Raw genomic sequence first — 72,089 nt, forward strand, 5'->3', positions numbered from 1 at the left:
CTGAAGATGTTTCTGCTAAGGTACTGGAAGAAGTAAGACTGACTTACAAAAATAGAGACTTTCTTGAGCAAAAATGTGTAAAACCCCCAAATAATGTTTGGCAGAAATTTTCTACTTTTGCACAACAGTTTTGTTTTTTTTAATAGGGTTTTTTATAACAATGTATGGATATGATTTAGAGGAAACTGAATACTACTGAGATGAACAAAGTTGGTGCATTTCGAGAAGCAGTTCTGGACAGAAAATAAATTGAATTCTTATGTTGGAAAAATTACTGGAGAAAAGCAGTTTGCCTTATCAATGATTGGTTCATTTAAAATTATGTACTGTGATAATATCAAGATATAGAGATTGGTCTAACCTAGAAGAAAGAAAGAAAAATAAATGTAAAAAAGAAAGGAAGATAAATAAATAGACAATATTAAAACTAAGAGTTCTAATTCTGGGTGTGCAAAAAAGACAATCATTAACAAGGATCCTGAAAAATCTGCAAAGATGTCATCAGTGCTTGCACACCATGTACTCTAGCTCAATACTTTGGATACCCAAGAATGCAGAAGCAGTAACAGTCCACACAAGTCCAAGTAGTATGTGCAAGAGTTCCATCAAATTTGTTGTTATACCTTCTCTATTTCAGAGATGTTATCTGGAAGCAGTATATACTGACTGTTTATAGGCTACATGGTCAAGAGTAAGATTAATTATTCCAAACTAGTTAGGCTAAAAACAAACAACAAACAAACAAACAAACAAACAAAAACCAAACAAACAAAAAACAGTCAAGGAAGGACCAAACTTGAGAACTCTTTTTATAAGCAACATAACTATGACCTCTTCCCTAGAGCTTTCTGACATATTTTCCCCTAATATTCCAGTCATGTTAGTTCTTTTTTCTGCCTAAAACCATATTGACAACTCAACCATTCTATTCCCAAAGCCAGATTTCAAACACTAGCCCCTTTACATATTTCAATTTTGTTCCCATATCTCTATCTACTCTTTTGGTCTGTTCACTGACCAAGAGACAGCATGTATCAGAGCCACACAGAAGATGCGCACTGGCTGACTAGACAGCTACGTATGGTCAGTCCTTAACAGGAATGTTTGAGTTTTCTCCATTGCTGTCCCCACCAGAGTAAATTAAGAAATATTTCTGCATCTAGCAAGCTGCTTCTATTCAGGAAACTTACCAAGTATTTACTAACTTTGAGAGATGGTCTATTAAATTTTGAGTGAAACAGGCTGACAGGTCAGAAAAGGAAATTAAGGCAGATACTCCCTATAACGAGGTAAACTGAAGTTTTAGAAAATCAGCCTGAATACGTTTAGATTTTTTTATATAAATTATATATGTATAAATGTACACTGGGAAACATATCCCTTCTGTTTGTTAGTTAACAAACGCAAACAGTTCCTGGGATATATTTATTTGAATTCTACTTGGCTTGCACAGCATCAAAATCAATACATCTCTTGTAATATTAACTAATAAAAAATTTATCTGGAAATTTTATATGCCAGAATACAAGCCAGTTAGGTCACAGTGACAGTGCAGTGCTGGACATCTAAAAAATAGCAGTAACAGATTTTTGTTCCCTAGAGCTAATTCTAGTTCACTGAATACAAATAATGAGGTGATACAATGAGGCAATAATATTCTGATCACAGTCAAACTGTAGTTGATTCAACTTTCACTTTTTTCTGTTATCTGTCACATATAAGTTTTAGGAGAAAAGACACAAAACATTAATTTCAATGGAGTAAGCATATGGTTAATTGTTTTTCTAAATAAGTTTAGATTTAAAAACACATTTGCAAATAAGCTGGAGGCATCCTTGACTTTTTGAATTGGGGGTTTAATCAGTTGAGTGGCTTACATGTAACTGAAACGTGCACTACAAATGTGTACTATTTATGTATAGCTTCCCAAGGAGCTAAAATTCATGGAGTTTTGTGTTGTGTTTTTCTCTCTTTGTGTGTTTTCCCCCCCTCTCCACTTTTTTCACCTTTCAAACAATATCCTATTAAATGGCCCAGCTGAACTATAGATGGGAAAGAAAAAATAAATTTAGTTCCTAGACATTTCAGGAAAATCAGCTGTCATGTGGAGTAACAAACTTACATTAGTCTAAACTAAATGTTCAACTGGTGCCCCAGTTTTTTAAAACAGTTTAGAGTGAAGTATGTAAATAAGTTTTTTTTTATTATTTAATTATTTTTATATATATATTTAATATAATTTAATAATTTAATTAATTTTTAAGTTTTTATTTAATTTTTCTGTCATAACAGAAACCATTGGAACACAAAATATCTGCCCTCACTAGTGTATTCTGTCTCAGCATACCTCTGCTCTCCTGCTGTTTTCATGACTGAAACCCCGTGTTTGAGCTTTTTGTCTTGCAGGCTGATTTCAGATATGTTACAGTCCTTTTTTCATCTAGAGCTGAGGAAGACCGTAGTCTCACCGGGACAAGGAATTACCTATATTTCAGTTGTTTCTTTTTGGCATGTCCATGAAAGGATGTTTTCCTGTGCCGTTACTCTAGCAATAATGAAGAAATCTGGAACATCACAGAAGTAAATTAAATAAAAAATAAAAATTAGCAAAACATAAAAATAGAGCTGTCCACTGCCAGTACAAAAATTTTCTGTTTGACTATTATTGAATGATTAAATGACAGTAAGCGCAGTGACTGGCATCATGTTACTTTAAATCCTCATGTTTGAGTGTGTTAAAAGTGCTACACAGTAAGTGCGTCTGATACACCTTAGTGTGCCTGATACAGACTAGCATTGCTCTTACAAATACAAGTGTCATTTATATGACACTATACTTATTTCTAAGATAGGACTTCAGCAACACTTGGCAGGAGATATCATATAACCAATGTTATTATTTCAGAAAACATGACCACTTTCAAATTTATTTATCACAATATCTTTGGGTGTGCATGGATTTTTTTCTTTGAGTATTCTTCACAAAATGTTCCAGCACTGAATACAGAAATGATGACTGTTGCTGTGGTCTTCTGTTTTCTGATACTTGTTTAATATTGTAAGACTGTAATTTATTAATTGAATATCAATTCATAATCAAAAGACATTAGCAGTATATAGTAGAGAAGCACTTTTACTAGTGATATCTTTTCAAGCAAAGATCTCCAAACTAAAAAAAAAAAAAAAAAAGTGGTACATAGTTTTAAAGATGAGCAAATAATGGAAATAGTATTGAAAATGTTTCACCTATGTGATCAGCAACAAACTGCAAATTTTGTAATATCTAAATAAGTAATTCTATGGTGCTGGGAACGGGAGTTGTAATATAAGACAAAGTAAAAAAAGTATGCCATTTTGCTGGTTATATAAGTAAGCAATCAATAGAGAAACCCCTGTACTTTTGCTAAGTAACAGTGTGAAGTAAAACTTACCTGTGAATTAAAAATTACCTGTTTGTTAACGGTCTGCAGTCAAAAATATTCAGTGATGTACTTCATAGAATTATAGAGTCATAGAATAGTTAGGGTTTGAAATTAGAGAAAATAAGATCAAAACATGAAGCTCCAAATCCCTTAGTCTTTATATATAAATTACTCATAACTAATTATTCAGAAAGCTCTGATTTCAGGTAAGATTAATATTTAAAATTAACCCCTGAAGTATTATATTGTGATTTCCAACAAGCCTTAAGAAATTAGATGCCAAGATCTCATCCTCATAGGGTTAAAGTGCCTGTGTCACAGAGGCAATCTGGAAGCCCATTCATGAACTGAGACCAAGTTTAATAAGCAAATGGAAGTAGTTTGTCAAGCAGAAAAAAATAGCTAAGCCTCTTGTTATTTAGTTGTGTCCCTTATGCCATATGCTTCACTTTCTTTTAGACAGATCTCCCTAGGTAGCAGCCATCCTCACGGTAAGTCCATTGTAAACATTATAAACCTGCTAATTTATAGAAAAGCAACTGTCAAAATGAATTGCATGGTGGCTGACTTCTACAACTCTTTCAACTCCAGATACATAGTTTCATAAAACTTTAATCACTTAAATACCTGAAGTTGGCCAGCCTACCTAGAAAAGAAATGGACAGGAAAAGAGATTGAAGACGTATGGATTGATCCCTGAAGCTTGGGAAGAATTCTGAGATTACTGAAGTTAGTTGAAGATGTAGAAAGAGCCTGGTAAACTTCTTCCTTCCTTTCTTTTTTTTCAATGAAGAGCAATTGCTAAGTAATCCTTATAGATGCAGGCTATGCATCAGTTAAAGCTCTGAAACATTAAATTTTATTCTAAGTTTATTCTACTAGTAACAGCTCTGGACAGTACCCTGATACAGCACCTCACTGTATCCCAGCAGGCTAACTCTAAACATACTTCCAGTATTGATCAGCTTGCTGAACTTCTGAATGAAAAAGGTTTGAATAAGTTGAGATTATTTTAAATCTTTCCCTTATGTTTTCCTTATTGCAGATAAATACATTCACATTCTTTGGATGAGGACATATATGCAGTGAGACACTTCTTGTTTATAGAAAAGTGTATTACGACTTACAAATCTCATGGAATGTGCAATCATAAAATCAAATAACAGAATAGTTGAAGTTGAAACATAAGGTCAGCAAACAAACTGAAATGTACAGCATCAGAGCAATGTATCTCAATAGGATTCCTCAGTTATGGAATATCAAGCATGGTTTATGCACTGAGGTATATTGATCATAGAATCGTATAATCATAGAATGGTTTGGGTTGGGAACGACATTAACATCATCTAGTTCCAATCCCTCTGCCGTGAGCAAGGACATCTCATGCTAGACTACGTCACCCAAGACTCTGTCCAGCCTGGCCTTGAACACTGCCAGGGACGGAGCATTCACAACCTGTCTCAAGGCCAGGTTGGACAGAGCCTTGGGTGGCATGGTTTAGTGTGAGGTGTCCCTGCCCATGGTAGAGGGGTTGGAACTAGATGATCTTAAGGTCCTTTCCAACCCTAACGATTCTATGATTCTATGTTCATATGTACATATATACTCAAATGCACTCACGTAAGACAGACAGACATGTTTAAAGACATACATAATTTTTAACCTCATGAATTTGTTTCTGTCTCAGACTGTTCTTTTTTCTTTTATTTTTTACAATGGACTTAAACCCTGTCTGAAATTATCTGCAAGCTGCTCTTTAAAGGATTATATATTGGATTTGTTTCTCAAATTAGTATAACAACTGTAGATAACTGTTTTAAACGCCTTCTTTAGCCCCCTTGGGACCTCAAAAATTTAATTGCAGGGAGTCTACAAACAGTTTTGATTCCTGCTTATCTTAAAGCATTTATTAAAAACCCTTAAGAGTTTACTTCAGTCATGGAATTTCTGCAAGATTTTATTATTATTCAGAAGAATTATTTTGACTTTCACATAGCAAGCTATCTATCTATATATATGAATTACAGAGTGTGAGTTTTAGAATTTCAGACTGATCTGGACTTCTGAAAGTTGCCAACAACTGGAAAATGGATCAGATGATCAGTTAGGCTTTAAGATCAAGATAAGGCTAAGGAAATCTGTGGGTTTAAAAATTCTTGATCTGAGACAGCTACTATTTGTAATTTTTTATAAGTAGATTTTTTTGCCCTTATTCCTCATCTGAACTAGGAGTTCATTATATTGCTGTTTTATGAGGACATTATGATGATTAACAACAGAGAAAGGAGCATTCAGATTATGAAGCGCATGCAAGTGTACTTATATGGTATCTGTAAGCACCACCTTATAAATAAATAAATAGATACACATAAAAAAATTTACATGACCGTAGATATCTGCCATGGATAATAGCAGAAGAAAATACTGAGATTCAGAAAAGGTGAATGTCTTCATGATTTATTGTGTTTACTGTAAATAAATGATGTTTTGTTTAGGACAGCTCAAAGCAGGTATGTTGCACTTTCATGCACAGAAGAGGCAGCAGTAGTCCCTGAGCAATGCTTGTCATACCGTATGCAAAATTTTGATCTGTTGTCAGAATGAAGATAATTGGAACATATTATTTTTCTCTGGCTGTTCTAGAAGGAGCAAGGGCAAGTGAAGAAAAATAGGTATTTACAAACATAACTAAAATTTTACAAAAATAATGTCACTGGAAGATTATTCAAATTAATGACTTTTAACAAAAAAAAAAAAAAAAAAGGAAAATTCTGAAGAAAGTATAACCAAAAAAATCCTTCTAACCTTATCTCAACTCTTCAAAAAAGCTTATCTTACTTGAACCCTTTGACCACCTCACCCTCTTTCCATTTCCTCGGAGGACTACGGGAAAAAATATAGTTCTTGTGCTAATAAAAAGTATTTTAGCTTGCATCATTCAGTATTCTAGAGCCCTGAGGACAAGAATCTCTGGCCATTGTGTTAGGTAAGGTTCTGTTGGAATGTTTAAAGACATTTTGACTCTTTTCCAACACTTTGTTGAGCACATACGCAACCAGCTCATAACAGTTCTCAATATCAGATTATGAAAAATAATTGCAAAAAACATTTAGGTGGTTTGAGACTTTTTCTCTCAATGAATTCTAAAATTAGTGAGAGGAACATAAGAATTTCCTGTGTTGAGTATTTATCTATTATATTCCAAGAAGACCATCATGAATGCGACTGAATCTCTAAACTAAGTCTCTCAGATGACAATAACTTAGATTCTGTTAATCAGCCTTGTCCCTGTTGAAGGGTACCACCTCAGCAAGTATAGCATCATTTGACTCACTGCCATTCATTATTTTATAGTTAAAAAGTTACTTCTCTAATCTCTTGTGCCCTTTTTTTTCAAAGCTGTGATGCCACTACAGCTCTGTTCCCCAAATGTAATGTCCAGCTTGCCAACATATAAAGTTGATAGCACCTTGCTCATCAGCTTGGAATTTGTTAAACACCCTTTTACACTATGGCAAGGTTAGAAAATCCCATTATTTCTTCTTGAAAATCTTTTAAAGCCCTTGTTGTAAATGGTACATTGTGCTATGCAAAAGGCATATCTCCAGAGGAAAGATAAAACTTCTCTATTTGGGCTTCTAACAAAGAGCAGGAGGAAACAGTCTCAAAAAGAAATGTAATCATGAGACAAATCAGTACCGGCTATAATGAACCCCTGAGAGCCTTAAATCCTATAGAATGAAAATGGCTTTTTGCCTCCTTCTCTACAAGAGTGAAATTGGGGATTGTGGGGAGAGGGTGAGAGGGTACTAAGTTTGATTTGATTACACCTGCAGCATACTAATTCACTGGACACTAACTCAAAGCTACATCATGTTATCCTTTAGCTCCTTTCTAGATATTCTAGCAGCAGGTCATCAAAGGAATATTTTAATTCTTTTTAAGTGTGCAAACTACAGTTTGCTATGAATCCAGTGCATTATTCTACTGCTTGGGGTTTAGATCCTCATTTTCACTGCAAGAAAACCTGTAGGTTTGTGGGTTTGTTTCTTTGGTTTTTTTTTTCGGATTTTTTTTTTTTCTGTAGGCACTGTATTATCCTTAGTTCGTTCACTGTCATAGTGTTGACTAATGATCCAGGGTTTTCTTACTCCTTTTTACCTGTTTGTTCTAGTTCTGTCACTGACCCTAAAATACAATATAAAAAAGTGGTCTTGCTACTGGTAAATATACAATGGAAAATTTATTCTTTTTGTTCCCTCTCACCCATTCAACTTGAATGAAGTAAATTCATACAGTGTGAGAAGCAGAATTTAAGCTTATCCTTTATTTTCTTGAGCTTTGTTGTTAGCCTCACTACGTTGTCAGTACTAGAGAAAAAGAAATAAGCAAACCAAATCGCTAAAGAAAAACTCTTAAACTTCTTAACCATGCTGTAATTACTGACAGCAGGCAAACCATGAAAATTGCTATAATTTCTTCTTCCATGTATTGTAGCTTAGCAGGACTTTTTTTTTTAACCTCTGGAGTAGAGAAAAAGCATAACAGAAATTGTGTGTGTGACCTGAGGGCAGGAATCAGAGCCAGGATTTTATGGCCATAATCACAGATCAGATGCCCTCTAGGACTTGCCTTCTCCACTAAAAAGAAAACGATATTAAATTAATTTACTTATCACTTATCATGTGTGGTTGAAAGAGAATTTGTGAGGCATCTCAAAAGCTATGCAGTCTTCTGCAGACCACGGAGAGGAGCCTGACAAGTGAAGAACAAATAATATCTTGGCTTGCAGTCTTCCTGCTGGTTCTCCATTTTTCTGTTTGAGTTGTTTCTAGCCTTTAATTTTTTCAAGTGGATTTTTGTTAAAGGAAGATCAATGAGGGGAAAGAGGTCAGTCAGATAGAGAGAAGAGAAAAAGAAAGGAAGGAAAGAGTGGAGAATGGCATCAGTGGGAGCGCGACTGATGCAATGACTGCAGACAGAATGGTGTGAGCTGGAACAAATAGCTAGGCTATACCAAAGGTATTCAGTCTGAAAATTTTACATACCCTGGATAGAGTCAATGCACAAAGGTCCCTAGGTCAGCAGTAAGCTCCAGGCATCTGAATTACATTTCCGATGTTAAGATTTTTCTATCTTAGAGACTCTCTGATGAGCATGTAAGGTTAGGGGAAAGTGAGAAGTGAAATGTGGTTACATAAAATTTGCCTTTAAGAATTATTGTCAGGTCAAGCCTCACTGAACATATCCTGCAGGGTTGGGCTTTACTTTACTCTTTAAATAAAGTGTAAATACAGGTATGACTGAGTTTTACTTTATATTTGGGTTTTTTTTTGGGGGGGTGTTGATTTTTTTTTTCTTTTAACGTCATATATCCAGTTTAGCACTTACAGAGAGAAAGAAAAGCAAAGCAAAAGAATGTCTGTGATCTGAGCACAGGAGTCGGAGTTGAGATTTATGGCAAAAAACCTAGTTCTGATGCTCTTTAGGACATTCTTGGAGTTGATTTCTTTGCTAAAAAGAAAACGGAAGCAACAGACTGTCAGAGCAGGACTGAAGAGGCAGCCTTGATCCCAACAACTTCAGTTTAATTAGGGCAGATCCTGGTGAATATGTTAATCTTTGGCTGGCTGTTCTAGATCTTAGTTTGCAATACCTTGAGCATTGCACTGGCTATCTTCTACAAACTTTAAGGAATCCTTTTTCACTTTCTCTGGATGTCTTTGAGAAGCAAGTTTCTGTTACTTCTTTTGACATATCTCCCTCAAAGGCGTAGGTCAGATTTATATGTCCACACCCAGGACATGAGGCTTGAAACAGATTTACATTTAAAGGATAAAAAAATCATCATTAATTTAAAGTTGTATTCTAGAAATTAAAAAAAAAAATGTTGTTCAGTCATGTAATCTTATTGGTAAAATTAACTAATGAGAAAACAATGAAGAAATGGGAGGAAAATAGTTTAAAAAACAAAGTTCAGAAACGGTTTAGATAAAATAATGGGTACATGTTTCGCAATTCACTAATGTATCCAAGTTGCTTCTAAACTCTAAATGAAGTACCGGGAGCAGTTACAGGCAAGGAAGAATTTACCCTGCTCACAGTAGCTAACATTGTGCATTGCAGATGTAGTAAAAAATGCAAAAGAATATATTTCTATAAAACATCGATGAAATTTCTCATTGTCAAAGTTGAGGCTTATGATTGCTCAAAAAAAGATCTTATTTTCATTCCTTTAAAATGTGATTTACTGATCTGATTTCAGTGCAGTGCAAGTGGTATTTTTGTTCTTAGTTTCAGGGACAAAAGGAAACAATAATCTAACAGTGAAAAGATAGTGAAAAATATTACCTATACAAACATTTGCCATGACCATATTTGCTCACATCACTCTTTTATTCTCTCCATTCAAAAAATCCTCGCAGATGGAAACTTTTAATCCAATCAGCATTTAAAAGCATAGTGGAAAAACAGGCTACAAAGCAAGCTGGGGACTAAATTTATACTGCGTGCAGGTTCCTCTGTTAAGAAGAATGCCTACATTTTAGGAAGGCACATTTAGTCTTTTACCTAATGAATGTATATTAAAAAAAAAAAAAGTAATAAAAAGCTTGATTCTATTCTGAAACCACATAGGACTGATCACAGAATTAGGGTCAAATGTATGTCTTCCTTCACTATTTTTTTTCTTTTTTCTTAATTTTTATATAGCAGCATTTACTCTTTGTCTTTTATAATTAATTCATCAACATATAATGTCTTTTTTTTAACCTTTGATATGCTACCAATTTTATTTGCAATTCCTCCAGCACCCTTCCAAACAGTAATGCTGTTTGATGCCTAGTCTATATACAATATTCTTTTCCAAAATGTATAGAGCAATTTTCACAGGAACAAAATCCCTGTGGGCAATATCTCTACTTTACACTGTGCATACAATACTCCCAGAGTCCCTCCAAAAATCATTTGTTCCCTTTTTCTTTCCACCCTGTCTCAGACTTTCCTTACTCTTAATTTCCTTCCCCCTTGAAACAGGATTTTTTGGTTTTCCTACTTTGTAGCTGTATTTTCAGGTGAATGAAAATTTTTCATTAGCTCTTAAAGAAAACTTCCCTTCTGAAAGGAAGACACATATTTAAACAGAACTGGGGCATTTGCTTTTTCAGTTTGCCATCCAAAAACCAGGTCTGATTTTGTACCATGTGCTATAAAATACGTATGTAAAAATAGCTTTAGAATCTTTTTTCATCACCTTGTGAAAAGTACAACTTGTAGTGCTTGAATCCAAAGATACTTAACCATGCAGTTAAAATGGGTCATTTTCAAAACTAACATTCTCATTCCTGGACAGGCTGGGAGGACTTAAGTGATTCAGATCAGAAATATATTGAGTTGGAAGCTGTTAAGAAGCCTTAGAAAAGTTCAGTTTATCCTTAAAATTCCAGGAGGCTTAGGACTCCACATGTATAAACAAAGATATGTCTAAGAACATCAAACAAGATGAGACCTCCACCTTGTGTTTTTCTGGACTTGCTTATAGCTCCTGCAATGTAGAAACTTCGGTATGATGCATGCTGTTGGTACCCTAAAACATATTTGTAACAGTTTAATCTCCACTACCACTCTCCTCCTAAGGCCTGTGGCTTGGCACTACTTTCTTCAAAATAGCCCCACTTGCAGCACTGAGTACAAACAGACCCCTGATTCTCAGGTTCTCCTTCCAAACTGGATCCTAAGTCCTATAAATACATATCATGAAAGAACACTGGAGAGATTAACATGCCTAGGCTAACATTAGTCTGCCTGATTCCTTCCATGTCTTGTGTTTTGAATACACTACCAGGATGTCAATGGGATTGGAACTAGATGATCTTATGATTCTTTACAAACCTAACCATTTTAGGATCCTATGATTAGTTATTAATACTATTTAGATCCTCAAATCATTCCAATAGATAAAATTAGTATCACACTGTTTTTACAAACTGGATGTGACACACTATCAAAATTGTGTGTGTACATCCAGCAATAACATCAGTTACTAGACCGATTGTTTTAGAACAAATAAAAAAATATGCTTTTATATCAAAATCTCTTGGGAAAACACAAAAATATACTATTAAAAATATTTTGAGGGTATATCTTGATTTGAGGGCATTTGTTATGTCCTTAGGGAGACACTAAAATCTCAGATTGCAAACCAGAACAGCCAGTGTGCTGTTTAAGTCATATATATAAAATCAATAAGAAACCCTAAGGAGTGGCTAGGGAGTTAGTAACATAAAGACACACTCCCTTCATATCCAGAGTTTGGAACCCTCTCCTGAGATAGATCCTTTAGAAGTGAAGGCTTTTTGTTTTAAAGTAAAACTGTGACATGATGTCATCTACCACCAAACTCATGTCACTTTTACCCTGAAGAAATCTCTAACAAATTATAGGCTATTTTTGTTCAGAAATCTTCTTTATCTGTCACCTGAAGATTCACAACTACACAAAGAATTCAAGACCCATTAGAAAAACCCAGAACAGGACTCCATAACCTTGTGGGTTGGGCACTCATCAGGGAAATATTCAGTTATTGGCGACTTGTCAAATCTGCTCATCTTTTTTTCCCCAGAAGACTGGTTACTAAAATGTATAAAAGAACCTCTTGAAGCAAAGATAGAACTTATGGACACTATAAATGTTGAATTATAGCATAATGTACTTTCTAGTGCTTTTCTTCTCACTCCCCACCAATTTCTTCTTTCACCTCTTTCTGTATATTCCTATGAATCACATAATATTTCCTGTGGAGGAACAGAAGAAGAAGTAGGGAGTGCTTTTGCTTGCTAACCTCAGCCTACAGTATACAGCAGAAATAAAAACACCTTCAAGAATGTGTGATTTGCAACCCTGTAACCTGAGGAGGGCATTGAACCTGAGTGTATGAATGCTATAAATCTTGAACAAGTTTCAGTTCATTGGGAGCTTTACTGTCAATGTCAACCAGTTGTTCTTAGGAAATGCATATTAAATGTCCTTTGGAGACCTTTAGTACTTGATTGCTTATAGGCATGTGATGGCTCCTGAGCTGTGTAGACTGCAGCACTTTTGGTGCACTTGACTGAGAAAGTCATACTAGGTGCTGGGGAAGTTTCAGTCAAAAGGAGAGATACCTGCAATGTTTAAACACCTGCAAGATTAGACTTTTTATTGTCATTTATAACTTCAGTCTGCAAAATCTGTCTATATCTTTCAGTTGATATATGTCTTCCTGTCCTTGGGATATACAGAACTAACAACTTACAATTCACTGCAGCAGGGTAAAGAAAAAAAAAACAAACAAACAAAAACCAAACCAACAACAAAAAAAAAAAAAAGAAAAAACTTTTGAGGTAGAAGTGAAAACAAAAAAAAATATTATCTGTTTTTTCAAGGCAATGTAATATATTATTTTTATTCCCTATGTTAGTAGTAAGTTATTTTGTTTGCCTAAATTGTTCAATCATTTTTTAGAACAAGCCAGAATTTACCGTTTCTTCTGCCTAAGACAGACAGTCAATTTTAATTAACTCAATGTGTAGGAGTCTTTTTGGCATTTGTGGAAACTGGGCACACAGCCAATCTCCAAAGCACCTCTGATCATTGTGCATAGAAAAAAGTAAAGGAAGATGTTTGCTTAGAGAGCTTAGAATTATAGACCGAAATCTCAACAGCTGGAAATAAAATTTATTACACAGTCTTGCCTTCTTTATCTATCAGTGTAGCACCATTAACAAGCCTAAAACTACTCACATAAGTACAAGGAAACTTCTATTCCAGAGATATGGAAATGCTAGTATACCATTTCAGCATTCATGTGTCCTGAAGTTCAGTATACCTAGAGTACTTAATATAATAACAACAAAAATAATCATAATGCCCATGTTATTTAAATTCATAAGTGTCTGTGTGCTCATGTACCGCATTTTAAAAGCATTAGCAGAATAATTTTTGAGGTGACAGTGAAAGATTTTCTTTTATACATTTTGGACTAGCTCCGTGAGACATCAGTAAGGTGGCAGGAAATGTACATTAAATTTTCAGAGCCAGTATCTTTTATTCTTTTTTTGAATCTGAAATATAGATTCCTCAGTGTGTGCAACCTTTCCACTGCTCCTCTTATAAAGCAGCATGTGTGTGAAGATGGGTAATTTATTTCACAATTGACTAAGCCTGGAAATAACAAGGTAACCTTTTAAGATTTGCAGTGAGAGTTTCTCAAGAAAAAAAAAAAAAGAAAAGAAGTATTTTGTCTAACTAATCAAATAGTCACATTTAGCCCATTGCAGCATATTCTAGTCTAAGAAAATGAGTTTGGTTTTCTCCTCAAAAAATAGAAATCAGTTGAAAATGTGCTGTGTAGAACATTTCTTGCACTGTTCAAGTCCTTTTCAGACAAGAAAATGTTTACAGTATTGAAATTTAAAACCAAGATAAAAATTGTCTCTTGATACAATTAAATGCAAACTTTTACTGGTATTTTGTACAGTATTAAAGGACATTTTTAAAAGAAGAATAACCCATCACTCTTAAAGATCTGAATGAACTAAACTTTAGCAAATATTTTCAACAGTCAGTGTCAAAACCTGCTCCTTAGATGCTACATTGTTTTTGCTTTCATAGAGATTTCCATGAAGTTACAAATGGAAAAGGTGTGAAATGGGAAAAATTTAACCTTGTATGGGAACAAAACAAATGCAGACACTCAAAGGCAGTAACACTAGTAGTTTCTTTCTGGGGAGAGGGTTCAATATTAAAGAGCCCACTGCAGAGCTGGGTCCCCAGTTTTTAGCAGTAAATTTGCCCCAGAGCTCCAAAATCCAATGTTTGGAATTTTTTCCAGAGTGTAGGTAAGCAGTGAAAAAAAAAATCAGACTGCTTTAATGTCTTCAGTTTAAAATGAAGCTGCACTGAGACTTGGGAAATAATGTAAACTTTCTCGGTCTGGACCCAGAAAAATGGAAGCCTAGCTTCTCTTTTTCAAGACGTTGTATCCGTTAATATTTATAATCCCTAACTACATTGGGGTTTATTCCATTTTACTCCAACTATGTTAGCAAACCTCTTTTATTGATAAATCTGAAATGCACCCAAGTACATTTTTGCTGCTTCAATTAAGAAACATATTATGAATTCCATGGAGTGGAAGCTTGCATTGTAAATTTAAGTCAAGGACATTTGTCTTTCTGTGCAACTCTGTAATGTTGCGACAATGTGTGAGACATACCACATTTTTGATTGCATTTGTTAGTTTTTTGTGAAGAATCATGGACTTTCTGTGAACTGGTTGTGCTATAATTTCCCAACACTTCTAGATTACAGTATAAAATATGCAACTGCTCCCTCACAAAGGCCTTGTGTTCTAAAAGAATCAGTCTTTAGTGACTTTCATTTCATGATCCATTCACTATGGACTTATCTGAGATTCTAGCTGAAGGTAGTGGTAAAAGTTCTTTTACTGAAAGCTATTTATTGAGACTACTATTCAGTCAGTGTTCTTCTGGTACCATATGCCCACCAAAAAGTATTGTTCTCCATAACTTCAAAATGCAAAATATTTCTAGTACCTAATGAGTGAAGTCAAATTTATGTTCTATTTAAAAATCTTGGACACATCACTAGTAAACTATGTTAGAAAAGCTGTAAAGTTGTGTCTCTTGTTGCTTTGCTCTGGCAGACTTAAAGCTGAAAGGTTACATTCCATTTTGAAATAGAAAACAGTACTGGTAGCACTGTTTTGAGAGATGGACTACATCAGTAAGGTCACAAAGCATTACTAACATTACTAGAATCATCATGGTGCTGTCTGGCACATGTCTCATACATCTTACTCAGAGCACAGGCAGAGTGAATATATGAACGGCTGTGTGTGTTCATGTAGATTTTTTTTCTCTGTCTCCCAGGATACCTTGTCCTATTTTAACAACATGATAAATTGCAAGTTTGCCAGAATAGAGAATTGCACATGCATGTTTTGATCATTCACATCCTAGGAATGGGTTGTCTGTCAGTTGAGCTCCAGGAAGTTAAATATAGCAAATAATTTCAAGCTTCTTTGATACATCACCAACTTAGCCATTGGTGTTGGAGAATCTAGTCAGATGCATCTCCACATCCCTCACAATCATTCACACCATCTGCCATTGCCCCAGATAACCATCAGTTTACTATAAAAGGTACAGCAACTTCTAAATACCTGCTTCTCAAGTAACTTCTATGGCATCAAAGGACAACAATGTAACAGAAAAACAATTAAATTTCCCAAACCCAAATGACAAGTTACTCTGCACAGCCTGAGACATGGTTGTCGAGTCCATTTTTCTTGAGTTTGTAAATCAGTTTTATAACAGTTAGTAGCTCAGTGTAATATCAGAATAGAATCTATGATACGGTTAAAAGCAAGGCAGTGTACAGCACCACACTTTCTATTAAGTTCTTCAAGGTTTTAGAGAAGTTTCCACAGAATTCTTATTCAATTTTTATAGATCTCCTTGTTGTTTTTCACTCCATTAAATTCTCTGCAACTCTTCAAAAGCACTCTTTATTCTTCTTATCCTCAGCCCTTTCCTCTGACAGGTTTGCTGAATTTAAACTTCACAGAACTGTCCTCAAATTGCAAGAAGTCTCCTTGAAAGAGAAAAAAAATATCCAGGGGCATATTTTCCATGAAATGTGCAGTCTGTCCACAAAAAGGGACATATCTAGAAAGGAGGAAATGGTGGGGATAAGGATGGATCGTTAATTTTAATAATTCATTTCAGGAATGTATTTGATGCCTACAAGATCTAGTAAGCAAAGTAGAAATCCATATCTTTTAAATTATTAAATTTCACACTTCCATGGCTCAGTGAGCAGTCGTACACGTGTTCTTGCTCAACTCCTAAAGGTCGTCATGGACAATGACTGCTTATATGTGTTACAATGTTGATAAACAAAATTCTTAGTGAGATGGGGAACTGGGGAAAGAAGCTGCAGTTTTCACTTCAAGTGTCAGAGAGAAAATGAATCCTGAACCTTGTTGTGGGTAGCCACAGAAACAGCACTTTTTGTTCCATTATCTGATCTAAACTCAGCCATCTGATGCAGCTGGGAATGAGTTAAACCTTTTCACAAGCTGAGATGATGAAACAGCTGTTTTATTTCTTTGCACCACTGAAGTTTTGCCTTCATTATAAAACAAACAAAATAAAAAAAAAAAAGGTCTTTTGTCATCTATTTCTTATCACAAGGACAAATTCCCTTGAAAATATGGGAAATACATACAAGGGCGAGGAGGAGAAAATGGGCTTTTTTCAAAACCATGTACTGGTTTTGAAAACTTGGTACTTATTTTATTAAGCAAGATAGTCTTCCTCGATTTCAAATACAAACATAGGAGAAATCACATATTAGACCAGAATTATTTTGCATACTCCGAATTATTTTGAGGTGTAATTTACTTTCCATGTTAATTGTAGACAGATCCTGAGGAGTCCGCCAACCAATCCAAAGTCGATGATGTGCCTCTTGTATATCAACCATCTGCAAAGATGAAACCTACAAATCTATTTTTTTATAACAAATACGTCCCTACCTCTGCTTTCAGACAACAGCAACATGTTGACTTACTGTGAAAGCAAGCAGGTCATTAAAGTATTTCATACAGCAACATTAATTATCAAGCCTACATGTGATGATGATAAAGATGATAAGGAACATTTGCCTGCAATAGACTATGACCAATCCGGAGTAATTGCTCTGAAGTCACTGATCTTAGAATCATAGAATAGTTAGGGTTGGAAAGGACCTTAAGATCATCTAGTTCCAACCCCCCCTGCCATGGGCAGGGACATCTCACACTAAACCATCTCACCCAAGGCTTTGTCCAACCTGGTCTTGAACACTGCCAGGGATGGAGCATTCACAACCTCCCTGGGCAACCCATTCCAGTGCCTCACCACCCTAACAAGAAAGAATTTCCTCCTTATATCCAATCCAAACTTCCCCTGTTTCAGTTTGAACCCCTTACCACTTCTCCTACAGTCACTACAGTCTCTAACGAAGAGTCCCTCCCCAGCATCCCTATAGGTCCCCTTCGGATACTGGAAGGCTGCTATGAGGTCTCCACGCAGCCTTCTCTTCTCCAGGCTGATCAGCTCCAACTTTCTCAGCCTGTCTTCATACGGGAGGTGCTCCAGTCCCCTGATCATCCTCGTGGCCCTCCTCTGGACTTGTTCCAACAGTTCCATGTCCTTTTTATGTTGATGACACCAGAACTGCACACAATACTCCAAGTGAGGTCTCACGAGCATAGAGCAAAGGGGCAGGATCACCTCCTTTGACCTGATGGTCATTCTCCTTTTGATGCAGCCCAGGATATGGTTGCCTTCTGGGCTGCGAGCGCAGGCTGCAGCCAGCTCATGTTCATTTTCTCATCAACCAGCACCCCCAAGTCCTGAGACCTACAAATAAATTATAAGGTTTCCTTTTTTTCTTTTTTTTTTTAATATACTTTTAATATCTGACTAGTAAGTAAGGTTTGCAAAATCACCCCTTTCCATGTAAAGACTCAAAATTATTCAAAATAACAAGAAAGTAAATGCTGAAAATTAGAGTGCTGTGCATTTTCCGTCACTTTTTCATGTTCTGACAAAGATTAGGAAACATCAGCAAGATGATTTTTTTTTTAATTTAAGCACAGTGACACTGTAAAGAAGTTGACTGCATCTGATCAAACTTTCTTACAAAAGTTAGATATTCCCTATTTTTAAGTCAATTAAAATACTCTCAAACTTCCATTTCATTACAACATGTTGTAATCTGTTATCTAGTACCCCCCATGTGCTATATTATCAGCGACTCTCTACACTGATTAACTTCAGAAATTTAATTAAAATGTAATTAATTTTATGCCTTGCTTATTTAGCAGATCTTTGGTGAAAATAAGTTAGTAGCTGAAGCTTGGATTTAACCATTTTTTTAATATTAAAGCTACTGAATGTTTTATGAACTGTGAACTATGCTCTATGAGGAGCCCCATGAATGATCACCACATCTATAGGACAGAAGGGATAAAAGAGGCTGATTGAATCAGTCATGAAGTTTCCAACAGTGATTGAAAGTTAGAAAATTATTTGCTATAGTATTTGTGTATATCTTTATCGGCAGTTTCTTGTGATTATAGTTGTAATCTCATTCATTCATCTGTTTATTTCTATGCACAAGAGGACTAGCATCACATGAAGACCTGGATGCTAGTTGTCTTTCTCCACATGTAGTGAAGTTAGCCTCACTATTCTGGCAAGGCACCAGCAGGGATAATCACCTTCTGCTGACTTTGATATGGCAAATGTGCAAGTACTGAGGCTAACATTGAAGACTTTGAGAAACTAAAAAAAAACCCACACATGTGAATGGAGGCTAAAAACTTTTCAAAACACAACTCAGCCATAAACATAAGGGCTCTAGACATACATATTTTCATTCACATACATCCAATGTACCTTGAAGCACCTAAGACTCTTCTACTGCTAGCTCTGTTTTCTGCAGCACTCTTTTAGTTAGGGACTAAAATGGGCACTTCCAAGAGACCATTCATTCTATATCAGATCTAAATCACTTTCATCATCTTGGATGTCTTCCTTGCTAAAGAATAGGCAAGATAGGTCCAGGCCAATGATTTTAAGGCATGGGAAAGCCAAAAAGTCACTTCTCTTTAGATTGTGTGCTAAAGATATTCCCTGATTGTATCATTTAGACAGACTTGTGAGCAAATTAACTAATTTAGTGTCCTGCTCTGAGGTGCAGTGATCAAGCACAGGGCTGCCCACAGACACCTCTAAACAGTCCCAATTGCATCTACTGCTTCCTTTTTAATTTCTTTTCTTGATCAGAACTTCCTCCGTTTACCCTTTCCCCATTGACTGCTTTATGGTCTTAACTGGTATTCATTATTTGCTTGCCCTGTTTTAATCTTAATGATTTCCCTTTTTCTAGCAGTCCTCTTTCACTAGAGCTCTTGCTCTGTGACTCCTTCTGTTAGTAACTTATTTTTGTAGCCACATTTGCTGCATAGCCTTACAACTTCCAGAGAAGTCAAGAGTGCATGCCAGTGCAGGACATATGCAGAAAGAGCCACAGGCAGTCTCTTTCCTTATCCTAAATGCAAAGCAGCCTTCCCCTCTTTCAGCAAAAGGATGTGCTAATAATACAGTCAAAAGCAAAACCGCAACAGCATTTATCCATGTTTCATTCACCAATATAAAATATATCCCTTTCTGAGAACCTTTTGTGGATCATCAGATAAACTACATTATCCATTTTTTTATTATTATTTACTGCTAGCATCTGGATACACCTTGCACTTCCACTGCAGGAAGACCCTCTCCCTGGAGATCTGACATGCCATTGCTCACTGACTATACACTCACAGCAGATTTTTTTATCATGGAAACGCATTTGAGACTCCCTGAAGGAATGCCTGAAATTTGTATTGACTCTGAGGAAAGTGCAGATCTCAAATAACCAAATACCGGATCCCAGTTTTTACTGGGATATCCCCAGAGTTTCCCTGTCTTGTGACTAAGTCCCAGCTGCTTTGGTAAAACTGCGAGCAGTATGAACTGTGCACAGTTCCCTCAAGTACAGTTAAGAAGGCAAGGTCTGTCAAGCAGCTGCCAATACTTTTAATACACAGCATTTAACTTCACTCCAAGCAGTTCCAAATGGCACCCTGTTAAAAGGAACCTCAGGTGTAAGACCCTGGAAACCCAACAGCAAGAAAAAGCACTTCAGCCAGAGTGGAATTGCTACTGCTGAACAGGACCAAGAAGGTTTGCCAGGCTCATCCTATAGTTCATCTTTCAGCTACCCTACCATCTATTCCTGTCACATGTTCCACAATCTCTTACCCAACCTCTTTATGCTTGCCAATCGCCCTTCCCATCTGCTACCAACTGTGAGAACCCCTCCAACAAATGCATCCTCTTCCAACAGATAATCTTTTAGTCTGACTATTGTATGAATTTTCTGCTTCATTCAATTATATTTTCCCCAGATAGCGGCCCTTAACAAAAGCAGATTGCACCAGCCTTTCTGTTTTTCTGTTTTCTGCCAAGCTCCAGATTCAAGATAACAGTGGATGAATGCAAGCTGAATGAATTGCTATTGCATGGCCAGACTGCCATCAATGGCAAATTGAGACCCTTTGTATCTTCATCAGTAGCATTGTTTAATTCCCCAGAACGCATAATAACTAATTATTTTTGTCCTTTTTCTTTTTTTATTTTTCCCAAGGAAATTACACTGCAAAAACCTTTGACTACAAAATCCACATTTCAGTCACCAGTCCAACACAGACCTCCAAATTTTAAAGGAATGACAGCTTAGGTTGGCTGAATTTTTATTAGCTCACTTTTTTCAGGAACAAAATCCCTTATAAAGTTGGGAACTTTCAGAAGATATTAAAATTACAGACATCTACAACAAATATACAGAAATATAATATTCAAGATAGTAAGAACAGAACTTGGGAATTTTTTGCTTGTGAATCTATGATATAAGTCATAAAGACTTTTCACTAATTGGGAGTATTAAAAATGTAATAAAATACTCTTTTAATCCTTGAACTACTTATTCCTGCTTTTATTATGCATCCTAAATATTCTTTTTTATCATTTCAGTGAGTTGGCATGGTTTTTACTAGACTGATATAGATCCCCAACTATAATTGCATGCACTTAAAATTTGATTGCATTTCAGGTTTAGTAGATGACTACTGAAAGAATTTTGTGATTGTATGCTAACTGTTTAAAAATCAAGTTAGTTATGTGCTGAGCTCATTTGAAATGCTTAGTTTGAACCTTAGCCTTACTTTAACTACAATAATCAGCAAGTTTAACTGCAATAATCAGCAAGTATTTTCATTTAAGGATGAGACCGATATTTTTACTGTGTCTGCACATGGTCAATACTTAGAAACTATTTGTCATGGTGCATGATACTTTAAGGAAAGACCGCTGTCAATTTTAATACATATTTAAGTTATGTAGGTCAGGATCTATTCTTCCTTTGTCTGATATGACAAGGTTTTTCTCATCATGGTAGCAGTCTAAGTTGAGAAGGCATTTAAACATGGGCATAATGTTAAGTCTAGCAGTCTAACTGAATTCAGTGACACTTTTTGAATGCTTAAATTTAAACATATAGTGAGCTGTCTTTGGTTGAACAAGATAGATATGTGGAAGATAGGTCACTCTAAGTAAGGCTAAATTAAAAATGTTGAAATATAAGCATTCTGAAGATCTAAAAATACATATTTCTTTTTAAAAAAGACCTTTAAAATGTGTTTAAACAGCGAACATTTTTATATTACAGGTATATATTTTGCATCTATGAATACATATACATGTTTCCAAACATGTAACAGTATTTTAGTATTTAGATGTACTCTACTGATTCTGTAACTTTAAAAATAAACATAATATCAGAAGAATAAACTGGTTTAATAATATTTTTATCTCACAACATCCTGTCTTCTAAAAAGATGGTAATTAATTCCTTGAAATATTTTCTAAAATTTCTGCATCTTCCTTTGAATCTGCTGGGTCCACTGAATGGACCTTGAAAAAAGGAACCTTGTGTTTTTCTAGATAGTATGAGTTGATACAAAAGATTTCTTAAGCAGGACAATGGCTATAAGCTAAAAGCTGTAAAGAGAAAATTTTGGTTAGAAGCTGAAACTCAGCTCTTTTGAATTTCTAACAAAATTCATCTCTTATTTTCCATAGCATGTTGAGAAAGTTTAAAGGCTGAGTCTTTTCAGCAAAGTTTTTATTGGGGAAAAAAAAAAGTCTGATTGTCCATTTTAAAGCAAGCGTAAACTTAAAGACAGCAGAAATATTTTCAGGTTATAAGAAATTCTATGCAATTCTGGAATGAGCAGAAGAACATTCAGCATAGCCAGCATGCTTTGTCCCATCTCTTTAAATCTCAGACATGGTCCAACTCATCTATGGGAGGGGGTACTTGCTTCAAAATCTCACTACTGGTCTGTGCCAACATATCCATGTAGGTGCACTCTATTGTCAACTGCAACTCCCTTAGGATGGGATGAATTACATTTTAATTGTTATTCAAACCTGGTGAATATTGAGGGAGTAAAAAGTACTGCTTTTAAACAAACAAACAAGATCGAATTTTAAGGCCATTAAAGCCAGGTATATTGGGTTAGCATGGCAAGATTTTGGGGGGGCAGGGGTGAGTTAGAAAGATATTTTCTTTGAGAAGCTGTTAGAAGATTCCCTTGGTAGGAAACTTGCCAGACTGGTCAAGGATGCTTTAAACGAGTTGTGTTGGGGGAGGGGGGCTTCATTCCATCCCAACACACCCAGTCAGTTGCCAGAACCTATACTAAATGCTCAGAGCAATGTAGAGATATCCCAGCCACTCCAGCCAATGAGCCGGCTTCGGTTGGAGCTCGGCTCAGATGCCTCTATACTAATGCCCGTAGCATGGGGAACAAAAAGAGGAATTAGAGATGCGGGCACGTCTATGGGGGTATGATATAACAGGCATCGCAGAAACATGGTGGGGTGGCTCCTGCGACTGGAGTGTTGGAATGGAAGGTTACAGGCTCTTTAGAAAAGACAGGCCTGGCAGGCGGGGAGGGGGAGTTGCCCTTTATGTTAGGGATAGGCTGGAGAATATGGAACTCTGTCTGGGGACAGGTGAGCAGTGAACAGAGAGTTTGTGGGTCAGGGTTAAAGGGAATATAGCTATGGGAGACATTACTGTGGGGATCTGTTACAGAGCGCCTGAGCAAGGAAAACCTGCGGATGAAGCATTCCACAGACAGATAGGAAAAGCCTCAGGCTCACAGGCCCTTGTTCTCATGGGTGACTTCAACCACCCTGACATCTGTTGGAAGGACAGTACGGCCAGGCACAAGCAATCCAGGAGGTTCCTCGATTGTGTGGAAGACAACTTCCTTCTGCAAGTAATAGAGGAGCCGACAAGGAGAGGTACCATGCTTGACCTTGTGCTCACCAACAGGGAAGGGCTCGTTGGAAATGTGATGCTCCAGGGCAGCCTTGGATGCAGCGATCACGAGATGGTCAAATTTGAGGTCCTCAGGACAGTGAGAAGAGCATGCAGCAAGCTCACTGCCCTGGACTTCAAGAGAGCAGACTTTGGCCTTGTCACAAACCTGCTTAGTAAGGTTCCATGGGATATAGCCCTAGAGGGCAGGGGGGCCCAAGACTCTTGGTTGATATTCAAGGATCACCTGCTACAAGCTCAGGAGTGTTGCGTCCCAACTAGAAGGAAGTGCAGCAGGAGGGCCAGGAGACCTCCTTGGATGGATAAGGAGCTGCTGAGGAAAATTCAAAGGAAAAAAAGAGGCTTATAAAAGGAAAGGTGGAAGCAAGGACAGGTGGCCTGGGAAGAGTACCGGGATGTTGTCCGGGAAGCTAGGGACCAGGTTAGGAAAGCTAAAACCCAGTGAGAGTTAAACATGGCTAGGGATGTTAAGGATAACAGGAAGGGTGCGTCGCAAATAAGAGACAGTCTAGGGACAATGTAGGCCCCCTCAGGAGAACTGGGTACCCTGGATTTGGAGAAGGCTGAGGTTCTGAATGACTTCTTTTCCTCGGTCTTCACTAGCAAAGGCTCTGACCACACCACCCATGTCTTGGAAGGCAGATACAGAGACTGTGAGAATTAAAACTGAAACAGGGGAAGTTTAGATTGTATATAAGGAGGAAATTCTTTCCTGTTGGGGTGGTGATACACTGGAATGTGTTGCCCAGGGAAGTTGTGAATGCTCCATCCCTGGCAGTGTTCAAGGCCAGGTTGGACAAGGCCTTGGGTGAGATGGTTTAGTGTGAGGTGTCCCTGCCCATGGCAGGGGGGTTGGAACTTGATGATCTTAAGGTGCTTTCGAACCCTAACTATTCTATGTTTCTATGATTCTGTCCAATAGAGCCAATGACAGTCAGCTCCAAGACAGACCCAATGCTGACCGTAGCTGAGCCCACAGGGGATGGTGGTGGTGCCTCTGGGATATTTATGAAAGGAAAAAAGATTCTGTGCAATAGCAACTGCATCCAATGAGAGGATTGAAAATATGTGAACAAAACAACTTTGCATACATCAAGGTCAGTGCACACAGAGGGGCAGGAGGTGCTCCAGGTCGTAAAGCAGAGATTTACCTTCAGCCAGTGATGCAGACCATGGTAAGACAGCTGTGCCCCTGCAGCCCATGGATGTCCATGGTGAAGCAGATCTCTGCCTGCAGCCCATGGAGGACCCCACACCAGAGCAGGGGGTTGCCAAAGAAGGCTACAGGTCTGTGGGAAGCCCACAGTGGAGCAGGCTGTTCCTGAACGACTGAACCCATGGAAGAGACCTACTCTGGAGCAGTTCATGAAGCCCTGCAGCCTGTGGGAAAGACTCAGATTGGAGAATTTCACGGAGGACTGTTTCCCATGGGAGAGACCCTACCCTGATACAGGGGAAAAGTGTGATGAGCTGACTGAAACCACCATTCTCTGTCCCCCTGTGCTGCTGGTGGGGATAAGGTAGAGAATGTGGGAGTAAAGTTAAGTCTGGGAAGAAGGGAGTGATGGGGAAAAGTATTTTAAGATTTGGTCTTATTTCTCATCCTGCTCAGATCTGAGGCAAATCGATTTTGCCCATGACAGTAGTTGCTGAGTGATCTCTCCCTATTCTTATCCAGGCATATGAACCTTTCATTACATTTTCTCTCCACTGACCAGTTGAGGAGAGCAGTAATAAAGTGGCTTTAGTGGACACCTGGCATCCAGCCAGGGTCAACCGACCAAACCAGGTAAGAGGACCTTTATATAATAACTATATTTAGCCTAATTGGAGCTTCATATTGCATAATTCTGAATATGTTTCAAAACCTGATCAAGTGAAAGAATCCTACTGACTTCAGTTAGCCCCGCATGAACAGCCCAACAGAAACAGTATTCAGTTTATTTTCACCCAGAAGAGTTTAAACACTATATATATATATATTATATAAAATGCTGTAGTTTTTTCACTATACAGCATTTCTGTTTGTAACTCAGCAGTTTTGTACTGCAGTTTTGGAATAGTGGATTGTCTGTTGGGCATTTACTGCCATAAAAGAGTCACCTTTAATAACAAACAATGCTGTTGTTTATAAAGTTAGTTTTGAAACCTATATTTTTTTCTATTTCTATTTCTAACATTTCTAACTCATTTGATGTTCCTATTGACATTTTTGCAAACTGGTATTTTTTTTAAATATACCACAATTTATATGATTAAACAGTCCCATAGTTTTTAAGTCTATTGAAGACTAGCTTCTTAATAGTATTTAACTTTTCTTCAGATCATATTGTGTCATATGGGAGTTTTTCTCTTTGCCTGCCTCTAGTGAAATTAAACCTTCCTGATACTTCAGTAAATCTTCTAGAGTTAACTGAGGTTACAATGGAATCATAGAGTCATAGTACAGTTAGGGTTGAAAAGGACCTTAAGATCATCTAGTTTCAACACCCCTGCCATGGGCAGGGACATCTCACACTAAACCATGTCACTCAAGGCTATGTCTAACCTGGCCTTGAACACTGCCAGGAATGGATCATTCACAACTTCCCTGGCAACCTATTCCAGTACCTCACCACCCTAACAGGAAAGAACTCATTTCTTATATCCAGCCTAAACTTCCCCTGTTTCAGTTTGAACCCGTTACCCCTTGTCCAATCACTACAGTCCCTAATGAAAAGTCCATCCCTAGCATCCCTATACGTCCCCTTCAGATATTGGAAGGCTGCTATGAGGTCTCCACGCAGCCTTCTCTTCTCCAGGCTGAACAGCCCCAACTTTCTCAGCCTCTCTTCATACGGGAGGTGCTCCAGTCCCCTGATCATCCTTGTGGGCCTTCTCTGGACTTGTTCCAACATTTCCATGTCCTTTTTATGTTGAGGACACCAGAACTGCACACAATGCTCCAAGTGAGGTCTCACGAGCGTAGAGCAGAGGGGCAGGATCACCTCCTTCGACCTGCTGGTCACGCTCCTTTTGATGCAGCCCAGGATACAGTTGGCTTTCTGGGCTGCGAGCGCAGGCTGCAGCCAGCTCATGTTCATTTTCTCATCGACCAGCACCCCCAAGTCCTTCTCCACAGGGCTGCTCTGAATCTCTTCTCTGCCCAACCTGTAGCTGTGCCTGGGATTGCTCTGGCCCAGGTGTAGGACCTTGCACTTGGCATGGTTAAACTTCATGAGGTTGGCATCAGCCCACCTCACAAGCATGTCAAGGTCCCTCTGGATGGCATTCCTTCCCTCCAGTGTATCAATCGAACCACACAGCTTGGTGTCATCGTCAAACTTGTTGAGGGTGCATTCAATCCCACTGTCCATATCACCTACAAAGATGTTGAACAAGAGCGATCCCAACACCCATCCCTGAGGGACACTACTTGTTGCTGATCAAGAGCTGAATATTGAGCCATTGACCACAACTCTGTGTGCAGCCATCCAGAGAGTTCTTTATCCACTGAGTGGTCCATCTATCAAACTGATGTCTCTCCAATTTAGAGACAAGGATGTCATGCAGGACAGTGTCGAACGCTTTGCACAAGTCCAGGTAGGTGACATCAATTACTCGATCCCTGTCCATCAGTTCTGTAGCCCCATCATAGTAGGCCACCAGATTGGTCAGGCAGGATTTCTCCTTAGTGAAGCCATGCTGGCTGTCACCAAGCACCTTGTTGATTTTCATGTCACTTAGCATGCCTTCCAGGAGAATGTGCTCCAAGATTTTGCCAGGCACACAGGTGAAACTGGTCTGTAGTTCCCTGGCTCATCCATTTTCCCCTTCTTGAAAATGGGGGTTATATTTCCTTTTTTCCAGTTGTCGGTAATGTCTTTTCTACTGGAATAGATTTGGGTACTAATGAAAATTTTAAACCTCAATTTAAGCCATTAGACTCATTTTCACTTATTTTTAATGACTCATATATAACTTTTTTTACAGCACTAGACTGATTAATTATAACTTAAACTCATTTCAGATTTTAATCAACTTTTCATAGGTTAATTTGATTATATTTTGCTTACACATTCTTATGTTCCTATGTAGACTACCAGAAGCCATGAAATTTTCTTATTCAAAATGTTTCTTCATTTTCTGTGCAACTTGCTCAGTCATCCAACAGTTAGTTCTACCTTCACTGGTTTTGAATATCAACTAAAGAAATGCTCTTGGTTCAGCTCTTGAAGACAGTGACAGCACAATAAAATTATGCTATGCCTCTATCGATTAGTCTTATCACCCAAGGACTTCCTTGTCCAGTCGTCAAAAGTTAATATCATCTAAGATGTAGTGTAGTACAGGCCTATCTATGTTAACTCACCTAGATGGACAATAAGCTGGACATCAATAGATTATTTCAGTGTTTTCAAAGATTTTTCAGACCATTGAACTTTGTGCTGCTGTTGCCAGACCACTCTGATTACCCATTGAAGTTACTCTAAAGAGAGTTTGTGTGCATGCGTATTATACTGCAGCTGCATAGTACACTATGATCTTATAACTTTTCTGGTTTTTTTCATACGTTATGATACAATTCAATGTTCTTGAACACAAATGGGTAAGATCATTACACTTTGCAAGTATTATTTTGTGTTCTTGACAGTTTTTACTCTAAGGAAATCACCATTTTAGATAGATGTTGTGCAGTTAAGTGTCTCATGCCATACTCATCATAGGTTTAGTTATCATTTGGAAAAAAAATGCAGTTGGGCTTCTTCATCACCATCATCATCATCATAGGTTAAATGCTTTTTATTACAGGGGAATAAAGTGGTGGTCCATCTTTTTCATTCCGTACGGTTTTCAAAGATGAGATAATCATAAAAAGTATGAATGAAAAGAAATACAGTAGTGTTATTGGAAATATCTAAATAGTTCCTTAAAATTCCTATAAAATTAATTTTATAAAATAAAGATTTGGTGTTTGCTGTTAATATATTTTGAATTATTTTAATAACCCTTTTAGAGTCTGAAGACATTTTCTTTTCATAGTTTACTCATTTTATATCTTCTATAATTCTGTAATATTTTATATCTTAATAGCCTTTTTGCCAAATAAGCATTAGTGAGTTTGAAAAGCACAATATTTAAATGCGCTTCAAGCTCATGAGTTTTCCTACATTTATAGTTTTATGAAAGTCCCAGTATAAAAAAAGAAACAAAACTAAACTGAACTAAAACAACAAACAACCCAAACCCAAAATGGTCCCTAAGAAGAGGAGAGACGAGGAAAGTAAGGCTTTAAAAAAGCAGAAGCCCTTCAGACTGAGAAAACAGTCAATATGTATTTTCTTGTTAAGCAGTAAATATTTTATTTACATTCTTCAGTGGAATTTTTTTCTTTTATATCCCTAAAGTAACAAATGGTCTCTAAAGCATTGAAATTCATGTTTTCTTACTCACTGCAGTTTCTTTTACATCTAGCAAATTCCACTGGTAATTTTATTTTAATTGAGGAAGAAATTAATGTTCAGACGGACAATACAATAGGGTTTAAAATGCTCTAACAATAAAGACTTTACTGAAAAAAATAATTATGGTCCAGCAAAAATATGAAATGAAATAATTTACATTTTTTTAATATGTATTAATGAATAATCTGAAAAGCTGCTACTGAATACTAAGGAAGGTTGTTTAACCTTACTGTTTTAGAAAGGTTTTTGATGACAGTCAAGAAAACCTTTTGAGTTAGTTAAAATGACTGTGGCAAAGGGTTATTTATTCTGCATTGTAAATAAGACTATGTATTAATTCTGAATAATAATTAAAGGCATATATTAAAACTGCTAAAAAGCCATTCACTTCATTTTTTTTTACTTTAATTAAGGATGATAAAATATTTAATGAAATTTAATAAAGTAAGTTGACTCTTTAAGTTTGAAAATTTCAACAGAACTGAATCTATCTGAATTTACAAACAGACACTTTTTTTTTGGAAGCAAAAAAAAATTCTGACTTAAAATAACTCCTTTTTTGAGTTCAGAAATATAAATGGGTGATATCACATTCCACTGGTACATTTTAAAGAAAGGCTAGGTAAACAGAGTTTCTCAGCTAATAACATAAGCTTGCTGAAATCCCATTTCTTGGTCTAGGAGACCAAAAGATTAATTTATTCATTTCTACATTTTGTTGTTATCTCTGTGGTGCACACATTGTTTAGAGTTTCAGATGGCATCACTGTTGTTCGCACATGCCACAAACCAGGCCTAGTCTTTAAGTTATTGTAGATATTGATAGTATTGACATGAAGTATACAAGATAATAATAAACTTCTTACATGATATTGTATTTCCAAGAAGTATTCAGTTCTAATAATAATAAAATCATTAATTTATATGCGTAAGTCTTAAATAAAATTACTTTAGAGTCATGTTCCATTACCCATAACATTTACTGGTCTCCTTTTACTTGAGTATTAGATTGTCAGGTTTTACAGCCTCTGAATTATAAGCCATTTGTTTCTTGATGCTTTTTCTCACCATTTTAAGTTATAATAAAAAAAAAAAAGTTTCTGTTACAAATATCTGCTGAATTTTGTTGATCTATTCCTCCCACTCTGTCAGCTATAGCTTGGCCTCAGGAGCCTACTGCATAGTGAATCTCCATTGAAAATGTCAACCCCATTTCAAACACATTAGTTGAACCAAAGATAAAAAAATCCCAAATAGCTCTGTCTTAGGAGGTCATGCATTAAAATTGATATTTCTGTTGACTGGTTAATTGACACTTGTTTGTTTCAGATGTTGCCCATTCCAGAAAATAGAGTTTGTATTTAGGGGCAATAGCCATAGGGATAGCATTCTTTTTTATTATAAAACATATATTGAGCCATCAAAATAAAAGATTTTCAACATTTTCAACATTTCAGAAAATAGAGGATGGCATAATTAGAAACGCAAGTCAACTTGGGGACACTGTCATTTTTTTTTTTTACTATTGTCAAAGTATTTTCCTACATAGTTTTGCAGCTTGATATATACGATCCATTTTTTGATCCATTTTTTCCCTCAAGATTCTGAAATCAAGAAGACTGCAAAGCTATCATTTACTGAAAAAAAAAAAAACGAAAACACAAAACACAACAAAAACAACAGCAAAGCTAGTGAAGTGTAATGCAAAAAAAAAAAAAAAAAGAAAAAGATTGTTTGCATGGTGAATAACCCCTGATAACACCGCATTAATTTTATAATCCTCTTTTGTAAATATGCATGATTCATTGGTTCATTGACGCTAGTTCAGCTGACAGGTGAGCTAAACGTGCTGCTGAAAGAGTAAGAGGAGAAAGAGTTGGTTTTGATGATTTCTGAAAGAGGTTCCAGTACTTCGTCTTCATAAGGATTCCAATTTTCAAAGGTCTTTCCTAAGCAATTTTTCAGACATGTTTATTTTATAGGTAGAAACATTCAAAGAATTTAATCAAAAGCCTGATCAGAAAGCACCTGAAAAAAATACGGACTGAGTAAATAGGGTCACTTAGCTCCACAAACTTGCTATTTTGTTCTACAAATGGAAGCAATGGTATCATCTATTTCAATTTCAAAACAGAATTCTGAAGAATTTTATCGTGGAAGAGATTTTGCAAAAGAATCTTGAAGGGCAGCATTTTAATTTATTAGGAAGTGGATAAGAGCAGGAGGGCAAACTGAAAGTAAAAGGTCAGAGAATAAGTAGGTAATCAAAGACTGTAGAACTGTGACTGGTATTGGAGCTGATTCAATTCTGTATTCACCTGAACCAAGTATTAGCAAAAAAGGAAGATATAACTTGCTCTAAACATAACATTTATTGTGAGTTAGACCTCAGGAGCCAGTGCCTGTATTACTTAGTATAATTGTGAGCAATTCACAAGATAGAGTATAGACCATGCATTAATGCAATTTGTTGTTGATAAAAGACTAAGGATAGCAGCCAACTGCTTGAAAAACTGCACAATTTAAGAAAAGGAAAATGTCAATTACATGTGATTCAATAGGTGTAAAAGTAGAGTGGGTTTGTGAGAAAAAATAAGTGGGGAGTATTCCTTTACAATATTGGGGAATAAAATGTAGTACCAAAGTCAGTGATGAAACTGGATGCTGGAAGAAAGTACCTTCATATTACCGTTGCTGATAGAATGATTTGCTGTGGTTTTTTGTTTGTTTGGTTTGGTTTGTTTTCTCATACTGAAATCAATATGAATGAGGATGTGAAGCATATATTTGGAGAAATTTAGTGATTGTCAACAAAACAGTGGAGAATATGAGCCTGCCTATGCCAGCTTCCAACTGGAAACTCAGGAAGCTCCATCTGTGCTTCAGTGGTGGCCTGAGCTTTGGCAGTGAAGTTATTGGCTAGGTACTGGTTAACCTGGTTAATCTATATAAACCTACAGTGTGTACGAATAATGGATATGTACAAAATCCAGCACGTATGTACATAAACAGGAAGATATACGCATGAATCATGGTCAGCTCTGATGTTCAATATCATAACAACAATGTATGGAGGCAAGAAGAAAGAGATGTAAACTCAAGAAGAAACCACACTGCTTGGTTTCATATACTGCAGGCCAATTGTGCCACATTCCAACTGTGGTTAAGGTCAGAGTTAGAGAAGAACACAAAATCGATCGGGGCAGATCATTTTGAGCCCCTTAGTGCTGTTTAACTGAATGTAACAGACTCTTACACATAGATTAGAAAATTTAAGGCCAAAAAGAGCCACTAGATTGCTCTCAAGGTCCACAGAATTTAGCTTAGCCTTTAACTCCAGTAATTTGTGTTTGGCTACAGTGTCTTCTATCCACATTCAAGTTGAATCCAGTAAGAGTTAAAAAATCCACCATTTCCTAGACTCTATTATCTTCACAGTTAAAAATGTGAGCCTTATTCTTACAGGTTTTTTTTGTCCAACTGGTGGTAGTTACAGTTATTATTATTGCCATCAGGACCATCAAGTACCTCACAGTACTGTCATGGCTTTTCTTTTTATTTTTATTTTTTCTAGTCTAGTGAAAAACCTTTAAGTACTTGATATTTTCTTCCTGCATAGGGACTTATGCATAATAATCAAATAAAATCTTTACCTACTTCTTGATAAGCTAAGCAGACTTTAATTTAAATGTGTTACCATAAGGAGGTTTTCCAGACTTCAAATTCTTAATTCCTCTTAAGACTCTGTTTGCATTTTTAATTTTTCATCTATCTAATAAGTGTTGGGATGAACAAGAACCTGATTTCTAAGAGCCTTTATTTTCTCCTTATTGATGGCTTTCACCACTATGAACAGTAAAAAGTAAAATGGAAAAGCCTGATAACTCACAGGTTAATAGTGAAGCATTCAGGGGGCAACAATCTGTCAAACCAGACAGAATTGGTAAGAAGGGGTATACCAAAGTTCCAAAGAAAGATATACAGAAAACTTAAGTAGCATTCTAGAGATAATGTCCCAAGTTTTGAGGATTCAATATTCAAATCCCAGTGTCTTACATTCAACCATGAGCAGATGTCAGTTTCTTTCTTTTCTGTAGCGTCAGGAACAGGGATCTTTAGTAACTTAACATACTATGAAACATCACCAGCATAATTATTCTTACTAAGCATATATATAACTTGAAACAGATTCTTGCATGTATTGATTGCCTGTCATCGTTATTTGTGGCATGTACAGAATTAGAAAGTGCTTTACATACTTAGAAAATGGGTCCTCATAATCAAAGCCACCAAAGGTGGAAATGATTCTTTGAAGATTACAGTCCTAATCAATCCACCCTGAATGTGTTAAGTTTAAATTTGGCATTCTATCCATGAGTGCATTCAAGCACAGGAACTTAAACCTCCTAAGCCACCTAAGTAATACTTTGAAATTTCAAACAGACTTTCATTAATTTGAAAATCCAATTTGTTTCAGCCAATGTTATAAAATAGCACAGTGCTTAGCCAATGGAACCAGATGCGGAAGAGCTCAAAAATACAAAATTTCTCCCATTTTTTTCTCTCTCCCTTCTCTTACAAAACAATTTAGCAAAGTGTGCTACTGCTTCATTATCAGTCTTTGGCATGCAGAACCTCTTTAAATAACAATGCTAACATATGTTCAGCAATTCTTCGTTTGGCAGATTGGTTTCCATTGTTAGAGAATCCATTCAAATACCAAGAAGCTGTTATCACCTGTGATAGACCATCATATATTTAGAATTTACTGAGGACAGCACTCATTCAGTTGTCACCTTTTCAAAGACACGTGCACAATTGCACATTGAGATCCATGAAGGCTTGGACCTTCATCCAAGTGGAAAATAGTCTGGAGCATCCTAATTTGCTAGGAAATGTGCAAATATGCATTCATACAGAAATAGAGACCTTCACAAGAAGCATAACCACAAATACAGAGAAAAGAATCTGACACTCTTAATGTTCTGAACTTCTGAGCTAAGCTTCAGCCTAGTCTCTTTTTCATTGCTGATGAGTGAACCAATGGAATTGCTTGATTGGTATTAAGGGCCACAGAGGAGAGATGTTATCAAGGCATTAAGAAAACAACCTGCAAGGTGTTATGAGTTTTGAAATAGGGTGAATCCTTTGGTTGAAAGAAAGCTCAATTCATTAAGAAAAGTGTATTACCGTAAGTATATGCCCTCCTTCACAATTAAGATAAAATCTGACTTATTTTTGAAGATTAGGCTAAGAAGAAATTCTTCTCTGAATCACTTTCTTACTTCTGCAACTGCTTTTTTACAGAAACATAGGTAATTCTAACTGGATTCGGGGTGTTGGGGTTTGGTGTACTTATGTTGGCCACTAGTCTTGGCTTCTCTTTCCACCTTTTCCTGAATGCACACTGCAGCTTCAGTCATCAAACTCATCTATATTAGCAGCTGTGATTCACAGTTATAATTTTGAAAAATCCTCCCTTGCTTACTGAAACCACGTGTCAGTAGATCTCCTATGTGCTGAAGTGTTATGACCTGGGTCCATTGAATAGCATTCAGGGTAATGACAGAAAGCAGACTCCCCAGGATTTTAGAAATATTTCCTACCCAAGAAAACAAATGAAATAGAATCCTCTGAAACAAATGCTTGTTATTTTGATGGCATTGATGTATAATAACGGTTGTGCAACCCTTGCTTATCTTTAAAACTAATTACTTACTGTATGGCAACCAAAACTCCTAGTAAAGAAAACACTGCTTAAATTAATGCAGGTTCAAAGGATTTAGCAAGAACCCAGACCACTAAACACTGACAAAGCCTCATTTTCATCTCTCTCAGCATTTGAGTTCTTTACCCTGCTCTTTCCCTCAGTATCATATATGTCCCTCAGATCTGAGCTATTTTGGAGCTGGTAGGTAGTGGAATGTTTTGAAGCCTCACTGAGCTAGAAATGCTCTCCACCAGCCACATCTTCCTTTTTATAGGAAAAGAAGACCACCCCCAGGACTTCTGCTGACTGTAGTATGGAAGAAGAATCAGGGCAAATACCACACCCTTCATATTTCATCATCATATACAAGCCATCCAGATATTTTTTCATCTAATTTTAGTGCAGCAACCAATGTCCAGTCTTTACAAAGTTAGCAAAAAATATTGATATATTTGATACTAAGTTGTTCCACCATAGAGCAGATGGTTTCTACAGTAATTGGGTAACATCAGAAAAGTAAACACTTGTTACAGGATTTGTCTGCTGCTATTTTTAACTGCATATTAATAACTTCATCCATCCTACCAGCAAGTTGCCTATGGTAAGGTACAATCAGAAAAGGATGGGGTTTTACACTATCTGAAATAAGATAATGTTTTTAATACTGACAATATTTGAGGCAAACAACAATGCTAACAATGTAAAATGTGAGAAACAGACAAAAATGGCAGATAAATTTGCCGTCCAAACAAGATATTGCTGTAATCACTTACATCTTAAAAATTCTAATCTACAGACCCCAAAGGAACAATCACAAATAGAATAGATTATTTTATCTTCCCACAAACATACTGTTATGAATACACTAGATTAGAAATTAATTTACATGAATGATCCACTTGAAATTACTAAAATAGCTCTCAACAATCTCTTCTTATAGAATTTAAAGCAAAGGAATCATAATAGAAAAGAAAGAAGTTAATTAATTTTTTAAAAGATAATAGGGGACGGGGAGAACAATAGATCTTAACTATAGCTTCTGGCAGAATAACCAGCAATGGGGATCATCCTGAAGAAGAATAAGCCTTAGTCCCCAAGCCCTGCAAAGCACTAGTGAAGGTCAAACATTTAATATTATATTATTCTATTTCATATTCTATTATTAGGTTCTATAGTTTAATATTCTAAGTTAAAATAAAATGAATGAACATGAAAATTCCACTCTGTAAGAATCAGATCACTATGTACCATTCATGAAGCTAAAGAATTGTATATGTGAATCTGTAGCTCTGTTTTTGCAGTCCTTTACTACATAAGCCTTCAGATAATCCTTTATACAGCTTAACCACAGTATCAATGACTCACTGCTTTGTATGAATAAGTAAAAATAGCTCTCTATATAAGTGCTATGAGCATAATACGTTACTCTAACAAATAACAGTAATTCTGTGTGTGTGAAGAGAATAATGTAAAGACATGCAAGATGAGAAACACTTGCAATACACATGGACACACTATGCGGAAGCTTCCAGAATTTAAAAAAAGAGATACCTTGATAACTTTGTTTCCTCATTCCTTCAAACAATCCTGTTTACATAATTAGCAAGTTGAATTATTCACCAAACTGTGGTATTACTTGGCTACAGTAGCAGCAGGTAGCACTTAAATTAAAATCTGCACGACTTCTGAATTCCAAAGACAATAGCTGAGGAAACTGTGACAGCTACTTAATTTTGTTGTCCATTATCAATTACGTTTCTCATAAGAAAGAGTGGGTTGCTGGTTTGAATCAATTATCTGTACTTTCTAGGTATTCAAAGGGAAAAAAAAAAGCCTATAGCTAAGTCAGGAACAGAATTATTTTAAGCAACGATTTTAACAAATTTTAACATGCTCCTTTATAATTGCCAAATAAAAATAGTGCCAGTGATGTCAGTGATTTCGTATAGCATGGTGCATGGCAATTAGTTTCGAGAAAAGAAATCTTATCAACATGATTAATCTTTAACTCATGGTATGTATGGCCAACTCATGGCAATTTTAATGAGTTCTTTTTCACTGTCATTCAGGCAAAATCTCATCAGTTTCACTGGCAATCTTATGGATTTTCCTTATTCTTCATTTTTTAGAAATGAAAAAATAGGGAGTTTAGCTGGATTAAAAGCGAGTGTACCTGCTAGATTAACAGGCATTTTTATAACAAAGAGTAAAATGAAGCTTACACATTTCTAGTTTTGCCAGATATACAACTCAGATATACAGTTAACGTGTTTAGTACTATTATTTTAAGTATTATTTGGTGTTATGCTACTGCTTGTTTGGACTATTCAAACAAATTTAGTCTTTGGTCATAAGTCCTTACTTTGCCTCAATAGTTACAGGTAGATAAAAAAAACCAAACTGGATATTATTAATAACCTGATTTATGATGTCAGAAATGAAGTTGTGTCTCTTTTTTAATAAAAGGTAAAACTGCACCTGTCCTGTACCAATATCGGTTGCTGCTGTAACCAAGAAGAAAAGCAAAAAAGAGGCAAGAAGGATGAAGCAAGATGAAAAAACAATGTACTCCCACCTGGGACAGCATCTGATCAGGAGTCATCATCACATAACGAAGAAGAGGTGACTTCTCGACCTCAAACCTCAACCGAGCTGCGGAATATGTGAAAAGACTTTACCCATCAACCAGGGGAGCACATCATCACCTGGTTGCTCCAGTGCTGGGACAATGGGGCCAACAGTCACGAACTAGAAGGTACAGAAGCCAAGCAGCTGCGATCACTTGCTAGAGAAGGGGGAATTGACAAAGCAATTGGAAGAGAGAAAAAGTCCCTCAGCCTTTGGAGGTGGCTCTTGGCAGCTGTGAAAGAAAGGTTTCCATACAAGGACGATGTTGAGTCGTTCAGCCAGGTGAACGACAAAGGCATCCAGTCTCTGAGGGAATTGGACACCCTATGGTTTTACCTGCAGGATCACAGAGAAGACATGACAAAGTGGGATAGAAAACCTACTTCATTTTTGTAGGAACGGGTGCATGAATTGAAGAGAAGAACAAAGGTCAAGGTTGATCATCCCATGAAAGCTGTGGCTTCAGTCTCTGGTGAGCAGGTTCCCAGATGGAGTGGAAGAGCTGATTTTACTCCAGTCCTGCAGCCTGGCTAGCTCAGTCAGTAGAGCATGAGAATCTTAAACCCAGGGTCATGGGTTTGTGCCTTACATTGGGCACCAGAAAATGCCAGTGTGGTTTAAGCCCAGGCCGTAAGTCAACTGCTCAGCCCTCTCACTCACTTACCCACTTTCTTCCCGCCAATCCCCCTGTTGCTCCCGGAGGGACGGAGAGGAGAATTGAAAGAATGTAACTCCCACGGGCTGAGATAAGAACAGTCCAGTTAACTAAGGTATAACACAAATCACTACTGCTACCACCAATAATAATAATGGCAAAGGAAATAACAAGGGAAGAGAATACAATACCACCCGTCGATAAACAGCCCGATCGAGCAGTGAACCAGCCCTTCCGGGTAACTCCCAGTTACATCCTGGGCATGACGTGCTGTGGTATGGAATACCTCTTTGGTCAGTTTGGGTCAGGTGTCCTGTCTCTGCTTCCTCCCAACTTCGCCTCCTCCCTGGCAGAGCATGAGACTCAGAAAGTCCTTGGTCAGATTAAACATTACTGAGCAGTAACTAACACCATCAGTGTTATCAGCACTGTTCCCAGGCCGAAAGTCAAAACTACAGTGCTGCACCAGCTAGTAAGAAGGATTAAAAATGACTGCTACTGCTGAACCCAGGTCAGCACCTAGACATCAACATAAGTATCTGTCTTGCCCAGGGTAACAACATTTTAGATGGCTTGCATCTTCCAAAGACTGAATAGTAAAATGCATAATAATATTGCTGGAGCAATATAGTATTATACAAATTAACTGTTCTGTTTCTTTTTTAATTTAGATGTTAGTAGAAAAAGACTAAAATGATTAAGCTGCACTATATTATAGAACTTTAATGTGTACTTTTGCAGCCAAATCAGCTTATATTTTAGCAGCCCATTTACAACTTAAATCACAATTACAGAGACTGTAGAGAGCTGCATTTGCATTTGTGATCTCAAAAAATAAGGGCATCATACAGGTAAGACTTATTCTAACCAAGGATCCAGCTTGGTTAACACTGATTTAAAAGCTGGATAGGAAAAAAAGAATACGCCACTAATGAATGTGTCAATAGGGATTATTATTGGGCATGTTTCATGAACCAATATTAGATTTAATATTTTAATAAATTTGAAGGTTTTAATGGAGATTTTATACAGATACCTATTAATAAATATTCTTATTTTATGAGTACTGGAGCACAGCTTATCATTTCCATGGTTAGGTATTTACAACTTAGGTTACATAACAGATAAAAATCTTCTGCTATGCTAAATAGATACACACAGTGTAAGTAAGAACAGAATGAGAAGTTATTCACAATTCCCACACTGTTAAATTTCCCTGAGAACTTGCTTACATACTGCCTATTAAGATTTGTGGACACTGTAAATTTATAATTCATATACAAAGCTACTTCTTCAACAACAAGTATAATAACTGATGGGAAACATCAGTGAAACACTGGCCACTTACAAAATAATAACTACACTTTAAATGCCTGTACTTCAGGTGCTTCTGTCTCAGTGACCCAATTTTCAAATTGTTTTCAGTTACGAAACTTGCCATCCACTTAAATATAACAGTCTTTCTCTGACTCCTGAAAATACAGAGAATCCCTGTAATTTTATTCCAGCTTCTTATTATGGTTAAAATGAATGGAAATTTAAGTATATTCCAGTATCAATACATGAGAAGATGCCTAAGTATTAGCCCTGTATAGAAATGACAATATAATGGAAGAAAATGCTCCATGTATTTTCAAATTAATATGCTTTTGTCTGATGTCTAGCCTATTAAGTTTCTAATCATATTGTTACTGTTATTATTATCAGCTGGGTCTTATATTATTTGTATACAGGATCTACATTTTCATACCAGAAAACTGTTTAATATAGGAATATAAAAAGATATGATCACTTCCCCTCTGATTATTTTCACTTTTTTTGAAACATTGCACCTAAAATACAAAAAAAAAAGAGCATGACTATCCTAGAACATCATCAGTTAATCAGGTCCAATATTTGTAAATGTTAAAGTTCATTCAGCTCCTTATTATTGTTAGAGAGTATCGTTCTTCCTGCAGATGCAGGTATTACTGAGGTGCTATTTACTTGCTGCTGGGCTGGTTCTTGCTCCTGTTATCTGAAGCACCTGCTGGTTCACTTTTAGAAATTTATTCTTTCTCATCTGTTGTCTTTGGCAACATGCCTGCTCACAAGGTTGAACACTGATGTGAAGGTGGAGTAAATATCATGGCTGAAAATAGGTTCTGAGGATTAGCTTTCAAACAATCAAAACCAATACCCCAGGTTCACAGATGATGCAAGTCTGGGAAAGGAGTCTAGCTTTTAGTCTCACAAATGCTATGGGACCAATATAGTAAGATAGAATCATTTACTTTAATGTACCATTTAAATAAACACTAGGATTTTTTTTTTTTGCATTTTTTTTCTGCTTTTTTTTTTTTTAGAATTTATTGCTCTACTTTGAAAAGCACGGAGGCACCTATCTGTCGGCCTGACCCAGTCACAAGGGAGGTGTGTTGCCTACCAGGGGCACGGATCAGGGATGTTGTAGAGGGGCTGCCTGATCTAGTAAATCCCACTGACTATTATCAACTTCTAGTGATCCATGTGGGTGCTAGTGATATAGATAGCAGTAACCTGGAGAACATTAAGGAATACAGAGCCCTGGGAGAGGTGGTTAGGGGCTCTGGAGCTCAGATAGTCTTTTCATCAACTCTACAGGATACAGGAGAGGACCCTAAAAAGGCTAGGAGGATTAACCAGGTTAATAACTGGTTAAAAGGGTGGTGTCATAGTCAGGGGTTTGGGTGTCTTGAACACGGGACCCAAGTTTGTAGGCCAGGTCTAGTGGGGGCTGGTGGAGCTGGTCTGACAAAGGGAAGAGCGGTTTTGGTAGGAGGCTTGCCAGACTGGTCAAAGAAGGTTTAAATGAGATGTGTTGGGGGAGGGGGGCATCGCTCTATCCCAACACTCCCAGTCAGTTGCCAGCACCTATAATATATGCTCGGAAAAACGTAGAGATATTCCAGCCCCTCCAGCCAATGAGCTGGCTTCAGTTGGAGCTCTGCTCAGATGCCTGTATACAGATGCCCGTAGCATGTGGAACAAACAAGAGGAATTAGAGATGTGTGCACGTCTGAGGGAATATGATATACTAGGCATCGCAGAAACATGGTAGGATGGCTCCTATGACTGGAGTGTTGGAATGGAAGGTTACAGGCTCTTTAGAAAAGACAGGCCTGGCAGGCGGGCAGGGGGAGTTGCCCTTTATGTTAGGGATAGGCTGGAGAGTATGGAACTCTGTCTGGGGACAGGTGAGCAGTGAACAGAGAGTTTGTGGGTCAGGGTTAAAGGGAGTATAGCTATGGGAGACATTACTGTGGGGATCTGTTACAGACGACTTGACCAAGAAGACTCTGTGGATGAAGTGATCTACAGACAGATAGGAACAGCTTCATGCTCACAGGCCCTTGTTCTCATGGGGGACTTCAACCACCCTGACATCTGTTGGAAGGACGGTACGGCCTGGCACAAGCAATCCAGGAGGTTCCTCGATTGTGTGGAAGACAACTTCCTCCTGCAAGTAATACAGAAGCCAAGAGGGAGAGGTGCCATGCTTGACCTCATGCTCACCAACAGGGAAGGGCTGGTTGGAAATGTGAGGCTCCAAGGCAGCCTTGGTTGCATCAATCACGAGATGCTTGAATTTGAGATCCTCAGGACAGTGAGAAGAGCATGCAGCAAGCTCACTGCCCTGGACTTCAGAAGAGCAGACTTTGGCCTCTTCAGGGACCTGCTTAGTAAGGTTCCATGGGATATAGCCCTAGAGGGCAGGGGGACCCAAGACTGTTGGTTGATATTAACGGATCACCTGCTACAAGCTCAGGAGTGTTGCATCCCATCCAGAAGGAAGTGCAGCAGGAGGGCCAGGAGACCTCCATGGATGGATAAGGAGCTCCTGAGGAAAATTCAATTGAAAAAAGAGGCTTATAAAATGTCGAAACAAGGACAGGCGGCTAGGAAGGATTACAGTGATGTTGTCTGGGAAGCTAAGGACCAGGCTAGGATAGCTAAAACCCAGTTAGAATTAAACTTGGCTAGAGATGTTAAGGATAACAGGAAGGGATTCTACAGGTACGTAGCGAATAAGAGACAGTCTAGGGACAACGTAGGCTCCCTCAGGAAGCTCTTGGGAGAACTGGCTACACAGGATTTGGAGAAGGCTGAGGTTCTGAATGACTTCTTTGCTTCGGTCTTCACTAGCAAAGGTTCTGACCAAAGCACCCAAGTCTTGGAAGGGAGATGCAGGGACTGTGAGAATGAAGACCTTGAGCCCCCTATGGGAGAGGATCTGGTTCGAGACCACCTTAAAAACCTGAACATAAACAAGTCCATGGGTCCTGATGAGATCCATCCACGGGTCCTGAAGGAGCTGGCAAATGAAGTTGCTAAGCTGCTGGCCATCATATTTGAGAAATCATGGCAGTCAGGTGAAGTTCCCAATGACTGGAAAAATAACCCCCATTTTCAAGAAGGGGAAAATGGATGACCCAGGGCATTACAGACCAGTCAGTCTCACCTCTATGCCTGGCAAAATCTTGGAGCAGATTCTCCTGGAAGGCATGCTAAGGCACATGAAAATCAACAAGGTGCTTGGTGACAGCCAGCATGGCTTCACTAAGGGGAAATCCTGGCTGACCAATTTGGTGGCCTTCTACGATGGGGCTACAGAACTGATGGACAGGGGCAGAGTTTTTGAAGTTATCTAACTGGACTTGTGCAAAGCGTTCGACACTGTCCCACATGACATCCTTGTCTCTAAATTGAAGAGACATCAATTTGATGGATGGACCACTTGGTGGATAAAGAACTGGCTGGATGGCAGCACGCAAATAGTTGTGGTCAATGGCTCAATGTCCGGCTGGAGACCAGTAACGAGTGGTGGCCCTCAGGGATTGGTGTTCGGACCGGTTTTGTTCAACATCTTTGTAGGTGACATGGACAGTGGGATTGAGTGCGCCCTCAGCATGTTTGCCGATGACACCAAGCTGTGTGGGTCGGTTGATACACTGGAGGGAAGGAATGCCATCCAGAGGGACCTTGACACGCTTGTGAGGTGGGCTGATGCCAACCTCATGAAGTTTAACCATGCCAAGTGCAAGGTCCTACACCTGGGCCAGAGCAATCCCAGGCACAGCTACAGGTTGGGCAGAGAAGAGATTCAGAGCAGCCCTGTGGAGAAGGACTTGGGGGTGTTGGTTGATGAGAAAATGAACATGAGCCGGCTTCAGTGTGTGCTTGCAGCCCAGAAAGCCAACCGTATCCTGGGCTGCATCAAGAGGAGTGTGACCAGTAGGCCAAACAAGGTCATCCTGCCTCTCTACTCTGCTCTCGAGACCTCACTTTAGATATTGTGTACAGTTCATGTGTCCTCAACACAGAAAGGACATGGAACTGTTGGAACAAGTCCAGAGAAGGCCCATGAGGATGATCAGGGGACTGGAGCACCTCCCGTATGAAGACAGGCTGAGAAAGTTGGGGCTGCTCAGCCTGGAGAAGAGAAGGCTGTGTGGAGACCTCATAGCAGCCTTCCAGTATCTGAAGGGGGCCTATAGAGATGCTGGGGAGGGACTCTTCATTAGGGACTGTACGGATAGAACAAGGGGCAACAAGTTAAAACTTAAACAGGGGAAGTTTAGATTGGATATAAGGAGGAAATTCTTTCCTGTTAGGGTGGTGAGGCTCTGGAATAGGTTGCCCAGGGAGGTTGTGAATGCTCCATCCCTGGCAGTGTTCAATTCTAGGTTAGACAGAGCCTTGGGTGATACGGTTTAGTGTGAGGTGTCCCTGCCCATTGGGGGGGGGGGGGTTGGAACTAGATGATCTTAAGGTCCCTTTCAACCCTAACTATTCTATGATTCTATGATTTTATTAGAATATTATGTTATGGCTTTTTCTTGTTCCTCTCTTAATCATTCACATGCTGTTCAGTAACAGAACAATTCACTCTAACAGCAGGAGATGAGTAACAGAACTTTTTTTTCTGACTGTGTGGCCTTGGTAAAGAAAAACAAATTTTTTGTTTGCTTTCTTCAGACAAGTTTCTCTTCATACCAAGCTCTTCTCTTAGTTATGGCCATTTTTTTTTCAAACACTGAACTGCCAGGCAGGTGCTGGAGAAGAGGACAAAACCAACTATGCATCTTTATCTGTTGCCTACCGAGATTCTAAAATAGTAAAGATGGAGATACCTCAAAGTGAAATACGTGTTGTTTTTGCAAAACTTATACTAAAGTATCCCAGTGATTTCAATTAAACTGATTTGCTGTGCATCTACAAATCTTTAACAAGTTTAATATTATAATATTTCTGTATGCTGGTGGTGGCTTTTTTCCATAATTCTATTCTTCCACTTTCGTAGAACTGACAGCAGATAAGACACAAAAGCACAGAAAAGGGAACATCTGCTAATCAGGCACCACAAGAAATGTCAGCCACACATTTTCAGACTTCCTGATCACGTCGGGTTAAGTTCTGTTTTGTCTTAATGGGCTCAGCAGAATCAGAAAGCTTCATTTGAATGTTATTTTCTCTGACTTTATTGATGACTTGGAGCTTCAAAAAAGCCATATATTTTTATCTCATCTTTGAGCAGCTATATCATATGTGAATAAATTTTTGGCCTGTTGATCCAGCTCTGTCATGAACAATTTAAAGCATAATGTTGTCTTTGCACTAAGGTACCTAGAATCTCAGTAGTGGCATTCTGCTATCTTTCTTTAAATTTAGATATGAAAAAAATTTTAGTCTAAATTTTGTTATAATTTTTCATCATTATTATTTCTTTCAATACCCAGCATGATAATACCAATGACAATTTGGTTTCTTTTATATACAGGATATGACTGTTTTCAGCAACTGCAGAATTAAACAAGATTAGTTAATTGACACTGTAAAAGAAAACAATCAAATTTTCTCTGGTTCATATAGCAATAAATAATTTTATCAGGTAGGGACGGTTGTACAGCTGAGTTCAACTATGAAATACGTAAGGGTTTTAGTAGTATTTATTCATTGATCATTGGGGTTTTATTCCATATAAAGTTCATATTGTAAATAAAATTTTTAGATTAAAGTATTATTTTACAGTTTAGAATGAAAACGCTTTCTTTTATATATATATAAAAATCCTTTGAAAGAAAAAAAACACTTTGCTTGTGGAGTTACTGATCTTGCCTGAGAAATTCTATTTTAAATAAGATATTGTCAGAATGATAATATTGGAAGAGAACTTCCCCTGGTGACAACTAACAAAACCCAATGCAATTTAGACAATAAAAGACTTAGCAGCGTAAAAATCAACCAACAATTACACAGAAAGCTTGCTGTAGCTTTCTTCATAGGTGATAGCAGTCCTTCTAAAAAGTCTAAATGAATCTGGACTGAAAACTTAATGACCAAATATGTATGGTAAAATTTGTGAAGTTAATCACTTCAGAACATCAGTTCAGCCACTACAAATAAGACAAAAAACACCAGGCAAAATCAAATCAATCATTCTGAATATTTTCAGTAAGCTGTATGAACTCTAGAGTAAATATATACTGGACACTTTAGAATAAATAGATGCTATACACACGAGGATTAGACTCTAAACACACACACACACATATATATAAAGCTTATTGTTACTGTGGTAATTAATTGGATTTTTCTTTAAACATGTGAAAAGAAAACTATTAAAGACTTCAGCATTTGACCAGTAGCTGATAACTGTCACCAGAACAATTAATGATCACAGATTTGAAATACAATTCTTTCAGCAACTCTCAGCAATTTGTGAGTGAAGCCAAATTGAGGGTAGCAGCTGCAACAGGCTAGAGAAGTGAGCTATCACGAACCTCACAAAGTTTGGGGAAGGCAAATGCAGAGCCTTGTGCCTGAGATGGAGTAACTCCAGCCTTCTAGCTTGAGGACCAAGTGGTTCAAAGCTGCTCTGTAGAAAAGTCCGTAGGAATCATGTCAGGCAACATTTTGGACGTTTGTCAGCAATGGAGCTTTCTGGTGATGAAAATTAATTACAGACTGGACTTCATTAACGATATATCATAATAATATAATATTAGTGATATCTCATAATAATATAATATCTCTCTCATGGAGGGACATGCTTTCCCCACCTGCGTTTAGTACTTACTCAGCTGCATCTGAAGGACTGTATCCACTTTTAGGCCCCCACTACAAGAAAGACATTGAAAAAATGCACCGTGTCCAGAGGGAAGCTCCCAGGATGGGTAGAGGGATGGAGCACAACATGCAAGAAGCAACTGAGAAACTCAGGTTTATTAGGTTGTGAAAAGAGAAAGGTAAAGGCTATTAGCATTATATTAAATATCCTAATAGGGTTTGCAAAGAAGCAGAGTCAGGATGTGTGCAAAAGAAGGATAAGAAACCTCTGACTTCAAACTTCCAAAATTCTGCTTCCATAGAAAGAAAGAAAGAAAAAAAAATCACTTTGAGAGGGTTTAAATCATGGCACAAGTTGGGTTCAGAGTCTGTGGAATCCCCATTGTTCGAAATATTCAAAACTCAACTGTACAAGGCTCTGGGCAACCTTATCTGACTCTAAAGTATAATCTGGTTTTAAGATGGCAGCTGGATCAGATCATCTCTGAAAAGTCTCTCTAATCCAGATCATGCTGTTCCTCTAAGGACAGAATATGGATGCACAGGTTACCCTCATAGATGCCCTCACACAGACACATATGAATCATATTACCATAGGATATCACAAACACGAAAAAGTGTAAAATTATTAACTGCTGACTTTATTCACTATATGTTTGTTCATTTAATTCTAGAAATTACATTGCTGGCAAAATAAGGTTATAAGTGCTAATGTGAGGATTCTTCCTTCAAAATTTCAAACAGGATAGTAGTTATTCCAGAATAGTTTTACCTAAGCAGCAAAACTGAATGAAATGAGCTTGATCCATGAATACTTTGTATCCTGCATAGTTTGAATCTCAATACTGGTGCAAAATAAGTATTAATTGCCTTTATTTTTTTTTTTTATCTAGGAGTGTTTTAAAATTCTATTTACATTTAAGTTGTAAAAGCCTAAGTGACAGCACAAAATAAAAATTAGTGGAGATTCAGGATTACCTGACAGTAAGTAATTAGGATTGTATGTCTTCTGTTTTTTCATTTCATATTAATCTTTCTGCTTGATGCCTTCTGCTAAATTCATCTTTGGTCTCCAAATTGCCTAATATTTTGAGACTTTTGTTCTTTTTATTAATCCCCAAGCATGCAGCAAGCACAGATAGGTACAAGATTAAAAGTTTCTAAGTAATTCACATCCAGGGAAAATCTAAAAACCAAACAACAAATAACAAAAATAAACAAGTATAGCCAAACAAACACAAGAAAAATAATAACTGAGATACAAAATTATTTAAAATGAGAAACAGTTTAAAATATTTTTTTCCCCTGTAGACTTAGCAAAGTAATTCCCAGCAGCCCCACTTGACCACAACTGGATTAGCAAGCACTGCAGCTGATCTGCTCCACAGTGTGAACCTCCAAAGTTCATTAAGTGGAGATGCGCAGGAGCTTCTTTTCAAATGGACATATCTTCCACTACCACCACCCCCACCACCTCCAAGAAAAAAAATACAAACCCAACCCAAACCAAACCGAAACAAAACAAACCCAAACAAACCCCCAAACATTTATTCTAATAACATTACTCAAAACACTAATGTTGATGAGTGACATTTTACAAAGTACAATTGACTTGAATACTTTCTAGGATCACCTCCAGTACTGATGACACACATAAGAGAGAGAGTATAAAAGTCCTAATTCTAGTCTCCACTTCAGTGGAACTGAACTAATCTGAGAACTTAGTCCATAGATTGCTTCTATATTAAAATTCAGTTTTTCAATGCACATAGCCGTCTACAGATATTAGAATTCAAAATGAATGCAAAAGAAAGTATAGAATCTTGATTTAATTGTGTAAGTAGGAAGTCAAACATCACTTTAGAAAAAAATCTAAAAATAATATTTATACTGCCAAGTTATTTTCTAACAACAAAATGTTTTACTAACATTCTAAGAGAATTAAAAAGCAGTCATACCCAGAACTGTAATAAACACCTGAATGCGTAAGTCTTGATGACTTCATAACAAACATATCCTTATGAACTGCTCTGCTTTTAAAGTTATAATGCATTACATAAAAAGCAATTTTGTTTAAGCATGGCATACTGTCTTTCAGAAAGGTGGCTGTCAAAAGGGTATTTTTTTAAAGTAACTTTTTGGAAGTCCCTATTTTTTATGAAGTAAACAGAATGTTCACTACTTGGGGGGGGGAGGGGGGGTAGTGTATACATTTTATTTACTGTTTTTTCCAAGGAAAATATCAACTCTGGTCTCTCCTGGTTACACTACAGGTCATAGAGAATGCATAGTGTTGCGTTTACTATCTCATCTAAGGGCTTTATTGTTATATCATTAGCTACTGTCCTTCTTCAAAGTGCAAATTAAACAAAGAAAATTCAGTTTGAAACTTGTAGTGTGTCGTGGTTTAAACCCAGTCAGGCAACTTGTTCACTCACTCCCAGTGAGTGGTGCAGGGCTGCCATATGCTGAACCCAGGACATAGTGAAAAAACTTTTTCCTGTTAATAGTACTCACAATTTTTGAGTTTGGGGTTTTTTATTTTCTGTTTTATCATAAACTTAGCTTATGATTTGACTGATACTGCTTTGTTACAGACATGCTTTCAACAAAGGCTCTGGTGGTGGAGATATGGAATTCAGAAACCAAGAGGAAATACTCAGCTGTACTACTCAACATTGAAACTGGACACGCTCAAACTGCGTGTAGAAGAAACAAATGTGTTTATATCCATGCAAGATTTAGATACCTATCTTCTTATGACCTATACCAGTGTTTGTGCCAACAAGATAAATGGAATTCTTAAACACAAATATATTAAGCCCCCTATAGTTGATTAAACATTTTCAGAGTGAAAAGGCAAACAATAATAAGAACCTTTATTGAAAAATATAACTCCAGAAATCTCCTTTCAGGATTTCTTTGGAAGTTACAAAGGTGAAGAAGAAAAGGAACATCTCTATTCCCTACCTTCTCAATTGCTTGTTAAAACACAAGCAGAAGTGATACTGTTCTCTATTCCACAGCAATTCCTGGAGAAGCCAGGAAAGTTGGCATTCTGTTGACACTTGAGAAGCTTTCAGCAGATGCAGTAATTCCAGAGGGCAGTTGTTGTTCACTGATTTATTATTGTTCACTGAGCTGTAAGGCAGCAGTATTCTTGGTGCTGGCTATTTTAGTATAACAAGCAGACCCATTTGATGCAGCAGCAGTAAATATTGCATGAGGTAGGTCATTAATGGATCTTTTCAGTTCACACTGGCAGAATGGTGAGAGATCTCCCACGGTTCAGCAAGGTTTTAGGCATTTTTCATACCACTTGTCCATTTAATCTGATTCATTTAAAAGTCAGAAATTTGAACTTATTTCCATATTTTATAAAGTTTGCCTCTTTTTTGAGCTAACGTGAGAAATACTGCTACAGGTCTGAATTATTACAGATTAAATGTGTGTTTTCTGTGTGTTTTGCAGTATGCTTTTAAAACTGAAGAAGGAAGAAAAATATATCAGAATAAGATCTCTGCAAATGAACTATATTCACTGATATGTAAGTATGAAAAAGGATAGGTTAATCTGATAATTAAGTTATTTATATATCATAATGCAAAAGAAATCTCACCTCCGTACTTCTCATGTTGAATTTTATATTTTTTGCAATAGCAGAAATGAGTAGTTGGTTATCTTTAACAATCAATATAAATAACAAGTAACTTATTTATATTTTAGTAACTAAAAAAAATTGAGAGGCCTTATTGTCCTAGATTCAATAAGGAGGTTGAGCTGGTTTTGCCGTTATCCTGATACTGAAAGCATTTTCACTAAAAAAATGAAAATATGAGTTTAAGTCATGTCTATCTGAAAAGGCAATTGTTCCCAGGTTGTAAGGATCTCTTGCTTCCTGCAACCCACAGGCACTGAGAAAAATGCAAGTACTTGAGAGCCTTCCTAACTCATGATGAAATTGAAGGGGGTATACTGGTTTTGGCAGAGATAAGAGCTAATTTTCTTCATAATATTTTGCATGGTGCTGTATATCAGATTTATAATGAAAACACAGGGATGTTTTAGTTATCACTGAGCAGTACTTACAGAGTGTCAAGGTTTTTGGGCTTCTCACACTATCCAACCAGTGAGTAAGCCGAGGCTGCACAAGGAGCTGGGAAGGGACACAGCCAGGACAGCTGACCTTGAGTGACAAATGCAATATTCCACACCATATATTATCATGCTCAGCAACAAAAGCCGCAGGAAGAAGGAGGAAAGGAGAACATTTAGAGTGAGGGCAGTTGTCTTCTCAAGTAATCTCTGCATGTGGTGGACCCCTGCTTTCCCGGGGATGGCTGAACACCTGCCTGCCCATGGGAAGTACTGAACAAATTCCTTGTTCTGCTTTGCTGGTGTGTGCAGCATTTGCTTTACCTCTTTAACTGTCTATATCAACCTATAAGTTTTCTCACATTTTCCCTTCTGATTCTCAACTCAATCATTTGAGGGGAAGTGAGAAAGCAGTTGTGTGGGGTTTAGCTGCTACCAGTTTAGCTGCTACTAGGGTTAAACTGCAACAGCAGAAGAGTATGTTCATTGCCAGGCCTGGATGCTTAAGTATCATTATCTAAATCTAGGTATTTGAGAATTTTCAGAAAAAAACATGGAGATGCTTTTGTGACTTTTTCAATCACCAGTGCAGAAATTATTGCTGTCTTGAAATAACGGCATTAAAAGTTGCCTAGCTCAGACTTTATCTGCCAAATCTCACCTGCATCTTGCTGTATCCCTGTTTAAAGGAAGTAAGAGTATATTCGAATTACTCTTTTTCCAGTGATATGTTAAACAAAAATTAAATTTTAAGATTTTTCTTAACTGTAATCAATAAATCCTTTGTTCAATATGTTACAGCTAACTTAAATACATGGTTAAGTGTTTCACTGAATGAAGAACTATATTTTACATGAAAAGAGAGTAAAGAACAGACAGTTCTCAGACAATTTTCATTTAATTATATTTTACCACGCTTTTACTATCCTAAATAATAGCTTAGGTTTTTTAGAAGCAGTAGCTTCTGTTATAATTACTGTTTGTTCAGTTTTATAGTTAATGCTCCAGATGTGTTGTCTACCTTTAAAAATGGTAGATACTGTACTAAACCTTACAGGTTAGTGTTACTGATATCATTGCCTTACTGGCATAGACCTGTGGTCCACCTAGACCAACACACTGTCCATGAGAAAGGCCAGCACCAGGTCTTCCTGAAGCAATTCACGGCAAACAGAATAACTGGTACCTTGTATAAGGACACCAAATGCACCCACACACAACTGTGTTTTTCTTAGTCCTGTCAGCATTACTGTAACAGAGCAATGTTATACCAACCTCGTGGGTCTCTACAAAGCCCCAGCCCCATCTGCTGCAGTATGGTAGGTTAACAGATGATCATGATGTAAGGCACATACTTCGCTTAAATTATAAGCCTGGGTGGTAGCAATAGTGAAGATTCAAGGAAAGGCCAAATGAGAATGGCCTGGAAGGCCTGATTGCTGAAGGGACCACATTTTCCCTTGATCCATACAAGCAATTCATAAAACATGTATGCCTAAACTTTTCACTGATGTACCCTGAGCTAAAATGGCAAATACCTAATGCAAAGCCCAAGTAAAAGTCCAGTGCTCCCACAGTGCTGCCACAGTTACAACTCACCGCAGGGCATGTTGTGTATAAAGGCATGAAGAAAGAGCACTGAGATATATGTAGATAACTGCTCTCACTTGCAGCCTTTCAGTTTGGCCCAGTCATGTTGACTTGTGCCATCTCTCGGGGTGAGAAGAAGCAACTCTCTCCAGGTCCTCTCTTTTCCCAACTCTATCCATCATCACCCCACTGCTGTATATACTGCATCCCCTAAAACTCCTTGCAGATAGATTGTTTCTGTCAAAATGAGCTGTTACACAAAGTAGTTACATAGTCTTTGCAAAGCCCTCTAGAGTAACGACGAACACCTTTGTTTGAAAGTAGCTGCCTTTAGCTGCTACACAGAACCCTCCATATGCCCCCTCCATCACTGTTAGAAACTTTTTCAAAGGCAGACCTGAAGTGGCAATGTTCTTTTTGAACATTAAAATGTCATTTCAGTGCTTGTCTGGGTGTTATTGATTTCATCTAACAAGTAGGTGAAAGTCTCTGGGGAGCAGTGTTGTGTAATTGCTGCTGTGACACAACCAGCCAACACCACCCAGGCCAGAAGTGTTTTGATCATAATCAATACCGAGTCTACTTCTTTCACAGTCAAGGTCTCTTCAATAAAATATGGACACGGATAACATCAAACAGGCAAGTGAGATTAATTCCACTTTGGCAGTCAGACCCTCATTTCACCTCATTAGGAAGCTTGAAATTTGAGGTGACATGTGCCTCTTTTCCTTTCTGTCATCAGCTTCATTTTTTTTAACTCAGTGAAAGCTTTAAGTTTTACCCTGTGCATTTTTTTATGTCCTAAATTTATATTATTTTCAATTTCAGCAGATCCCTTGAGTTTCCATTTACTATTTGGAAACAATGAGAGAAAGCTTTTTTTGACAATAAAATACAAACCAGTATATCAGTGGTATTTTGGCATCTTTCCACAATGAATAACGAATGAAAGACTATGAATTTCACTTGTACTACACTAATTGATAATGGACTGACTTTAAATACAAATATGGATATGAGGGAGGGGGACTAACATGAAGGTGTTCCTGAAGTAGTTGTATGTCTTTATGAATGTAAGAGGGAGGAATATAAGAGGGCCTCCAAACTTTTCTTCCAGAATAGACATATTGGAATAAAACTTGTGTATATCACTGAGAAATTGTCCTGAATTTTCCTCAGTAAATATATTCAAAAAGTCTTTTTTTTTAGTATTGTATATTATTTCTCCTTAGCCAAACTAGAAATTCATTCATAAACACACTTTTTTTTTTTTCTCAGGAATTCCTTTAGGATGAAGATTATGCCCTTGAAACAGAAGTAGTGAAATGACCCCATAACATCCTGCCTTTCCACTATCTATCAGAAAATCAAAGACTGGAAAACAGCATGGCAGCACATATGATCTAGCAAATTCTAAGCTTTTCATGTAAAGCATTCATGCCAGATTGGTTGATGAACCATGTCTTGTGTCTCTTGATTCATCCTGGACATATCTAAGGCTGAAGCCTTAGGTTTTAGGCTTCCAATCCCATTTTAGCTCCCACTCATCTCTTACAGGAGTCAGTGGAGAATGGTGGAAATATGTATTGCACCAGCCACATATCCATGACTTTTAACTGTCCTGACTGGTAAAGGAGCGCATCTTGATATTTACACTACTTCAGACAGAATGGGTGAATCTAGGCTTTTCCATTGCATCAATTGCTAATTCAGGAAGGCTTGGGGTGTGGGGTTTCTCTTTGTCAGCCTTGGCAAGGTCACTTAACTTTAATAAGAATAAAATTAACAGTGAATTTATTCCCTCTACCACACATTACTATTAACAGTTGAAGAACAAGGAGCAGATTCAAAACCTTCCTCATGACCAATCTTCCATATTACTTCACCTTAGCCATGAAAAATAACCTGTGAAAACAGGTATGTATTACAGCATCACGTTTAGAAAAATAAAAAAAGTTCCTTTCTGCTGCATCTTAACTCTGCATTTAAGCTATCAAAATAAAAGGAAAATTGACTGGAAAAGGAAATGACTGGGCAATAATTAATGGTTCGAAAATAAGAGAAACTTTAATTCAGGCAGGGAGAACCACAGCTTTGCATAAAATTTCATTAATATCGTAATAAATAATGATATAATAATAAAATAATAACACACTTCTAGTCAGAAGTGCAAGAATCTCACCAGTAAGCACTTATTTTCATTTATTTTTTCTCAGAACTTTAGTGCTTCTACTCTGTTTTATCACTCAAAGTCTGGCAAGATGCTGATTTTGTACTGAACTGCAGAGGAAGCCAGTATTTAACTTATCAACGGGGTGTCCCAAATAATCTTATGCCATATTGAATGCTGAATTTCTCTGAATACATGCTGGATTAAAGCTATACCTGCAGATACAGCATCCTACATATGAAGTACCTATACCTGCTTAAAATGATCATACACACACAAAAAAAAAGGAAATTTAAGTATTTATTTGAGAAATTCAGAGACTGATACAATGGATTGTGTGTAAATTTTCAATTTTACCCAGAAAACAATGAAATTGTGGCTTTAGCTTGTCAAGGATCCACCATTTCAGACACAATACCACCATTTCAGACACAATACCACCATTTCAGACACAATACCAATTTGCTGTATGCATAAGAGACTATGATACTGCTGAAAGTAATTTCTGATATTTATAATTCACTAAACAGCTACAGTGGTTAGAAGGGCCTGGTTGCAACTATTGTCTTTGATTCAATTTAGCTTATATCCTGGCATTTCTTTGTTCAGTATCAGCAAGAGGGAGAAATAACTACCTCTTCCAAATACTCTAGGGAAAGTGGCTCAGAAAGTTCAAACTATGTATTGTGTTCTTACCATCTTCAAATCTAAGCCATACAGCAATGGAATACTGCTCATATTGAAGTACTGTTTAGTGCTTTAATTCCACTGGGGATTGTTGAAAATTGTATCCCAGTATGATTTCCTTGAAGATACTATACAGGCCCTTGATAAACAGCTGAGGAGAGAAATCAGGGGATTAACTGTAATTATACCAAAGTGCTTTGCTATTAAACTAATTGAATAAAATGTAATTGGATTACATATGATCTTCAACAGCTCCTAGACTCTAAACATTAATTAAATTATCATGCATCTAATTAAAAAACAGAGCAGTTGAACATTAGCTATTTTGACACTATCAAAGTAGGAGAAACAAGATGCAAAATATTTGCACTGAATGTAATGCTGTGTTAGCATAGTACAGTAATGACATAATCTCTCTCGCCCAGTTCAATCATCTTGAATTTTTTTTTATTTACGTCCTATTTAAATATTACTCCTTGATTGAAAAATTAATAACTCTCATTCTTTTCTTCTTAAACAATTAATTAAATTCATTGTGCAAAACCTGATCGCCTAATTTTGTCTGAAAGTTTTTCAAACGGAAATATGTGTTATTTCCTAAGAGATATTGTATGAGTTATGTTGGATCAAGAAGAACAACAAAAAGCAGATTGTTTTACTATTTTATTATACCATGAATGTACTATGTATGAAATACTAATTTATTATTTTAAAATGTACTATTATTAAAATGTCTATATTTTTAATTAGTTTTTCCCAAATAAATAATTTTAAGGAAAACATAAAAGGCTTTTCCAGTGTTGAATGGCCGTGGAGGTTAGATGATATTCACTTCCTTTAAAATTGATCTCTTTAAATATAATTTTTAAAAAAATATTGTTTGAGGTAAGATGACCATGTAGCAAAATTCCTGAAAGAAAAATACATTTTCCCCTCAATGCATTAAAATAGCTTTAGAATAATAATCATAGAATCATAGAATCATAGAATCATAGAATAGTTAGGGTTGGAAAGGACCTTAAGATCATCTAGGTCCAGCCCCCCTGCCATAGGCAGGGACACCTCACACTAAACCATATCACCCAAGGCCTCGTCCAACCTGGTTTTAAACACTGTCAGGGATGGAGCATTCACGACCTCCCTGGGCAACCTATTCCAGTGCCTCACCACCCTAGCAGGAAGGAATTTCCTTCTTATATCCTATTTCCCCAGCATCCCTATAGGCCCCCTTCAGATACTGGAAGGCTGCTATGAGGTCGTGAATGTATGATTAGTTCAAATTAAAGAATCCAATAAAGAATCCAATAAAAGGAAAACAAAAAAACAAAAACTCAAATAAAGCACTGGACTTGAGCATTCAGAGGAGCTAATATTTTATTTACATACCTAGAAGTTGTCTGTAGGTTTATGGGTACTGAGGTTTGCAAGCATAGCAGATGTCCTTTTGGGGTTCATTATAACATAGAGTCATGTTTTATGGCTATCCTTACGTGGTAAAGTGTGTATGCAGTGGATTATTCTAAAAGTTCATAACTGTAGAAAATAACTGTCTGTCTTCCATAAGGACTCAAGTTTTTTTTCAGATTATGATGCTGTAAGATCTGATGTGTAATCAATAAAGGCAAGGGAAAAAGGTAATATTTTCTATGACACTGTCTAACACAGTTAGAGGGGCCACTGAGGTACTGCTGGAAAACAGAATGAAAGATAAAATACACTCAAATGATTGGTCAAAATTTAAATGTAGTAACCTCTCTGTGTGTGAAAGTCTCCAATAAGATAATGAACGCTCCTGGCTGAAGCAGTAAACAGAAATGATGGAAGGCAACAGCATTCAGGATTTCACAGGAGAAGACACAACCAGAAGTAAAGGCAATCAGGATTTGAGGATTTAAAAATTCTCATTGTCTCTGCCTTGTTCTGAGAGGAAAATGATCTGTGAGGTGGACTCCTGGTGGTTTAACTAGAAGTGGGGCAGCCAGACCCAATGACTTTTAACAGGAGTCAGCTGCTACCTTAAAAGCAAACCTAGTATATACAGTGTGCTCAGGTTCACATTCCAAGCTTCTGTGGAGGGATAGCTAGCATATAATCAATCTATCAGCATTTTTATCACATCTGTTATGTGGAATTAAAAAAAAAAAGTCTTACTAGGTTATATAATGAATACAAATATTTCATTCACTTTGTCATTACCTCACCTTACTTGATACATATTCCATCTTTTAGACTGTCTTTGGCAATTTCAATACTATAACCCCAGCATTCAGAACTTGTTGCCAAGTTCAGAGAAGTTCTCTAGAGAGGACATGGCAAAGGATCCTTTACAGAAGCTGTCCCAAATGAGTGTCACAGATCCCTAACGGGATTAAACTGCCTAAACTCTCATCCTGCTTTATTCATACACTCAAAACTACACATAAAATATTTTACTGTCACTGTTAATCTACTTTCGTATCATCTCCACAGTGTGGCTTCAAGCCCATCCACATCCTTCATCACTGGCTATTGAAGTCTGAGCATTACTGAAAGATAATACTGCAAGTGTGGAAGTGGAGTTACTCAGTAACTTAAAAATTATCAAAATATTCATGAAAAATAGCTCTTAGAAAAGCTTGTGGAGATAAGGAACACTGATTAAAATCAATTGAAATCCATAATAACAAGAAAAGGAGATGAGCACATGCAATCAGTTCAGAGAAAATGAGTAGTTAAACCCTAAATAAATTCAAAAGTCAATCAAATTTACTACACAGTTAGAAAGAGGCAAAATTTCTCATTACATGATACAAATAAAGGTTTTTTTAGGGGTAGATGGTGCAAAAAAAAGTTAATTTCCTACTTCATTCAACCGTATTCTCTGGTCACGTAATTCATGCAAGATCACCATAGGTCTGCTCTCTTGAGCCAGATTTGTCTATTACTTCTAACATGGGCAATAAGATTTCAAAGCTTATGCTGTATTTGAGATAAAAATTGGAGTAACATGATCATGTTTTTTGGTTTCTTAGCCTTTCAGCTGAGTCCCAAACTATTCAAAGCCTATTTGTCAATTGAGCCAGCAGTCCTGCTGATAGTGTGACAATAGACCAACTGAGACATTACAATGTGCATTACCTTTTCAGAAGCATATTTGAAATACAAAGTAAGATCAACTCAGTGTTTCCCAGAGACCAGAAGTTAGATTTAACTGTTACTTTGAAGATCAGTTCTGAGATGAACCAAGGATAAAAACAACACACCTCAATGCCATAAAACTCTTCCAGGTGTCAGACATAATTCATCAAAGTATTTTCCAAAAGTAGATACAATTCCAAACTCATTTTTAGAGCCTTGTGGAAGTGCTTCAGTTTTAACTGAGTTCAACCCTTGAAAACCTTTAGACTTTGGCTGCTTCTTGGTGTATATTAAACAAATCCTCAGACATTATCTTGTTCTATTAAAATTATCATTAGCACGTGATGCAGGACATTGATGGCTAATCAACAGTGACTGAATCAAATTTCACTTTTACAGTATGTCTTCACTACCTTCTGCAATATTCTGTCTTTATGTCTGGGAGGTTTAAACAAACAGAAAGACTACATATTTAGTGAGTGTTAGACACAAGCTTCTCACATTCAGCACAAAAAATACAAGAAATACAGTCCATGTTTTTGACAGGTATAAATTCAGAGAGTTTTCGGATTTAAAGGGCCAGTAACATGCTTCTTTGTATTTAATATATAGTGTGTGGTTTGGTACATATTTTTATAGTACCCCATTTTATCATGACAAAATGATAAGGTGGTGCAAAATATGGATAAATTTCTTTTAAAATAAAGATAAATAATGGCTGTTGTCTGTCAGAAACATTATGCTGTGCTATTGTGACTTTTGCATCAGTGGTTATGAGAGAATTATTCATCAGGAATTACTATAAATTGAAACAAAGAAAAAGTATTTCAGATGCCTCAAAGACAGAAAAAAAAGATGCTTGATGATCCGTATTCCAAAATTTCTGATGTCTGTGGATTTTCAGATAAAATATGTAAAAACTAATATTATGATGGTAGTACCTGCTATAAAGTTTAAATCCAGTTGTAGGTTTTGTACTTTATCTTTTAAACATGTTAAAATTTGTTCCTATTTCAGCAAAGCAATCATAAACTTAAATTTCACAATTCAGATGTATTTTTTATTCCAGAAAACAAACATGACTATAGCATTTCTATGGTTAGTGCTTTGCCTTTTTGCTTACTAAAATAAATTTTAATGAAAAATTTAAGAGATCCATTGTTCCACTTGAGATATCAACAAAATATTTTTTAAATAGTTATGTGAAATAGTTCTGCATGAACAATATTACTCACTTATTAGTATCACATGCCATATATTGAAGTTCTATTTCCCTGTTATATAGAAGACTGAATATGTGGACAGTCACTTTATTCAATAGACTACTTCAATTTTAGTTAGAAAAATCAGAACTAGTAATCGGATTCTTTTTTTTTTAAATCACAAAATTGAGAAAGCATTGACAATTCCAATTTAAAATAATCACATTCCAAACATACTTAACAGTCCTAAAAAGTAAATAGAGACAAAAAATGTGGATGAATCTTTTTATCTGTTGCCCATACTCACAAAGAAACTTACTGAAGTCGGCATCTGCTAGAAAAACCTATCAAGCTACTTCATCACAGTACTCTGACCTTCTTCCCTTAGATATCAGACAAACATAATTGAAAGAGAGTCAGCAATCAGAATTTAAAGATGTTTAAAGTATTATGTAAGTGGTAAATGGGTGATTATATTTAAAATTTAATATTTTTCTCCTCCATTTCTTTCTCTGCTCTCACCCTTTTCTCTGTACTGTCCTGTTTCTGTATTATGTAATCTCTCTGCATATTTTTATGCTCAATGAAGAGCATGAGGCTGGTAAAAACATTCCCAGGTTTGACAAAGATATCATTCTTTTTCCTCCCTCTTTTCCCTGCTCCTATTTATAAAAACAAAAACAAAACAAACCAAACAGAAAAAAAAAAAAACAACCAAAAAAACAAAAAAAACCAAACCAAATCATCATATATCTTCCACACTCAGAAAACAAACAAACCCATTTAAATCCATTAGCCTATAGTAGAAGCTGTGCTAATCTTTCTTTAGTGTGGGAATAAAAATTTTAAGAAGCCTAGTTTTGAAGTCCATCTTCCCAGAAATAACTATGTCAATTAATAACATTTTCTTTGCTAGAAATAGCTAAATAAAGATTGGACAAATAATTGCACATAGAAAGTTCAGGTATGCATTCAGGAGCACAAGGGAGTGGCTACAGCTTCGCCTGTGTTTTCATTTCACGAATGAACTGCTAGTGCATTGGAGCAGTGGATACAAGATGATACAACCCTGGTATACATCAGAATCATAGACTCACAGAATCGTTAGGGTTGGAAAGGACCTTAAAATCATCTAGTTCCAACCCCCCTGCCGTGGGCAGGGACACCTTATGCTAAATCATATCAACCAAGGCCTTGTCCAACCTGGTCTTGAACACTGCCAGGGATGGAGCATTCACAGTTACCCTGGGCAAGCTATTTCAGTGCCTCACCACCCTAACAGGAAAGAATTTCCTTCTTATAGGTTCTTCTGACCTTCCTTAGGTTCTTCCAATCTAAACTTCCCCTGTTTAACTTTTAACCCTTTACCCCTTGTCCTGTCACTACAATCCCTAATGAAGAGTCCGTCCCCAGCATCCCTAAAGGCCCCCTTCAGATACTGGAAGGCTGCTATGAGGTCTCCACGCAGCCTTCTCTTCTCCAGGCTGAACAGTCCCAACTTCCTCAGCCTATCTTCATACAGGAGGTGCTCCAGTCACCTGATCATCCTCGTGGCCCTTCTCTGGACTTGTTCCAACAGTTCCATGTCCTTTTTATGTTGAGGACACCAGAACTGCACACAATACTCCAGGTGAGGTCTCACAAGAGCAGAGTAGAGGGGCAGGATCACCTCCTTCGACCTGCTGGTCATGCTCCTTTTCATGCAGCCCAGGATACGGTTGGCTTTCTGGGCTGCGAGCACACACTGAAGCCGGCTCATGTTCAGTTTCTCATCGACCAACACCCCCATGTCCTTCTCCACAGGGCTGCTCTGAATCTCTTCTCTGCCCAACCTGTAGCTGTGCCTGGGATTACTCTGACCCAGGTGTAGGACCTTGCACTTGGCATGGTTAAACTTCATGAGGTTGGCATCAGCCCACCTCACAAGCATGCTGAGGTCCCTCTGGATGGCATTCCTTCCCTCCAGGGTATCAACCAAACCACACAGCTTGGTGTCATCAGCAAACATGCTGAGGGTGCAGTCAATCCCACTGTCCATGTCAGCGAGGAAGATGTTGAACAAAACCAGTCCGAACACCCATCCCTGAGGGACACCACTCATTACTGGTCTCCAGCCGGACATTGAGACATTGATCACAACTCTTTGTGTGTGCCTCCATCCAGCCAGTTCTTTATCCACCGAGTGGTCCATCCATCAAATTGATGTTTCTCAAATTTAGAGACAAGGATGTCGTGTGGGACAGTGTCGAACGCTTTGCACAAGTCCAGGTAGATGACATCAACTGCTCTACCCCTGTCCATCAGTTCCATAGCCCCATCATAGAAGGCCACCAAATTGGTCAGGCAATATTTCCCCTTAGTGAAGCCATGTTGGCTGTCACCATGCACCTTGTTGATTTTCATGTGCCTTAGCATGCCTTCCAGGAGAATCTGCTCCAAGATTTTGCCAGGCCCAGAGGTGAGACTGATTGGTCTGTAATTCCCTGTCTCATCCATTTTCCCCTTCTTGAAAATGGGGGTTATATTTCCCTTTTTCCAGTCATTGGGAACTTCACCTGACTGCCATGATTTCTCAAATATGATGGCCAGTGGCTTAGGAGCTTCATTCACCAGCTCCTTCAGGACCCGCGGGTGGATCTCATCAGGACCCATGGACTTGTGCACGTTCGGATTTTTAAGATGGTCCAAACCAGTTCCTCTCCTACAGTGAGCACAAGGCCTTCATTCTCACAGTCCCTGCATCTGCCTTCCAAGACTTGGGTGGTTTGGTCAGAGCCTTTGCCAGTGTAGACCGAGGCAAAGAAGTCATTCAGAACCTCAGCCTTCTCCAAATCCTGTGTAGCCAGTTCTCCCGAGAGCTTCCTGAGGGGGCCTACATTCTCCCTAGTCTGTTTTTTATTTGCAGTATACCTATAGAATCCCTTCCTGTTATCTTTAATACCAGCCTTTAAGGTGCTTCATGGAATGTCTTCAAGCAGTGTGGGAAGACTGCCTTCTGAATTCAGCAATTGTTAAGGAATGCATACAAACAACAGCATCCTGTAAAGGTATACCATCCCTGGGTGCTCTCCAATATTTCAGGTTACTCTGGGGATTTCGGTTAGTGCTCTAGTTAGCAATAGAAAGGTCTAAAAAGTCCCCATAGTCCATAATTAGTATGAACTTAACCATCAGACTGGATTTCTCCTGTACAAGAAACCTAATGTGATGACAGGTTCGCTACATCAAAAGTTGTGTCTACGTATAAATACCAGTGGTCTATTTTTCCAAACTGCTTTATGTTTAGAAGCCTAGAAGTGGTGTTACTGAGAATAAAAGGTGAACTTCTCTGCATGGCTCTGGCATTAAAATGTGGAACAATATCAGTTATGAAAGACATCTGAAAAGTGGTTAGATTAGAAGAACAATAAGTAATTTTTAATTCTTAACTATATTTTCCTAATCTTTATGAACAAATAGAATCATTTTTATAATATGTATTATTGCCTTTAATTTGTCAAATATTTTGACTAGTAAGAAAAACTGGCTTTCAGAACTGCGACCTTGCATGCCAAGTCTGAGCTTATAGCAATTTTTACAGCTGAGTTATCACCCCTTGAAGACTAGCATTATAATGAAAGTGCTGACGCAACCTTTACTATAGCAATGCTGCTGTAAGAAAATTTATAAGGGGCAATCAAGTCTCTGGGATGTCTCAGGCACTGTCATCTCTTGATGCATTTCTTGGTACTGAAATGGATCAAAGAGTGACAATTCAGATGATTATATTATTGTAATAGCTTATCAAAGTGATGCTGGAAAGAGCACTCAAGTGCTTTAATTTTGAACATCTTTTTGTTGTTCCTTAGAGAAACACAACATCATGTAATTCTTGTTGAAAAGAAACTATAAGAATTGAACTGACGAATAGTAAGCATTGCAGAATACAATTATCATTACCTCTTATTCTTACCAAGATGTGGCATAGCCTAACATGTCACAAAAAGTTAAAACCACCAGTATGTTCTTTAAAAAGTAGAAATCAAAGATGTAGATAGTACTGAATTTTGACACAGGGGGCAAAAGGTACTACTGTAAAAAAACAGGGAAATGTTAATCATATGGTGATAGCTTATCATTCCAAATCCTTCATTCAATTCATTCGAGAGGAAAAAAAAAAGAGTATATTACTGGCAGTATGAGAAATATGAAATAGGAAGGCAAACATTATGTTTTCATCTTGAAGAATGCTTATTAGGAGTTGCAGACTGATTGCTTAGAATCTACTTTGAATTAAAGAACACCAAAGCAATAAATGCTGAAAATCTTCCAATTTGCTATTCAGAAAAAAGAAAAAAAGAAAAGTTAGAAAAATGTATGGGAGACGTATAAAATGAATAGTGAGATTTCTCACTATTTGGAAGCTGACTCTTAACATGTGTTAGGTTCCTGCTGGACACTTTTTTGTGAAAATTCATATATATATACATATGCATTCAGTTGAAATCCCGTATTTATAAATAAGAAGGCATATTTTATGTCAAACATTTCATACAGTTTAAAACAAATATCTCTACTACTGTAACTGGTATTGGAAAGCCTTTTCTGTTTTATATTACTAAGAAAAAGATTATTTTAAGCATAAGTAAAGCAGTAAATCTCAGACTAAAATATATGTTCGAAATCTTCAGTATCTGAAGAAATCCAGATTTTGCCTGTGTCACCCCACATAGATGGAGAACTGCCAATTTTACTGTTGAAAATATTGAAAGAAACAAAACTTAGATGATCAGTTAGAATGAAATGATAATTAGTCAAGATCAGAATTCATCTTATCACAGGAACATAGTGGTTTTACACTGTAAAATGCAGTGGAGTCCATTTAAAGTCCTTTGACCTCACTGAAGGCAAGTGCAGATTAGCTGTTGATGTGCATCTTACCAAACACCTGACAGATGTAGACTTCCTGTGATTCTCCTTTCTTCTGAACATATCTAACACCAGTTAATGCTGAAGGTCTGATAAACCATCCACAGCTTAGCACACTATGTCTTAACACCCTGCATATATACATACCATATAGTTGGATATTGCATCTTTTATCATCATGTATACAAGTCTGTAATTTTATACTGTATTGAAGGTCCAAACATCAGTTATAACAACTGCAAAATAGCTTCAAAGAGTACATCAAGACCAATATTTAGTGTAGAAGGGACACCATTTACACAAAGTTCATGCTGTCCTAGCTGGTCAAATCTGAAGACACATCCCTATAGGCATGTCTCTCACATATGCTCAGGCTGAATAATCTGTGCTTCACAGAATCCCTGAAAGGTCCACAAAATTCAGCCTTGTGTTACCCTTTTTTGTTTTTGTAACAGATCCACACCAACTATAAACAAGAAATGCTGCTCCATTTTCTGAAATACTTTTTGTGTCACATATTTTGTGATTTTACGTAAGCATACAGCTTTTAATCTAGTGTGTTGTCTAGTGTTTTGGATGTGATGTGGCAGTCTCTGCCTCATGAAGCTGCCAAGTATCAAGTAACTGTCATATAATTTATGACTTAAATGAGCATATTTTTATTTCTTGATGCACAAACCTTATCAAATTCCTAACTGTGAAGTAAATCCTGAGGGAAAAACAAAACCAGAACTGCACAAAAGACGTTGCATGTAAATAACATGATTACACTTCTTCCTTTGATAAATCAATTTCTAGAAAAGTTGAAAGCCATTGTGTTAGCAAATTATAAACATTCACCATGCCTAGAAGTTAAGAAGAAAATAAGAACGATGATTGTAGGGAAATAATAAATTAGCAAGCAAAAAGTTATTCCCCAATGTCAAAAGAAAAACAGGACCCAATGTGTGAAGCAGCCCAGATGAATGTTACTGATGGCTAGAACAATGTAAGTGTTATGGTTTTCTGGGTTTCGCTCTGCACTGAGAAGTGACAATAGTTTGATTTTTTTTCCTGAAGAAACACTGACATATTTCTTAAATTTGGCATTCATTATGGTATTTTAATATTTTTTAATACTTTCATATTTTAAGGACTGAATATGTGCACAGTGCGAAGTAAGAAACAACAAAGCTTCAAGAAAAATTTCTTAGACTAATCCTATCCTAAACAGAAACAATATCATAATTAGGTTTCTAGTTTGGACTAAAACACTCCAGAGAGTGACTGATCTTGCATGATTGGCATGGTAGTTTATGGTCTTTTCCGTAACACTGGAAGCACAGATGACATTCTCTTTCCAAAGAAGAGTTGAATGTGTGATGGTGAGAGCAACATCAAGAGAGTGCAGCCTGCCCTTTCCACAGAAAGAGGTGATAGGGCCTTCATAGACTGGAATGCAGACTGTGTGGAAGTAACTCAAGTCTTATCACCTGTTTCAGGGAAAGGTAACGCACAAAACGTTTTGGGGGTTTATTGTTTGGTTTTTAGAACGTTCCCTTCTGCCTTATGTAAGGGATAAAGCACCTTGGAGAGAAGTCAAGAGAACAGGATGTCATGTGGGACTCGGCAGTCAGCTGCGTTATGTTACTGTCCAAAAGGCTGCAGACCAGAAAGTCCTTGTCCTTTGGGATCTTAATTCTCCAGAGTCGAATTTAGTATCTGTTTCCTGTTTTCTGGGTCAGTGCTGTGTGTTTTCCAGGTCAATACTCTTAGTCTTCTCCAGTGCTTTGTACTGAAAAGGTCAACATGTTCAGATAGACCAAAACCATACGGTGTTAGATCAGTTTAACCAATCTTTTCAGTTTATATGTCTTTAAAATACAGAATTAGGGAAGATTTAGTATTATACATTTGTGGAAATTGCATTATAAAAGCTGAGAGATTCACCTCATCCTTTCCAACTTTATGTGTAGATTTTTTCATCTGCTCCTGACAAGTAAATCACCATTGATAATAAGTTTAGGTGAGCAGTTACCCATTTGAATCTATGCTGCTGCTGACATCTGATCGAACGGTTACCTAATAGTATTCAAGGAGAACTTGATCATCTATCTAACACTGTGCAAGCAAAAAATCTTTTGTGTCTTGGATAATGGTTCCTGGTCTATATCCATTCACACAGAAGCATAACCGCAATCTTGTTTCCAAGTCTTCGTCATTAATGCACACTTGACTACCTGGCTTCACACTACTCTAAAAGACATGAGAAGCAGGCAGTAAGAGTAGCCTACTGAACAGCACATTTCATTTCTAGTGTTCTGAATTAGGAAGTCACATGAACTCGTTTGACTCCTTTTCCTTCTCATTCAGCAAATACTGTCTTACAACAAAACAGCAGTTTTGCAAAAGAGATCCTTACATTTTAAGTCGGTTTGGTCCTTATTGCATGTGCTTTAAAATCTCTTTCTAGTCTTTGTTCAGTTAACATTTAATAACCCTAAGATCTCATGGACTCTCACTTGGGCGAGCAGAAAATAAAGGTCCTGTGAGGTAAGAGTAACTCAAGATCTTTCTGTACCTCAGTGATTATTTTTCTCTCTACTTTTTGAACAAATTGACCTGAGACATTACAATTAGCACTTATTGGTTTTGCAGAGATGGACTAGAGGAAATCTGTACCAGACTAGAGGAAATCTGTACCATACTGCTTGAAAGCAAGACTTGGCTTTTCTTGGTATAGTAGAGCTGAACAATGGGGTGTAGCTAAGTGTCAGTGTAGAGCTTCCAGTGTTTTTTAATGACTCTATCACTCTCCATATCTACCCTGACAGTGTCCTAGGAGTCAGGTCTTCATCGTGGATGAGGCTGACTATTGCTCAGTTTATTAGTTGTTTCTCCATGAGAGTTACAGGTAAAATAAAAAGGAAAGGAAAAAAATAAAACAAAATAAAACAAAACACCAACAAAACATTGTAGGTTTATATGAAAAAAAAAGATCAATTACTCATAGTACAGTGATTTGATAGAATGAAATACATACAGCTTCCATATAGAAAAGGAAACCTAGTAATTATTCCAAGTGAATGGATGCAATCACACAGGAATGATTTTACATAAACTGAAAGAGATTTTTCTGTGGTAGCTGTTTGTGGACAACTAGTCTGTAAAAATAAAGAAAATAACTGATGTGTGTCTATATAAATCAGTATTTTTTCTCTCTGACCACAGGAAAACTTTAATGATAACTTTATAATACAAAAACTATACATGCAAATATTTGATTCAACAGAGAACTAAGCAGTGGACTCTGAATAAAATGCTTCACAGCATTAGCGGGAAGACAATGACGATAGACATGAATAATATATTTAAGATATACAAAATAAATATAACCATAGCTTAATATTTCTTTCACCAGACTTTCTACACAGCAGTTTGGCTACTTCTCCATCTTTCATTCTCCTTCTCAAAACTTCTGCTGACCCACTGAAAACAAACCCAAAGAAGACATTTAAGTGCCCAAAGGTATTAAATTCTTATACTTTAATAGTACAGTGAACAAAATTAACAGTTACCTTTTCTTAGCCTGCTGACTGGTATATCCAGTAACACAATTCTCTTGTTTGTGAGGAATTGTAAATTCTGTCTTTTTAAAACAGTCACCTGGGAAGGAAAAAAATGTATTCTCATTTGTCTTAACTGAAGGGCATGTAATTCATGTGGAGGAGATCCCTTCTGGAAGAGGGGAACCTCTCTTTCCCTGAAAACAACGAATGGTGAGAAGACCAGAAGTCTCCAACATGACATAGATGAAGAGATTTTGAAAACAACAGAGAGCAGACATACTGTCTAACTTAATACTAGCAGAAAAGAGGTTATTTTACAAAAATATAGGTGTGACAGCAAAATGGTTGAAACCATTTTTAAGGTATTTTCAAGAACCTGGTAGGAGATAGGAGGATATTTTTCAAAGCCTATCTACCTTACCACAGCCTTTAAGTTACCCTTATTCAAACTAGTTTCTTGTACAGGTTGTGTTCAAATAAAACCTATTGTATCCTGTACTTCCCTCCAGTGCTCTTGAGATGCTCTAAAAATAGCAGCCATGGCAGCAGCCTGAGTTCAGGCCCATCACAGCTGGTCAGCTAGCATATGTAACTATGGATCAGCAGCATCTGACCCAGAACCTCCTGCAGTCTGCAAACCTGATAGCAGGTAAGTGCAAGAGAGACCTGAAGGTACTAGGAGCATTGTACGGGAGCAGGAAAATGGAGGTGTCCGGGAGATGTTAGTAATCTGGCCTTCTTCACGACTAAGTCACACAGATTTTTGGCTAACAGGAAGTACAGCAGCATTTGCTTCCAAAATGCATGGCTTGATACTTGAGTGTGAATTAGGCCAGAAAGAATTAGGCCAGATTGGACAGAGCCTTGTGTGACATAGTCTAAAGCGAGGTATCCCTGCTCATGGCAGGGGGGGTTAGAACTTGATGATCTTAAGGTCCTTTCCAACTCTAATAACCATTTTATGATTATATGAATATAGTTATCACTCAGCCCTCTTGCCTTAATCCCCATGACCAAGGAAACACTCACATCCAATATTTGAAAATATATCAAATCTTGTAACTAAGAACCTGCAACACCGTGACTCTGGATTTATATTCTTTGCTTGGAGTATGTTTTCTGGTGTGCTGAAATAATAGTACAATCCTTTCTTCTTCCCTGTACAGAACCCACAGTTTTCATTGAAATAAAAAAAAAGTGGAAGACTTTTTTTTTTTTTTTTAATTACACGTTGCCATTGTCATTACTTTTTCTATAAACCAGAGATGTCTTCAGGTCACTCTCAACCATGAAACAATATACATTTTTAAGTTTGTGTTGTACTTGCAATAGGATAAGTTGGAAACCCACATGGAAAAAATTACTTGAGAGCTGTACAAACCGTTTGATGTATTTGATATTTCTGCATCTATTGTTGCAGAAGGATTTTTCACCTAAGTCCTGGCAGAACAACTGGAAGAACATCTGTAAAAATGTTATATGCAACATATCAGCTGATCACACTCACAGAAAACAGGTAAGTGTTAAATAACTATGATAATTATCTTCCCTTTGAGAACTGTGTTCATTTCTGCCTTGGGCCTATGAGAACAATCAGCACACATGGAATAAAACACCTTCAGAAAGTGTTAAGAAGAGAAATCATGTAGATATAGATACTAGCTCTTATAGGGAAGGGTGGTTAGTAGTACAGGCACAAGTTTGTGTGTACTTCACAAACAAATTTCATTCCAAGGAGAAATGCTTCAGAGGAATAATAACCAGCACATCTCTGTAGGCTCTTCACAGTGCCTTTGACAAGGTGGCAAGATTGATAACAATTCACCTCACCCTGAAGAAAATTCCTTGCCTGTAATTCCCTTTGAGGGGTCTCAGGGGAGCACCAGAGCTTTTATTTGAAGGTGTGTCCAGAGGCAGTTCTTTTGGATAAACTTTTCACTAGAAGATATAATGGCAATATTTGAGTACCTTTTGAATATTATTTATTATTTTTTTATACATAGCAAAAAATACAAGTATGATAATATCTGCAGCAATTTCTTTCATTCTGAATATAACCTGATGATCATCTAACAGCACATTCTTCTGGAATTGAACTGAAAGCTTATCACATTTTTTCTTGAGCAATATTCTTGTACTTAGGCAAGAATTGGACACTTTGAGTTATGCTTTGTCCCAGTCAACACAATCAATTTACAGGCCTTTTAGAACTCAAATGCTTCCTCTAACTCCTCTTTAATTGCCAATCAATTTTTCCTACCGAGACGTAGTATTTGACACAAGCTTTATTTCAACAGAAGCCCCTTGTTCAGTCTCGTGACCTGACATTGCCATTAGGTCCTTACTCTTTTTCTTTATTTCCCTTTTAACTCATGTCATTTGACCTACTGACACTAACTTTGGTGTCAATGCTAACAAATTCCAGGGCTTAAACCTCCCAATCAAGTTAAGGCAGCAACTTTGGCTGATATGAAGTAACTGTTCATTTGTACACATTTTGTCTGCAGTTATGTAAGTTAATGTGTTTAAGGAGTGATAGTATCAATGCTGTTCGGTCCACTTTCATTGCAACCTAAATATAGACACTTTACTCCACATTGTTAGTGAACTAAAACTGTACACATATTGTAAATATTCAACTGATATATGACAAATTGTCATGTATAATAACTGGATGAAGACTTTATGCTTTATTAATTTATTTGAATCAAGCACCTAATAACATTAACAATCTCATTTGAATAACAATCTGTATCTCTCCTCCAGTCTCTAGTTCTACCCCACAGGCAAACTTAATTTGGTCAGAGAGACTGATTTGCGTAAGAGTAGAGCAAGATTTTTAGTCCTCAAGAACTCATTTTCATTTCCCTTGTGATGACCACAACTAATATCTAATTTTGTTAGGTCTTTGGATTGTCTGACGAAGATTTTTAGAAGTTACCATAAAAATTAACATTGTGATTTTTAGCAAATTAAGAGCAAAAATCCATGTTTTATGAATAGTACCATTTTATGAATGATAATTCATGGCTGATCTCTCTTCTGACCTGTTGTTTATGCCTACCCATTCTTTACAGCTTCCCAAAAGTAACATACATAAAAGTATTTGTTAACATCCCAAAACTCTCTGTCAAATACTGACTTATAGAGGAGTAAAACAGTCCTTTTTAACTCTTCCCACTTTTCTACTCTTATTAGCCCTCCTGCTGTGTTATGCTAAGCAGGCTCTCTGCCATGTCTCTGACAAGAAACGCAGTGCTGCATTAAATCAGTAAATTTTACATTAAATCTTTTAATGCCTGGTTTCAAAGGGCTTTTTTGATCATACATATCAGACATTAAAATATTGAAGGAAAGGACAAATAAGGGAAAAGAAGCTTTTTTGCAAGCTTTCAACATACACTGTACCTAGATGTCTCAACCTAAAGAAAAGTATTGGCTTTCCATCTAATTATGCATACAACTATAAATTGTAGGCAACAAGCCTATATGTGGCAAATAAAGTTCTTTTGAGAAAATTCAATCTTAAATTAAAAGCCCCAGAGTTTCAAATCCTAAAAGTGGAATTGTATATTTTTATTTACCAAATGCGTTGAAATAACCAATCTATACTTTTTAATCTATTGACTTTGTGAATATCTGATGTCACTAGTTAGTTTCCAAAAATAACGAACACATTAAACATTTCCATTCCATTTCCATTTTGTAATCAGAAGTATTGACATGAAATACAGTGTCTAGAAAATCAATATAACTTTGTTCTAATCTGAAATGGTCATTAGGTGTCATTATCATTGGGAATAATGTCAGAATTAGACTTACATATTTTGCAGTAGTTCTTGTATAAGAAACAAATTTTCTTTTTCAATGGTATGTTCTAGGAATGATTTATGAATTTGGCACCTTTCCCAAGTTCTGTCTGAGCAGATATTTCTGGGACTGGTTTCAATAAACTTTTAAAATGCTTAACACTATACAAGAATAAAACAATGGCACAAATGGAAGGATATTTTCATGCCATAACTACAATTATTACCTTGATTTGTATAGACTGTGTACAGATCTGAATATAAAAAGGTACTAAAAAAATTAAATCTCCCAGTGCTGAATATGAAAGAATTCAATTTATTTCAGTGTCTTAAAGTACCTCAGCGATTTGTAGTTGTGTTTCCAAAGAATCAGTCTGTCTTAAGATCTTAACTTGGACAAAATCTGCATCTAGAAGGTTATCTGCTGAATCCATTGAAACAAAGACTGGTCACTCAACCTTACAAATATAAAATCCTTCTTTTTTTTTTTTTTTGAGAGTACATTCTCTCATTTAAGGTTAAAACAAACTTATTTTATGATCATTTTATCTGGAGAGCAGGAGGAAAGAGTTGCTATAGAGTCCTCATGACTATACCAAAACCACCTGTGGAATGACTTAATGATGAAATCATCAGTACTCACTCAGATCTTTATAATCAGATATTTCTAAAGACACATAAACGATGGACATGTTGTTTTCTCCCTGTCCATTTCTTCACGTTTGCTTACATTACCTTTGGGAGGTATTAGAAGGATGACTGAAGAAGTAGAATACTTATTGCTGGTGACTGTATTTTAATGATTGTTGATAAAATTTTATTCCTACAAGAAAGACTATTATTTATGCCAAAGAATTTTGCTTCTTACTGCTTTCTTGTAATTGTTCAGTATTTAGAAAAAGGTTTAGTGGGACAGGATCCAAAAGATTTAATGTTAGAAGAGTAGCAAAAC

Source organism: Pezoporus flaviventris, unplaced genomic scaffold (assembly GCF_033815535.1).
Source record: "Pezoporus flaviventris isolate CSIRO_AGI_PZ_B2104156 unplaced genomic scaffold, CSIRO_AGI_Pfla_v1 ptg000045l, whole genome shotgun sequence".
NCBI lineage: Eukaryota > Metazoa > Chordata > Aves > Psittaciformes > Psittacidae > Pezoporus > Pezoporus flaviventris.